The 72089-nt window shown below is 35.8% G+C and overlaps 3 protein-coding genes across 3 annotated transcripts; 1 reads left to right on the top strand and 2 right to left on the bottom strand.

Moving 5' to 3' along the window:
* Positions 1–7540: 7540 nt before the first annotated feature.
* On the bottom strand, positions 7541–12794 carry LOC121416121 (glycine-rich cell wall structural protein 1-like). The gene is made up of 2 exons (XM_041609583.1): positions 12593–12794; positions 7541–8940 (listed from the first exon to the last, which is right to left on the bottom strand). The coding sequence occupies exons 1-2, from the start codon at positions 12624–12626 to the stop codon at positions 8330–8332; spliced, it is 645 nt and encodes a 214-aa protein (XP_041465517.1). The 5' UTR covers positions 12627–12794; the 3' UTR covers positions 7541–8329.
* Positions 12795–50664: 37870 nt separating this feature from the next.
* Positions 50665–56374, bottom strand: LOC121416120 (NAD-capped RNA hydrolase NUDT12-like). The gene is made up of 4 exons (XM_041609582.1): positions 56031–56374; positions 53941–54614; positions 53374–53535; positions 50665–51275 (listed from the first exon to the last, which is right to left on the bottom strand). Exons 1-3 carry the CDS (start codon positions 56237–56239, stop codon positions 53516–53518), a joined length of 903 nt encoding a protein of 300 aa, XP_041465516.1. The 5' UTR covers positions 56240–56374; the 3' UTR covers positions 50665–51275; positions 53374–53515.
* Positions 56375–56450: 76 nt separating this feature from the next.
* On the top strand, positions 56451–70397 carry LOC121416119 (DNA-directed RNA polymerase III subunit RPC3-like). Its single transcript, XM_041609581.1, has 10 exons — positions 56451–56661; positions 58602–58857; positions 59616–59795; positions 61680–61765; positions 62696–62800; positions 63400–63567; positions 64350–64529; positions 65647–65882; positions 66670–66819; positions 69989–70397. Exons 1-10 carry the CDS (start codon positions 56515–56517, stop codon positions 70071–70073), a joined length of 1593 nt encoding a protein of 530 aa, XP_041465515.1. The 5' UTR covers positions 56451–56514; the 3' UTR covers positions 70074–70397.
* Positions 70398–72089: the final 1692 nt, after the last annotated feature.

The following is a 72089-nucleotide window of genomic DNA, read 5'->3' as shown; positions in this document are numbered from 1 at the left end:
GAAATGACCCGGTATATCACTATCAATTATGGTATATTCTTTCTTCGGGTGGTAAAATACTCCCAATCAGATCGATTCCAGATTTCTCTCCTAATATTTCTCGCCTTATATACTTGTCATATTTTTTGCTATTGCCCGAATGGATTCGGACTTTTTTCCCATTAAGGTTCAAGTGCCGGGTTTCGATTTAAAGAGGTTGGCTTTGGAGTAGAGAGTGTCAAATATCAGCTAGTATAATACAACACGTGTTCACTAAACGACTGACGTACACAGTAGTTAGGATTTTTACTGCGTTAAAGGACGTTCGATCGTTTTTCTCGTGTTTCTGGTGAACCGCCTCGAATTAAGTGCATTTCAATTGTTCGCTTAAGTCTGTTGTTTTAGTTGATATTCCAAAATGGTATAAATACCCTTTTTTCTCATTTTCAATCACGATATATTTTTACAAACCTTTATCATTAAAAATCTTTTTTTTTCTCCCAAAAGATAATGTGAATACTTACATTGGAATAATATTTGTTGAGAAGGGGAATGTTTTCACTTTGACGATAAACATGTTAATACCATGCATACGGTTATTTATATTACAAATATATTATTGATAACTACATGTTTACTTCCTTTTCAATATTGGTGTATTAACCTCAAAACCTCAAGATAATTACTAGCACGTTGTGTTGCAGAAAACGGATAAAGATTAAGCTCGTATCAGAAGCTAATTTCTTTTGGAAAATAATTTTGTTGATTTTAGGAATGTCTCTCAGAAAGTATATATATTTTGTTAGTTCAATCATGATCTGTTATCTCCTGGAGTATTTTGCTCATATACCTTATTCTCATCACTTTGAGATTTTAAAACTATTTTGAACTATACAGCATCTGATATCGATTTAATCTCGTTTTGCTTCTTCCTACATTTATCCCTTCTTTTGCATTTTTTTGGATAGGAAACTATATATTTGTCGTTTTAATTGAATGTTTTCATACAAATAAGTAGTATTTATAAAAGTGTACTGGTATATAAATTATATAAAACAAAACAAAAATAGAAATACGATATTAAAGTTGATACTGTTGCTAGCTTACATTTTCTTGCCGATGAAAAAAAGATTTATTTATCGTTAAACACTTTAATTCCAAATTTTCAAATTCATATGAAATTAGAAAATTCCTTTAAGTCGATAGGCCGGAACAAGAAAATGTTTCTTGAAGTATTGTTTAGATAAGGATTTCCTCTTTGGGGGAAGGAATAACTTCTGTGACGTTTGACGACTGCCCGAGGTGAACAATTATATTCTGGCAAGGTTTGAGAGGGTGACGAAACATAATCATACCCCTCCTCATCATCCCAATAATTCTCGCTTCAAAATTGATGATCTTAAGTGAATTCGTTCCCCCTTTTTCGTCCTTTGATTCCTTAGGGAGAAAAGCGGTATGGGAGAAGCGAGAGAAGCAACCCATCTCACCCGACGTCACTGCTATATCGGCCGAGTCCTGTCGCGAAACTTACATGAAAATATTATTCATTCATAGACTTAAAGAAGACTGCAATTACACGAGGAAAAGTGTATTGATATTTGCTTGAAATAGATTATTAAAAAACTTGTGTTTAACATAATTTTTATCAGTAATAATGCATTGAAAATTGCAAATAATCATGCGAGAGTCGTCATCGTCCTGCTGAACCATTTGATATCATATTGACAGATTAAAAATCACAGTTTAAACAAGGAAAGGATGATATAACTATATTTACCAACATATAATCCCAAATAGCTGAAAAAATATGAATCGGTATATTCACATCTTCCCCTGATAGTAGATAACGATGCCTGTTGGAAGAGTGACCATCGTCTTGTCCCCGCCAAAGATTCGGTTGCTATGTCAATTAGAAACCGGTGAATTCGTAATAAAATTCGGTTGATCTTGTTTCCTACTTTCTTTTATATATTACTTTATGATACGAGACGAAAAAGTGACTGCATGGCATGAAGAGATTGAAGAGAGATGCAAAGAAAATAAGTGGCGGTTATGGTTTATTTGAATAGTATTTGAGTGAGACGGAAAAGGGAGAATTCCATGATAAAAAGGGAGTGATAAATATGTGGAGAAAGAGGGTGATAGAGAGGGAAATAAGGGGAAACAGGAAAGAAAGATGGAAATGAAGAAAGAAAGAAAGGAAGGAAGGAAGGAATGAAGAAAGAGAGAAAGAAAGGAAGGAAGGAATGAAGAAAGAGAGAAAGAAAGGAAGGAAGAAAGAAAGAAAGAAAGAAAAAAAAAAAAAGAAAGAAAGAAAAAAAGAAAGTAAGAAAGAAAGAAAGAAGGAAAGAAAAAAGAAAGAAAGAAAGAAAGAAAAAAGAAAGAAAGAAAGAAAGAAAGGAAGAAAGAAAGAAAAATAGGAAGAAAGAAAGAAAGAAAGGAAGGAAGGAATGAAGAAAGAGATAAAGAAAGGAAGGAAGAAAGAAAGAAAGAAAGGAAGGAATGGAGAAAGAGAGAAAGAAAGGAAGAAAGAAAGAAAGAAAGAAAAAATATGAAAGAAAGAAAGAAAGAAGGAAAGAAAAAAAATGAAAGAAAGAAACAAATAAAGAAAGAAAGAAAGAAAGAAAGGAAGAAAAAAGGGGAGTGAGAGGGTGACAGAGCGACCAAAAAGGGAGGGAGAGACCGAAAGAGAGAAAAGAGATTGAGATTTGGAAAAGTGGGGGTGGGGGTGGGGTGGAGAACGATCAAGATAAAGTGGTATCCCGATGGATTTCGACTGACAGGCTGTGGGTTTAATCGCATCTTCCAACTCGCTTTAATTATCGCATCTATCCTCACTCCCATCACCGCTGAGAATTACGGTGGGAGAGACAGAGAGAAAGAGAAGAAAATCCGAAGAAGAAGTAGAATAAAAAGAAACCACTCTGCCTTCTTCATACGCCAGGCCAGAGAGAAGAAGACATGATCCACCCGAGATACCGACCGACCGACCGGGGCGAGACGGGCGCAGTGTCCGTGTAAAAGCTCGCTAATTGCACCGCCTGATTGCCATTAATACAGGTAACAGCATTACCATTGGGAATTCACAAAACCTCCTGCTTAATCCGACTCTTGACGTTAAACGTATACCGATAAAATAATGACTCTTGATTTTTACGTCCTTGCTACCCCGTCTTGTATTTCATTTGGAGTAGTAGTGTGTTGAACAACACATATTGAAGGGGCCAGACATGGCGTATATATATATATATATATATATATATATATATATATATATATATATATATATATATATATATATATATATATATGTATATATATTTACACATTTTTTTGGAGACAACTATTGTCTTGACTACCATAATGATTAGATTCCTTGAAAAGATAGTCCTATAGGAATATAAAATAGGAACAAATTAAGGAGAGCTCTTGATATAAAAATGATGACAAAATTTGTTTTATAAATGCAAGTTTTACTTTTACGTCTTTTCAATGGCGTGTTGAGTCAAAGATTTCGAGGGGGCGGTTTAATCGGGCAAAATTTATAAAAAGCTTCGAGCGAGTGAAGCGAGCGAACAAAATTTTTCGACATTTTTATTACACAATCCAATTTTGTGATACATTCAGAAAATGATCATATTGCACCCTTCTCTATTTGCTTTCTTTTCTCTCTTTTTTTCTCGGTCATCAATATAATTCCCCCCCATCTGTTAGCCAATGGTTGTTTTCCCTTGAAAATCCATATTATAAAACATAAAAATGTAATTTAAGGGTTGTTTTAGATATTCGTTTTAAATACATGTGATTGCAACTATTAATTAAATGTGTTCAAGCTTTAATCCTGATAATAATGGTATTTGACATGATTGATATTTGGTAAAGCAAACAGACTATCAAACAGAGAATCGCGATTTTCCTCTTCAATAAGTAAAAAAAGATTTAGGTCTATCGAATTCAAATGGCTGTCAAGAAACATTAATATGATCAAAATTTATATAATGATTAATAATTCATCAGCACGATTTCTGTATTCTTGCTTTTTTGTAATAACCCCAAATTTTGTTGAGATTATTATTTTTGGCAATGGTGACAAGCCCGTTTTTTCAGAGGAAATTTACTGAATTTGATTCTCCTTGACAAAAGCGATAGATCATGGACTGATGGAGGTGAAATAAGGCGAACCTTCCCTCCCCAAAGAAGTCTATCAATCCCCAAACCGTCGAAATTGTATTCCCATACGATAAAACGAGACAAGCCAGGAATTTACAAATAACAAGACGACGGACAAAAAATGTATTTAATATAAAATGAAATGATAACACACCCAAATCGGCACACTTTTACACTTTTATTGATTCTGTATCTATCTTAATATGTTCTTTATAAAATCTGTCTATGTCCTTCCCATTATCCTCTTCCCCTCTTTTCTATATTTCCTGTTTTGCTAATATGCACAATTCTATAATCTTACTTCTATTCTCACTCTGTTACATTTTGTACTTTAGATCCCGACTGATCAAGAGAAAGTGATCTCTCCCTGTATTTTCCCGTTTGGCTATCGCTCGCTTCCTCGTCAAATCTAGGTCCTTTCCTCTCTCGATCTTAACTTTCCTCCAACCACCCATCTTCTGTCCTCTATCTAGACACGTGATACTACCAGTACATCATCATCTCACCATCAGCATCATCATCATCTCTCACATCCTCCTAGGGTGTAATAACAACATCCTTCATCTCCCTCCGGTACGATGGACGGCATCTTCCTTACTTCATACGCCACCAGTAGATTAAGAGACAACAATCACAAATAGAGAAAGGTAGGGGGTGGGGGAGAGAGCTAAGGGGCGAGATTGGAGGGATTGGTATTAAAAGAGAAATAGAGAAAGAGAGGGGGAGAGAGGGGAAGAGAAAGAGAGGGAGAGAAGGTGAGAGAGAAAGGCTGATAGGAAATTCAAAATGGGAAGAATCACTCTATTTGAGCCAATTACCCAAACATTTTAGTCAACTTTCGACGATTCGTTTTTGTCACCTGTGGGAGTAGTCATTAGCGTGTCGGGTTACCCCTATCTTGCGTGGATGATACTAGGGGTAGTTGGGTGTGTAGACGGATGAATCGAGAGAGGGGGATAGAAAGCTATTGAGGCCGCCCGCTAGAGATCCCGAGACAGACAAATCAGTAAACTATATCCCAAGTAATAAACAATCGATCTAGCCCGTTAGGTGATTAATAATAGACAGAAATGAGAGTCGTTAAGTCAGTGCAGTCTTCTGCCGTTTCGCTCACCATGTCAAAACGGTCAAAGTGGGTAGAGAATCCACCCGCTTAAAACTCGATAATTCGCTGTAATGGGTGGAATGGGAGACCATTTACATCCCCGATGACAGACGGCTAAACGGTCTCTCTGTAAACTCATTTTACGTATGACGTCTTCCTATGAATCTTTTATACAAGTTAAACGTGTGATGATTAATTTCACGTGCTGTACTTTCGTCACACTGATTAGTAAAACATCAGAAATCTTTTCCCATTCAGAAATAGTCTTGTCCTTTTTACTTTGAAAATGATGCAATAGGGCGCTTACACTCTCTCATGCTTTTTAAGTTTTATGTTTTTGAAGGGATTAATTCTGATTGTAATGAAGAGACGAATTATGATTATGATGAAATGGATGTTGACGAAGACAACTATACTGCGACGAGGAGGACAATGTTAGTAACGGTGAGTGTTGATGATGACGATGATAAGGAAGATTGTTAGGGTGGTAGTGTTGCTGTCGATATATTTGATGTTGACATTGACGTCGATGATGATGATGAAGACGACGGCGATGACGATAATAACGACGACGATAATGATGATTTTGATGATAAAATTGATGATGATTAGGATATTGATGATGATGATGATGATGATGATGATGATGGTGGTGATGATGATGATTGTGATAAGCATGATAAAGATGGTGATAATGACCAGGCGTAGGAGGTATAAAAGTAGGAGGAGAAAAAGTGGGAGATGGGAGAAACTAGAAGATTATAATGAACATTTGAAAATCTATCATTATTTCACTAAAATTTTACATTTACTTTTACTAGAACAATGTTGTGATGTTAAAGGAAGAACATCGCTGCTCAAACAAAATGGCGCATAGATTTGTTATCAGAATTCAGCATGCTCTTCTAAAGTTTGGAAGGGTGAAGTGGCGCGGGGGGGGGGGTACACCCGTATGTTTTTAATACACATTACGCCTCTTTCCAAAACAATACAAGGAATCCATACGTTCCAAAACTTAATATCATCTCCAGCTAATGGAACGTGATGACACGAGGAGACTTTGTTTCATCATCACTGGTGTTTAAAGACGATCCACTGAGCGGCCGATCATCAGTGCCGTTTTGTTTACACTGATATTCATCTACTCAAGATAGCAGAAATGGCTATTATTGATAAAGGGGAAGTGATTTGAGTGAATGGGATGGTATAATACAATAGTTGAAAGAGAAATACAGGTGCGGTGAGAGGTTTCAAGTACTTTGGGGTGAAAATCCACCAAGGAACTATGACGTATACACTCATCAATTATTGAAAAGTGTTCGTGGCTATTGCGATTCTATCAAACATTGTGTAATACATTTTTATAGGTTTTTAATAGTCATCTTGGTTGATATTCCGACTTTTACTTGTAAGGGCTAATTAGCTAGGGCGTCGATCCATTTTTAGATTGGGAGGGGGGGGGGGGCAAAATCTTGAATCAACGTTCCAAAGGCACTCGATCACACAAAACAACAAACTCGCCCACACACACCCTCACATCGGCCTATATCATATTTTCAATCTTTCAAATTGAATCTGTTGTAATTAACATGGTAGGCGATATCAAATTGGATTGATTTTGAAGTGATTTTACCGCACTGTGAAGTGTTTTACCAAAATCTCTATTAAATTTTCAGGTACCCAACAATTCGATAGGATAAGAAGAAGGAGAAATGAGTTTGAAAGAAGTGGCGAATGACAGTTTTTATTTTGATTCCTTTAATTTTTCCTTTCATTTTCCCCCATTCCCCCTTTCTTTTGTTTCCGATCCCTTTATTCCATTTCACTTTATTGTCTTGTTACTCTCTCCTTTCTTTATCTCTTCCCCCTAATCTAGCCCATTATTGTTCCGCTCTCATTATGCTGCTAATGATGCTTTTTTAATTTTTATTCTAGTTGTCATCCACCTTTTTACGATTAAATTGAGCCAGTAGTAATAAGAGACATGATAATAGACATAATTGCACAAGGTTGTGAAATGCCGTCCGTCTTTCAAACTTCTGAAAATGTCCCAATCCAATCCTGGTACGATTTTGTAAAGTTTGAAGTTTATGATTAACCCAGATGAACACCAAATTAATTTAGGAATGCATTTGTAAAAATTGAATGTAGATCGTATATTCTTCGTTATGTATCATTTACCAAATATTTCTAAGAGCGTTTGTTTTCTAATCAGGCAATGATCAAATCGAAAAAATCTGTAAAAATACAACAAGAAGTCGGAAATGACAAAATAAGTTCGCAGACACATATGTATTTTCTTAAGAAAGAATGATTGGGTTCATGGCGTCATTTGCTTACACAATAACAAAAATTCACCCAAATATGGATTTATTCAAATCATACATCAGATTATATTTCAAAATATACAAAAAAGGTCATACCATTTGACCAATGAATACACATTTATAGATTGTGTCATCGTGATAACACACAATGATTGTTGAAAGGGAAATTAAAAAAAACCAAAAACAAAGTGATTGTTGGATTGATGAAAGATATATACCCTAAAAGTAATGCGCTGGTGACTTTTGATATTTGAGCGGTTAATGATTATAATGAGTTACTTAATTTCAGACGATAAATAGAAAGTAAGAAGAATGTCCATCGACTATCGTCTAAATTCCTTTCTCTCAAAGTTCGTAGCACGATCAGAGGCGTGTAGAAAGATGAGATGGGCTTTACTACTTTGTAATAATCGAGGAAGTCAAAGGACTAGATGATAGCCGACCAGCAGACAGGGATGGTTAAATACTAATTTTCTTGGTATTTAGCAGATTAGAGTTCATTCCCTATACTTTCTTTTAAGTTGATACATTCACTTCTTCTCATTCATCAATTCCTCCTCTTGGAAAGAAGTTTTGCATATTTCGTAAAAATGAATATTTGATTGTTTGTAGCAGGTTTACAAGACAGTTGCGATGACGATATAACTTTCAGGCTATCTATAACATGTATAATAATATGTTCGTACAAAAATAAAGAGTCAGTATTGTCCGATGTGTGTAACACACACACACTGCAAGTCTATATCACTTATAAACTCTGCATGTTATTCTGCCTCTGTTTTCGGATGATGACGATGGCGATGGTGGCTGCCCCGACGACCAAGCCGATGGTGGCGATTGCAATTCCAACACCACGTCCCTTGGATGAGCGTCGAGCGTTGAGCATACCGGGGTCGTTCTCGAACATGTCGTTGTGGTCATAACCGTAGGCTGGGTTGCCGATGAAACCGCCCATGCCACCCATGCCGTTGTAGTTTGCGCCACCGCCGAGCCCGACACCGTTGCCGCCGCCGCCCATACCAGCACCCATGCCGCCGTAGTTTCCGTAGCCCAAACCGCCACCACCCATGCCGTTATATGCCGCCTCACCGCTGTCGTAATCGCCCGAGTCGCCACCGGCTGCTTGTTGACCGGCCGCCTGGCCAGCAGCGGCGGCAGCCATGGCAAAGATATCGAAGTCAGCTGCATCCGGGGTATCGACCATGTCGGGTGTGTCAGGGGTGTCTCCGAACTCGTTGATATCGCCTCCATATGCGTTGCCCATCGCATCGGGTGTGTCCATTTGGTCGTTCATGTCTCCGTAGGCACCAAAGTTACCAAAGTTATCGAAAGGGGATGCCTGGAAACAGGCAAGGCATGCTGTAGGATGAATAATAGAAAATAGGACAAAATCATGTGTTAGAAAGACAGAACTTATACATGAAAGTTCGGATCATTAATGTCATTATGATGCAGAATAGGAATTTCCTATATTATATAAAAGTATAATCTGACAGAACGAGAACTGATATTTATATCGTATTAAAGGGCACACGTCGAGGAAGAACATAATGAAAATCATCGAAAGAGTAAATGAAATAGTTGAAATTGTGTAAATTCTGGAACACACTATTCAGGGCCCTGCGAACGATTTTTTTTAGTGGGGGATGCTGATGTAAATTTGACAAGAAAAAACAAGTTTCCCAGAGACAAACTATTGTATAAAGGCAGTCGAAGTCTAGAAAATCGACAATAAGAACAAGAACGAGAAATAATGTTCGAGAAAAAATACTACTAAGTTTGGTAATATACAGGACTTCTTGTTTATTTTGCCTCAGGACATACATAATGTCAGCGAATAGAAACAAACGAGTGAGCGGAGCGACTGACATTAATTTTAGGACTTTTTGTCTATTTAGATTAATTTGAAATGATTTAGGTGTAATTTTGATTGCATAAGGAAAGTAGAATAAAAACTTGTTGATTTTTTTATTTTTATTTTATTTATTTTTTTTTTTTTGGGGGGATTACCCTTAACACTATCCACCCCTGCATTCAGACATGATAGTATACATTAAAATAAAACAGGACAGCACTAATCAATATCTTCAAACTGCGATGTGCCTCCTCTTTCAGTTTAGATGCAAGAACATGTCGCTAGCTGGCGTAAGTCTACATTTGCAAAGTTCGAAATTGATTATATCGTTCCATGAAGTTAGCCTTGGAAATACATCACTGGGAAGCCTTTTGGATTTTGGGATACAACTGTGAGCTCTGAGGAAATTTATGCAGCTGTATGGTGTAGTCAGCTTTAATTTGCACCCTTAAGGATGCAGAGATTTACCCTTTTGGGAAGGTGCAAATTTGCTATTTTTAACGAAAAAAAAATCACCACCCAAAAAGATGCAAAGTTGCACCTTTCATACACCACAAAAGTTAATGAGGAAAAATTACTTTTATTAATCGAAGAGATGAATATGAAGATTTATGAAACAGTCATATCTCGCAGAAGTGATGAATTGGTATTACAAATTGAATAAATCCGTTGGAATCGAAATCATATAAAATCCCTCTCTTTCAACTCGTGCGTCATATGACGTTACCGGTTTTTTTCTGTCAGGAATACCCTTGAAATGAAACGCATCCGCACCTTGACATGGTGATGACATGTATATGAATATGAACTCTTTGGTTTTATTCAGGCATGGATTATCTGTGCTTCCATTTAGAATCTATCAGGTCACGTTCACTTAATAGAAAAAAATTACCACTTTCATATGGCAACTCTTACATAGATGACATTCAGAAAAAAGAAAAATGATGTCAATGTAACCCACGCAACCTACAAGTCTTAACAATATCTAAACTTCTGGGAAACATAAGTTAAATTAGACATGATGACGGCAGGTGAATGTCTATACATTTATGTTATACAGCCTGCCTTTATAACAGTATTGTAGTTAATGATCACGGGGCTACAATGTATACGATTTTATAAGTGAATAAGATAAAAAAAGTCCTTATTTCCAAACTTCTTTTTCTGATTCTCAAAAATCCGAAGGTTAGAAATAGTGAGGGAATCGTTAAGATGCAGGTAAAGAAAAATAACCTATTACTTCTTTCGCAATTTCAATTTCTTCCTTCCTCGCATGACAATATCTTTATCACATTTAAACAAAAATTATACACAATAAACAAAATTATCACTGTCGCGGAATTATAATCAGGGGGAAACTCTCTTTCACGACAATATTATATCATTTACAAAAAAGGATTTTAACTTCCAAAATAAACCATAACGATGGTATATAACAACGCGATAACTTTCAATCCTTCCAATTACATGTATATCTTATCTTTTCTTGACTATTATCATAAATGGAAAAGACTAAGAAAATAAAGGATTTCTCGATCTGTAAAATATTTTTGATAATCACAAAGTACCAGAATTAATGATATAGAACATGTGTTCTGAAAATGTTTTGTTTTTTTATTGTACACTTTGTCCGCCTTTAAAGTCATATCATCCATTGGATTTTCCGGTCAGACTTCCCATGGCTAATCAACTGCGAGACATAGGAATAAATTCACTTTCCTTCTTTAATCAAGCCTGCATTTATTTTAGTCTGCTCTGACAAATCGGTCACCCATGCCAGACTTCCTAGGGATATCTTTATGAACAGTCTTCCTATAAGATTCAAGAATTCTGTTATCACCCACCCTCAGAAAATTAACAGCTCGGTTAATTAACACGTTATGATACGTCCGTAACATTAATGTCGGTTGAATTAGTTTTGGTAGGGCTTGGGAGATTCGAAGCGAGGCTGCCTTTGAAGAGTTATCATCGAGTTGCCTTAATCCAAGACTCCAAGATTAACTTATATCACCACGCCCGAAGTTTCGATATGGCGAGCGAATTCATCCGAATAATTTCTTTGCTTCCATTCCATTCTTCTTTCGTTAAATTATCTTGCTTCAGAAGATAATAGCATGACATTACCATTTTTTTTCATGAAAGAGTACGTTTATTTAAGCTCGATTTATTTTTAAAATATTTAAAATTATGTAATGAAAATGGGAAAAATACGATAAGCATGATAAAGAAAGTAGGGGATTTGATCAGAGAGACAAATTGGAGTATCGAGGATGGTATGAATTCACCGTTCCTTTTTATTTAGCAATTTGTACTTATTTAACACCATTACATCCATGGTTAAGGAATTGAGTCCAAATGAGAAATTATTATTTTTTTTATTGAAACGCCATGACGAAATATACAACAAGCTACGTCAATAACATCATTCAGTATATAAAAGTCTCGGAAAAAGATTTCAAGCAGTATCAATCCATCATTAAAAGTTGTGTAAAATTTACTTGGGAGTTGCTTAATATGCAACTTACCAATTTCAGTCGTTCAAGTTGAAAATCAAGCAACTATATATTAAATAACCTGTCAATTTCTTCTCAACTGGACTTTGAATTAAACAGGTAAAAAATCAAAATATATTTCATTGTTATTTTTAGCCAGCTTTACTTACTTTTGCCGACATCACTGATAAATTATGTCAATACAAATCAAAGTTTTATTTACAAAATTACGACTTTCCTGGGTAGTTAACTGAGTCAAGTTGCCTTGCTTTACAAGAAACAAAAAAAAAATCCATCCATAACAATCATACCATTAAATAACATACACGTAAAAATAAAAGCAAGTTTACAATCGAAAAGTGGAGAAAAGGAAACATCTCAAACAAAATCAAATATTTTCTAAAACTGAGCCCAAAATTCATCATGTCTATAGAGATAAAAACAACGAGCACCATCTTTCCAATGTATATGTAATATAGTGGAAACTTTTTAAGATGATTAGAAGTTGAAAGACATCCGATTCCGAGATTTCCGAGGTCGTGAACACTGAAGGCAGTTTATACTTTATTTAAAGTACATGATGTTAGAATTAACAAAATATGTAATGATGATATTAATAATAATTAAAAACAACATTGAAAAGGATTCAAACAATCAAACTTACCCATAAAGACACATGAGAACAAGAATGTCTGCATTTTGTTCTGATTTGTAGTTTCCAAATTGGAAGAAAATATCAAGAAATGGTTTACACTTAAGTCCAGAAGGGATAGGACACAAAAAAAGTTTCCCAACTCTTGAAGAACAAGATATGAGAGGACGAGTTCGGGAATCAACCAAGGCACAAACTGATTCGTTTTACTGGGGATTAAGGTTTATATACCGCCTCAAAACTGTTCACCTCAACTCTATGACCAAGCCCCCATCTCCGAAATATTTGCCCCCTCCTTTCTACCCCCTCTCTCATTCACTCTTACTTTCTCCATCTATCCCTCTCCTACTTCTCTCTCTGTCTCTTGTGATTAGTCATCGTGTGTTGAAGGGAATCAGTGTCATATCCGTTGCTATAGGAGGCCTTCTGTGAGAGGGGTAAAACGGTTAGTTTTACTTATCAGTTTTACCCTTCCCCATTACAGTTGTTTTCAACAGAAGCTGGATCAAAGTGCGCCATCTGTTGGTGATTACATGCAACTTTGGAATTTGGGGGGAACGGAGAGGAAAAATCGAGCTGCAAAACCGCTTATGATAATGCAATTTATCTATTTTTTTTAGAAGGGAACTTCGGTGTGCATTCATGAGACTGTCAATTTTTATATTTTGAATCGATTGTAATTTACATCCACGATTCTTTTAATAGAAAGAAGAGTGAACTTTATAGCTTGCAGTTATACAAATACTAGGATTCAAGAACGATCTCCCAAACTTGTGTATTGTTACTTTTACAATTTTCCTTAAAACACAATGAGAGTAGAAGGCCCATTTCGAACAAAGCTACACTTCTCTTAAATTTCCATATCCATCCATAAACTTTTGAAACAATTTATATTCAATGTCTTTATTTTCAACACCTTTCGCCTTTTCTCTTTTACCTTGTTAATTGTCTGATGGTTTACATCATGTTACGCATATAAAAAAAACACTTCATATCAGTTATTGACCATGGTTAAGGGAGGGGGGGGGGGGAATCAAACCATAAAAGGGAAAGACATTAGACATTTGGAAATGATTCCACATTCTATTCTAATGATTTTTCATGGTTAACATTTTTTTTTAAATCATTGCCATGTTTACTGAGAATCGTTCAGAAGAAAACCCATCCTTCGAATAAATTCATTTATACGAAAGTCATGTACATTGCCTTAATACTAGATTAATTTTCATTTCAATATTGACGTTTCAAATGTATCATTAATTACCTTGAAGAATTTTACCACTTTAATTCATAAATCTTTACAATGAAGGTATAAAACATAGGAGGAATCTATACTCATATGCATCTGGTGCACTGATATGGCTAATCTATAATGCCAGTAGTTCTTTATTCTAATTCCTGAGATTATATATTCCGTTGTCCCCCTGACCTGAACATCACACATAGATAGATGAGGAATCCTAAACCGTCATCGGCGGATCAGCGAAATCATTCCAAGCCTTTATTTCCAGTGAATTTAAATCCAGACGAAATTCTGTCATCGTTCAGATCTCGGATCGTTGCCTTGGCGACATAGGAAGTTGTAGATAATACAGGTAGATTAGGGGATTTACTGAACACGATCCCTCTAATGCTTTTCAATATTATTTGAATAATACTTACTAGGATTAATAAGAAGCTATGTATCATCTAGAAACCCTTTATGGAGGCCGGTATTCGGGTACTTGGTATTAAGACTTTAACAGAGATCAAATTGACCTTCCGTGTATAGAGTCTTTTTTTTTATTTGGTGACAAAAAGATATAAACATATTAATAATTCCGAGAGATTTTATCTGTTTAGCCCTTTTAAGTTTCTGCACCTTTGACATGTTTAAATTACCTAGATAATAGGTGAAATTTATACCACTTGATATTTTTGTAGTCAAATGTAATTTTAATGTAGTCTATTTTTTTAAACGAATCCAGAAATAATTAATTTATCATATCACTTGGAGGCGTTTTTATGCCTTGTTCTTGGTGTTCTTAATTTTATTAAAAGGATAAATGTATGGAGGATCAAATGATATAAAATACATTGCCCATTTCTTAAAAAAAATATGTCTTATATCATCCTTATTTCACATGAAAACGAATAAAGATGCTATTATATATTATGCGTGTTTTGTGGATGTAATTTTCATGCAAATTCCTTTAATAATCATGCATGATTGTAAGTTTTTAGTTATATTGATTCGCAGTAGTTTCACTCAAAATATGAAAACTAAATATCTTGGACTTTGACGTACAACAAAGTGCATTAGTTGAACATAATGATTGTTGATATTGGTTTGAATAATGCAATGATTTAGTTTCATTGTTTTGTATTAATGTATTGTATTACAGCATGTGTATAACATACCATGTTGTGAAACTGAACGTGTATATAATCGATAATCTTATTTTCTTTTTACTACAGGAGAGGGAGGGGGTGGATTGAATAATGAACTTTATAGAAGAGTGAAGTGCTCTAAATCACTGACTTTTATAAATGAATTTCCCACCTGCATTTATCAATAAATGTTTATGTTTATAAATGTTTATTGTTTATTCCTGTTTTGTTGCTATAATTTTTTTTTATTTGTATCATTATTGGTAAGCTAAGAAGCAGTTAACTTCCCATATAGATCAGAAAAAAGAGAGATATGGTCGCATTAGTTGGCACACTTTTTACATCATGACATCTGCGGTCCTGAGTACGATCCATGATTAAATCAAGCCGAACTTTTATCGAAATGGAAATATAATTGAATTTCCTTTCGGAATGGGTCGATTCAATTCCATCCAAAGAAGGGCGAACTAAAATAACCCAGTTATTCATGGGATGGTTAATTCAGATGATATCAAAATATCACCACAGCATGTAGCTACATAAGGTTTGTTGGTGATAAACAGATAAAAACTTGAATTCGCAATTCTTTTCTAATTTTAGGGGCCTGTCGCAGTGACAAGTTTTTGAAGTGTATTGGGGAAGGCCTCGTAAAGTAGAAGATGTATGGCCCGATACATGTCCTTGGACGAGTAATACTCTGTCGGATGAAACGTTTTTATTTTTTTCTGTAGAGAGAGGCTTCACCCAATAATGACTAAAAGAATCTATAATGTCTTGTTCTTCCGTTAATGACAATCACTATATTAATCATTATGGGAATTGAACGTCAGATTGACTTGTCCTGAAGATTTTTGGCGCGACCGGCGGGTGCAAGAACCGGGTGAACACCCTATTCTTTGACGAATAGTGTATTGGTTTTAACGTGCATAGGCTGTGACTCTCCTATACCATTATACACGAGACCAACATTTGCGTCCTTTCCGATGGACGGAGTGTTTTTCAACTGCATTCACACCTGCACTGAATACAGCGGTAAGACACGCTTACACAAACGCTATTTAATAGCATCCGATTTTTGCTCGACGTGTTTTGGCGTGAGCGGGACTCGAACCCCTCACATTGATATCTATACGATCTTATCTCAAACCGGCGCTCTAACCATGGACCTACATTTACTACAAATGTTCTAACCGACTGAGCTACGCTGTCTGTCGCACAACGTGACACACTATCTTATAAAATATGCATTCATACCCGAAAAAGGGATCGATCAAAATAATAAATAATAAATCTGTTATTGATATTGTGTCTCACCAAAATAATAGTCAAATTAATAAATGTGAGTAGATTCTAACGAATGAATAGTTTCACTGTGACATTCTTGATTGGACACATGCATGTTAACCAACAGATAAGTTATTTGTCCAATCATTTTTGGGAGTGATTATTATGACCCAAAGTTCCCCTACAATCATATTTTTGGCATGCATGTTTAAAATAAATAGCTGAAAATGTTTCGAGACAGGGGCCTGGAGACGATTTTCTACAAGGATGTGATGGTTTGTGAAGAAAAAAATGACAAGCCACCCTTTCCAAGTTTTTCTAAGAAGAAAATACATACTTGACAAACATTTCTTGCCTGACATCAATTTCACTCCAACGTGAACGTGACGTTAGTCAAGAAATATTTGACAATTAAAACAAAACAAAAACAAACATAAGAAATCAATGCCTCTTGGGAAAAGCATCTAAATATCATAATTGTATACCAACCACATTTTAGGGGGCCATGTTCTGAGAGTGAAGAGGCGCGCGGGGGGGGGGGGGGGGCTTATAATCGGACTTTTGTAAAGAGGGAGAGTGGGAGATAGATTGGATGAAAGCGAGGGTGAAAGAATAACATTTTGATAACTTTATGATAAAGAGAGAAAGTCGAAGGAAAATGTTTGACCTTTCTTGAGCCAAATCAGGCCCAGGAAAGCATCACCACCGTCCGGGTCTCTTTCTGCACTAATCACGGTGTATAGAGTGATTTAGGAACGGTTCCTAGATCTATATCGGCTCCTATCAAATTTCCTCAGGGTAATTTCGTAGGGTGAGTCACGTTGCTTCTATTGGCCCATACACCTGTTTGATGATGGCACTGGTCCAGTAAAGCACGGAGGACCACTGTGCTTCGAGGGCGGTAGAGATCGGCCCGTATCCATCCTCTGACAAGGGTCTATTTATTCAAAAGCAATTTTTGTAACAAAATCATGTGGCAATTTAATCCATTGTAACTTGTTTTCTCAATTTTGGTATAGATCTGTTGTAACAAAAACATTGTTGTCTAAGAATGTATTGTGTTGTATCAAAATATACAAACTACATATAAGTACACTGACATATATAGGCCTAAGTAACTGTTTTGAGTGTTGTCATGGTTGTGAGCAATATCATTTTTGCCCATATTACTGAAAAGGGTAAATATGCGCCTTTCATGAGTTAGACAATTTCGTTATTTTCTAATATTTCAGAATCTAAAACACATGGATGTCTTATATACAGATAATTTGAGGAGTGTAGTTTCCAAAAATGCACTTAGTCAATTCAAACTTTTACCTCAGATTTTCTTGTAGCTCTGAAGATATTCTTTTAACACGCTGTCTGTCTTTGAGCAGTACCGGCCTGCATTTTGAGAGAAATAGGGATTACATGTACCCTTTGATATCACCTTTTGAATTGAAGACCGATGAAAAGGCTGCTACATGCAAAAACGCATCTGAAATTATGAATATGGAATTACAAAAGGCATTAAAAAAAAAATACGCCCCCCTTTTATAGAATAATGATAACTGCAGTTATTAACTCCATATTGAGCTCTATCCGACACGCACCTGCCATTCAACTTCAGATTTGAAATCTCTTTCAATTAATTTGGGGATATTATTGACATTTTTATTTTTTGTAAAAGTACAATAATCGTCGGGGTAAAAATAGAACTTACATGAACAGCAAAACTGACTGTTGTTTGGTGTTCTTTGTAAATTTCCTCCAATCATCGATTATCTCGTGTTTGATTAATCTTTTTAGTCCATTCCATGTGGTATCAATGCAGTAGTTTAATATTTATTGATACAATGTCTGTGATAGCAACTAATACTGTTTTTCTTTTTATTCTAGGTTTGGTATAGAAGTAATAGAACTGAAATTAACAGCAAAAAGTGACTGTTATTTGGCATTCTTAATAAATCGTTTTCCATGATCGTTGATCCACTCGTTTTTGATATTTTTTATGTCCATATCGTGTGGTATATACAATCTAAAGAAGATTGACTAAAAAAGTACTAAATATTGTGTAAAAAAGGTACTCTGCATGTTTGTTGGATAAAATTTAAAATTTAAACAAAACATTGTGTAAAATTTACACAATATTTGGTATCATTTTGCCCAACAAACATGCTTGTTCCTTGTTTACCCAATTATGGGTAAACTCATTTTTAGAGTGTAATACAATATTATAACTTATTGATGCAATCTTCTATAACATGTAATACTGCATTTTATCTTAAAATATTATAATACTTTCTTTAACAATGATAAATATTTTATGCAATTTGGGTGGCGGACCGGTCGTGCAGCGATCGATTTTCTAGGAACAGCTTGGTGAAACAAACAGTAAATAAATAAGAGAAACAAGTTGAAAGAATATTAATGGGACCCTTTTTCATTATCCCTTCTTGAAACTACAAATTAATACTGTTTTCAATTGTTACCTTGCCACAATAAAATTTTAAAATTCTCATTCCTCCTCCTCCCTCTATAGTGATTCTATTTTTACTTTTGATATTATTTTGAAATTGATCCATCATCATGCTATGTAGATCGGAGTGTATATCAGTAATCTCCGCCAGAAAAAGTAGATCTTTATTATGATAGCAGGTATTAATAGCTTATCATATAAATGCCTAGATGAATGATATACCAAGGATCCGCCTTAAAGTGTATGCATGGGGTCATGAACGAATCAATTAATCTGCTGCAAACTTCCTATTACTTGCTGTCCATCTTCTTTTCCAATTTAAAATCTTTTATTTGCCATAACCGTTTCATACATACCATACAGTGTAAAGTATTATTTCATAACATGATCAAGTCCAGCGCCATGTACAGTAGGGACAAACTACCTTTTCTGATCAAATAACATTGGACAAAAAAGAGAATAAAAAAAAACATAACGGCCACAGTTACAGAGCAGTACAGGTTATTGTGTTTTATTACCAAGATTGCAATAAATCTAATATATTCCATTTTGTGGCAAACCTATGCATAATCGTGTCTCTATATAAGAGATACATATTCCCTTTCAATTTATCGTGTTTATATTCATCAATACCATGGCCATGATGACCACACGTAATTCTCGATCTTGAAGGGCAAAGCATTGGTAAAGCTTTTGAAAACATTTATGAACGAGGGAGAGAAGCGATCGAATATGCTACAAATGTGTTTATTGTATTGTAAAGTTTAGGAAAAAAGGTCTGGTGCAAAATTTACTGTTTCTTTTTAAATGAGAATTCGCAATAAAAAAGTTGGTTTAACGATTACTATGGAGGGGGAGAAGGAACTGCCTCTTACTCCTGCTTCTCATAATATCTTTTATATTTCTTTTCTATCAAATGGGAAGAGGAAACATGAACTTAACTATGTACACACACATTAACATGCAGACAAAAGCGTGAAATGGAAGTTTCTTCTAGGTGAGAAGCGAAATGAGAGAGACACTTCTAGTGTGTCAATAGGCACGCCACATTGCGAAAGCTGGGTATTTTTTTTTTGAGATTATCTAACCATGTTCAAGTTTTTTTTCCGGGCCGCCATTCTTGTCCGAGTTCTTGTCTGAGCTGGAATTACAGGATTAAAAGCAATTTTCATATGTGACCAATTACAATATGATTTAAAAAACATAAGTGTTGGGGCCCGTGTTACAGCAATCTATTTTACTTGTTTAACCTTATACTTTCCTGCGTGCATGACTTGATAATGATGAATCAGTGATTTCATATTTTGAGCACGCTATTGGCATGATGGGCGCAGCTGGCAAGACGTGATTCCATCTCCTGACTGTACATTGCATTAGAGGAGGCGGAATTACGTCATTGAAAGGCACATATCAAACCAGTAAATCAACCTGTTCCGCCAGTTATATCCATTTTTATTTAATCAAATGTACATTTTTTCTTTGTTTAATAACATATCTGATTTGGAAGGGGCGTTATAAGAAGATGGGAATAGAAGTTACATAGGCCTGCATAGAGGGTTTAAAGGTTCAGAATAGTAAAAAATACATGCCTATAATGTCAGAATTGTATATAGAACGAAATATTTTTTGAGATATTAAAGGTATGATTAACACGCTGATTGATGTCGCTGATGATACTGTTGATGATAATGACATCGTTGAATTTGATGACGGAACTGATTGCGGTGACTTTGGATGGTTACCGGTGATAAATCCCGCGAAGACGTCGTTACGTCCATTGTTGCTTCTGCTGCTGCTATTGTGTTAAGTTGATGTTGATGATGGTGATATTCTTGCGTCAGTTATTGCAGAACCGATACTAGTATTCATGAAGGGTTCTGCTGACGAAAATGATGACTTTGACAATGTCTAATTAAGATTACAATGGTGATATTGATGCTGACGTATGATACATGCTGATGACTTTGTGAATAGTAGGTGGTTTTCACTTTGCAACATATAGGCTTACCGAGGGTTCTAAAACAGATAAAAATATATTGTCAAATGCACTCCATGACAAGAATAACCACTGAGTCATTGTCAAAAATTGGTGAATCAAACAGTAGTTTCGCCCAGGACAACGACAACATGACTTATTTGCAATTTTTCTTAAGCTCCGAAACTTCGGTTCCGGCTCATCCATTTTCGACAGAGACTTCTTGTCTTTTGACTGTCTACTGTCTTTTGACGGGGGTTTCGGTATATTAACTGTGTTCAGGAATCCTCCGTACGCTGCGGACTAAAAACTCCCCATAGACAGTGTCGAAGATTACAATGGTGATATTGAAGCTGACGTATAGATGATGACGTTGCGATAGTAACGGCTACACGACGCAGAGGATGTAAATGATACCGACGGCGTTGCTTGTTGACAAAAGGTGTTGATATCCTTATGATAATGATGACCATGGTGACCAAGATGATCATCATGTTATTTATGACGTTGCTGATAGAAACAAGTATGCAATAAATTTACAAAGGAGAATGTGCGACAGGCAGGAGGTAGATCAGGAATTTTGATTTGGCTTATTCACCGAAAAAAGTTACAATAAGATATGTAGTCAAAATAACGTTTAAATACAGGAAACTTTAATAAAAACAATTATTACAAAACTAGAAAAGTGTGAGACACCATCTGTTCATTTATTTGAATACTCCGATCGTGCTTTTCTGAAAATCAAACTTAAAGTGCTACAGCCTTCTCATTTAACCATGTTTTATGATGACATTTTCGGTGTGATACCACTTTGAATTATCCCTGTTTATTCAAATCAGGTTGTCGGGGGTGGACTTCACCTTAAGAAGAGATACAGTGAGAGATACAATGAACACTCTACAACGTGATGCGAATAAAAGGATCCTGTTAACCAATTGCTGATTATATATTTTATCAAATATTTGTTTGTTTGATTTTTTATTTATTTCATCGATACTTTAATAATGCTTAGTCTTCCATTCTGCTCACAATATGATTATATGATTAATTATGTTTCATATGTACAAGCATTTTGACTTACTAAATACATGTATATACCTGATTTATTATCCAAATGCATTTATTACATTCATTATGTTACATTATATTGTTATGTAATAGAAAAATAAATAAAAACTGCTGTCAATTCCATGCTGCAGACAAAAGAAAACAAGATAGGAAGAGTGGACAACTTGTCACATTAAACCATCATCAGATCATACACACTTGGCTTTTAATCAGTCTATGATTTAGTAAAGAAGCTAAGTGAAATGGAGATAATGTCACGTCTTATAAGCTCATCTTTCATCTTCACATTAGTCAAAGGAAACTATCCCTGATCATCTTGTCTGATAACCATGGATATTTGGGAACGACCATCGCTGCTTTCGTGTGCCAGTAAATGTTTTCTCCCCATATTGATTAAAGTCTGCCATTGAATAAGGTAAAGATCAGTAGGTTCAAGGCATCGGGGGTGTTGGACTTGTCTGTTTGAATTTTATTTTTGTCTCATAAAACACATGATAACCCATTGTTTCATATAACAATGCAGCTCAAGTTGGCATGAATGTTGCTGTACTTGGCCGTCTTGGCTTGATGACGTTCTTGAAAAAAAGGACAAAGTCCTTAATGTATAAAATCTTTGAACTATACGATAAGAATTCCCTAAACATATGGCTTAACCCTACCCCACGTCAGGATTGTATATGTATACCTTTTCGTGCTATTTAGAAAAAAAGGTTTTACACTTAGTTTGCTTGGAAGGGTGTCGCTACCCATGTATTGCAAATGTACTCCAGCTAGGAGGGGACACCATTCAGGTTCCACATTTTGTGACTTCATCCAGAAAACTGGAACATGTGCAGGAAAGTGAGGTCATGTCTCATATACTTTAAATATTTCAGTATGGGCCTGCAAATCCTATCAGTGCTAGACACCATCCCTTGGAACTGTACTTGACTTCTTTTTATAAACATGATAAAGATTCTCGAGCTTCACGGCTTTCATTTGGAAATTCTGATCGGGCTATGGCTAGCCCTGAACGGCTGTGAAAGGGCCTCATCATACTAACATGGAAAGCGAAGAAAAGTCTTTATTACTCATCGAATTGGCCTCTTTTGATTCCCAGGGCATTTAAAAATGATTAGAGGACATGATTCCATGCGTCATACCTGTCAACATCATGATTGATCAAATGACGTCTCAATATTATGTAGTTCATTGTTCGAGACATGCACAGGTTGGTTACTTTGCATAGGGAGAAATATCGGTGTGAACTTAATCATGTTAATAACAGGTACTTCCAAGACCAAGGAGGTACACTTCAGAGTAGAGTTAGCAGGTTAGAGTCTGAATTCTTTTATGTGGCGAATCTCAAGTTGTAGAGGATTGGATCCCTTTGAGGCTACAGCTGAGATGATCTAATAATGAATACATATAATTTTAGGACCACCCTAGCTGCCTTTGCAGAAAGTATTTTTGGCTCAACGATTTGCCTTTTCAAAATTTTAAGAACTAAATCTCCCAAATACATACCATACGACCATAACTCTTTTTACAGTCAGCTAATGCAGACTTGTATGCTTTATGCAGCCTAACCCTATGTTCATGTTCAAAGTGGTTTTGCAATGCCATTATGAGGGTAATTTGGTTCAAGGTGTATGCTGCCGATAATTGCCTTTTCCGTGTCTCAGCTGTTTCTTTCAGCACAATCCTCACTGGAATGAACACAGTGTCCCACTGTGGAACATGTGCCACAGTGTGTTCACAGTGTGCTTCACAATGTGAAATCACCTTCACACTGTTAAATTTGAGCATTTCAACAGTGTGAATCTCAACTTCACATAGTTGATCATGTGAACATAATGTGGACGCACTGTGAACCGTCATGCTGTCGAGGTGCCCACAGTGAAAATATTTTCACACTTTTCAATTTGAACATAAAGCCCAGCGCACACTATGCGATCTGATGCGAAGCGAATTTTTGATAAATCGCATTTTACATATTAAATGTGCAAGTTTAAAAAAGAAACAATTATTTCATGTTAAGAATAATAAAATCATAATTTTGCTTTCAGGCAAGCCCTTTGGTCGGAGTAAAGTCAAAATCGGCTTCAGGTCGCAGCCGATGATGACGTCATTACGATTTAGATTTGTTTTTATTTCTACAGGGAGGATCGAATTGGACTGGATTTCGATTTAAGTGGTTCTACCACTAGCCTGAACTCTAATCGCTAAGATTGTATTGATTGGAATGTTCATATCAAAATTATGTTATTACAATTTCTTTGAAATTCGGATCCCAACGAATTGCATAGTGTGCGCCGGTCTTTAACAGTGTGAACAATACCTTCACATAGTCCACTATATGAACACACTGTGTGACACTGTATTATTTCCAGTAGGGAATGACTGTCTTCGGATTCTGTAAGAAGCTTTGCTGTACTACATGTATTTATAATTTCTGACAATTCAAACTTCAAACTTCTTCTCACCGCATTAACTATAGGCCTATACCCTATTTGGTCCCCAACTCTTGTCCGGAGGACTAAATCAAACGCTTCAGGGTGTCGTTTCCTCCAGCCTCTGAGGCTGTCCGCAGTTCCTGATGGCTACCCGGTCCAGGGACGTTCTAGGAACTGTATGTTCTGGACGCAATTACTCTGAAGGATGAGGGTTGTAATTAAGATGACAAGACTTGGGAGGACGAATAGATGAATGGAAACAATTCTTATTTCTTTGATGGATAGAATATAGATCTTATAAATTAAGTTTGCCACTTTATTCGAGAAGACTCATGATGGCAGCTTGAATTTGACTTTGATGGAAATCAGTGTTTTAGTCATGGGTAACCTGATAAACTTCACCCTTCAGCATGTCCTCCATCGTCCGGGTCCATCGTACACCCTCGATCACCCCTATCCGCTTTCCTGAGGGAGAAATTAAACACTTAGGATGTTGCCTCGAGCCAATAAAGCTACGTCGCGCGTCGGCGGTTCTTGATAGCTGCCTGCTGTCAAGGGACGTCCAAGCGGAGAGGACCTTTTGACAAGGCCTCAAGCATTCTTCGATAATAATATAATGATAATAATAATATTAACTCTTATTTACCCAGGTTATAGTATAGCCACTCTCAACTGTAAGCGGTTCTTTCAGCGGGCCCTGCATAATATGTTATTTTTACCCTTCTCCAATCTCATACTTCGAGCGCCTAACAAGAAGGAAGAAGGCCCCATTTGTTAAATCTTTGGTATGAATCGGCTTGGGATCGAACCCACGACCTCCCGTTCATGAAGCATGCGCTCTACCACTGAGCCACCATGTCCGATCGATCTACACAGGCCCATTAATTAAAAGATGAAAATTGTAGAATCTTTTTGGTCTGAGGATAAGGATTCATTGTCTGGGGGGTCGTGCATTCTGGATACGTGTACGTTTGACAAGGAGATGCAGGGCAAGGATTGCATTGTTTGTCGAGTCTTGGTCGCGGCACTCACGAAGGAGGAGAAATGACACCAAGATGGTACAAAATGGAGATTGGAGTACAGGAAGGTGGCCAGGGCAATGTGCAAAGTATGGGCACGAGTGTGGGAGGGGAGGGGGGGGGGGGAGGTGGCACAGCCCTTGGCAATATACCCAAGTCATTCAAGTATTTGTTCGCTTCCCCTCTTTTATCATTTGCCCCTCCTTTTAACGTTTTGAATCTCTTGAAAATTATGGGGGTGTGGTGGTGATCCTGAATCCACGTATTGTGGTAATCATGCGATAATGTTAATCACTCTGCAGGTGTTATGACTCTCATAAGAACCTTACGTGATGGAATTTCAGCGTCCCGCACGTAGTCAACGGTTACACATCACGTATTGAGGATATTAAACATTAACAGCCGCAAAGCAAAAGAGTAGTCCAAACAGATAGGGGCGTGTCGTAACCCACGTATGGTTTTTCAAATTGAAAATAAGAGTAAAAAAAGTGGAAATAAAAAAATAGAAGAAAGAGAGGAATGGGTAGTGTAATGCTGTTATAGCCCTGTCATTATATTTTTGAAAAAACATAAAACGTTATCTTTAAGTTGTCCTGCCCCCCAATCAAAATATGCAGGGAGTAGTATAAAGTGTGTATAGTTATCATGGTTGTGACAGAATTAAATTACGACAAAACGAAAGGAAATGCGTATATGGAAGACCTATACCTCCTAAAAACGTTTGAAATATGACCTAGTTATACTTTTATCATTAGCATTCCGTGTTTGCTTCCCAGCGATACGAAAACCCCCAAATGGTTTTGAAAATGTTCCTTTAAGAATGTTTCCTAAAAGTGAATTTTGCAGGTGATGAATAATTCCTAAAGCTCGGTGCACACTTTACGATTTGTTGCGATCCGAACATTTGATATGATCATTCCAACCTATTATTATTGGCGATCACATTTCAGAACAGTGGTAGGACTACGGAAATAAAGATCCAATATAGTTTCGAGCCTCTCTGTATGAAATAAAAGCAAATCCAAATCGTAATGACGTCATCATCGGCTGCGACTTGAAGCCGATTTGGACTTTACTCCAACTACCATGACCACAGGGCTTGCCGCAAAGCAAATTTATGATTTTTTTAATGCATAACATTATGCCGAACTTCAAATGAAATCATTTTAATTCTTAAAACTTTCTCATTAAATGCTAAGTGCGATTTATTTAAAAATCGCGTCGCATTGGATCGCATATACATGTAGTGCGCTGGGCTTTTAAAAGCCCCCTCACACCTGACCGAATGTAGGCAGACGAAGGGTGACGAATTGGAAAATGCACGAAATGTACGCAAATTCATCGAATTCAAATAAGATTTCCGTCAAATCATGCGATAAGCAACTATATTGTCAAATTTTACCAACGAACGGTAAGCGAATGATAAATATGACATGCGAAGGATATCGATTTCTCGGTTCACCTCTTTGAGTATACTCAAAGGCGAGCGAAGGGTTGATATATACATGTATAAGGAAAACGAACAGTGAGCAATGGTTTGATATGGCGTGCGATTAGAAACGAAGACGAGGGAATAGATCGGGCGTTCTTGTGCGTTTGTGTCATTGTGTTGCTTCGGTATAAGGGTTCTTTCGAGATCGGTCCACTTTGGCAAAAGCGCGATGAGGGACTATGCGCGACAATAAAACACGAACAATAAACGAACGATTACCGCAAATGCGAATTCAAACAGATGACCACGATTTTTCAATTCGTCGTGAAATTTTAAACATGTGCATAATTTCCGCGCGGATTTGAATAATCGCAGCTGGTAGTTCAGAAGGTGTACGAACCCAAACACGAAGGGTAAATATGATTTACTATAAGTTACCATTGTAAACGAAAAAAATGCTTTTGGCCAGCCATCGCAAGCCATATATTTCAGGTAATTCGGTTAGGTGAGAGGGGGCCTTTAAGTGACGTGGGGCGGGCGCTACCCTCATATCAGCATGCACGATCCAGGTGTTCCACATTAATGCATCATTTGCTTATGAGATGCAGTCATCCTGTGGTCACTATGGGTACATTTAGGAAGCCCCCTGGGAAAAATGTAAAATGATTTAACTATATTTTAATGTAAAGGTAAAAGAAGTATACTCGGCAACCACAGTTGTGACACGACAGTTGATCCTACGACAATCGCTCCAGGCTTAATTTCGTCCAAGATGTAGGGGTAGGGTTGCAAAATGGTTTTATGTTAAGTCTAGAATAGGGTATCGTGTTAAAACCAGGGTTGAAGTTGGTCATTCGATCAGCGTGTGGAATTTAGAGCAGAGCAATTGCGCCCTCGATACCTATGCAACTCTGTGTGCTTGAACGACGTGGCATTGTTCCTTTGGTATCGGGCAACCACCCCGGAAATTCTATAGGCATGATAGGCAACCATCTTGTAATCAATTCACTCTTCACCCTGCGAACCATGAGACCGTAGCATCTTTCAATGTCCATCTACGTCCCAAGATGCTACCCACACTGACTTGGTGACAGAGCACAACTTCGTTGATGCTGCTGCTTCTTGAAATCTGACGTAGTGTCCTGGAACACCCCCACCCCAACACACATCCCTGACACCTGAGATAACCGATGCAGAGGAAGTCCATCTACCTGCCTGGTGTGTCATATTCTGCTTGTCTGTCATGTCGATGGACACACGTCAAGACATAAACGCAAAAGTCACTTTGGGTGAGTGAAAGGAAGTATGATCATAGAAGCAAAATTGTCCAAGTCATGTTCACAGGGGAAGGGCAGCAATGAAGAACAAGACTTGTCTCAGGCTCGACCACGAAACATGAAATTTAAGGTGACAAAGCATTTATAGTGTATTTATGTCAATGACTTTCATATAAAATCTAAAGTAAAGGAGAATGAAAGTGAGATAATAAACGTAAATTGCAAAGATAGATTCCATTAAGCTGAAATATGGGAGCAGCAGTCAAGGAGTACTCTGTTTCCGAGTATGGGAAGCATCTTGAAGGTTCGGTCCAATGCCTTGCCAATGGATTGGATGATAGCTAGAGAGAGCCCATGCATTTTGAAATATGTGCGGAAGTATTTTCCTGCAAACCGGAAATCTGATTGGTCTCATGATATAGTCACACCAACGAGACCGACTCCAGACCGATCAATATAGGTACATTGTGTTATTTCGAATGGCATATCATCAAGTTGAGATTGAGCTGAGTTGAGTTTTATTTTTAATCTTGCTCAACGCCTTCATAAAGCAGGCCCCTGACGTAGGCCTGTCCTAACCGGCGTGATACATCTTAACCTTGTACAAGGTTTAATCTACGTATAGATACCTATAATTTTTTTCACGAGGATTGTATTTGTTTGATAATTACTATTAACCAGGAATGAAAAATCGACTTAATAGCTGCAATTTGTTTAATCTTTGATGGCTTGCTTTAATGATTATATAGACCATTCAAAAGTGGCCAACAAGGACGGAAGGATAAGTGATCGGCATTGAGAAGTTATGGGGATTGCGTAGGATATGCTGTCCTTAGGGATGCATCGAAGGGGCATTTTATTAGGGTATAATTCCATGTTGCAAAATATTATCTGAGGAGGTTTGATAGCAGAACACACTATAGTTTTTACATGTAGACAATGTTGTTACCAATACCGCTGCTACCAAAACTACTTCTTCTGCAGGTGGGTCGGAAGCAATTCTTAACGAAGGAGCTCGGGAGCAAACATTAACCTTTTGAGGGCTTGGCATGGGCGAATATATTATGCATTTTCGGCAGCATCTAGGCCTGTACCCAAGTACTCCCTGGTGTATGGTAGATATTTAACATTTTTCGAAGTAACATGCATGAGTCGATCGAGCTCATCACCGCGAACTTGGGCTGGGCGCATCTCCTTGGGTCATCATCAGACATTGCTATTTTTGTTTCGTTATTTTCAACAAACCTTTCTATTTTGCTCCGATATCACCTCATGCTGTCTATCTCTCCCATCGTACTCGCAGATAAACATCTTTTTGAAATTCTCAAGATCGAATGTTATTATACAGTGTTCAAAAATATTTTTTAGGTTAAGGTACTGTAAGAATGCAAAATTGGCGTACGAATTTCTCTCATAATGCCAACCTTTTTCACAGCTTCTCGCATGTCATCCCTTTGCCCTGCCAAGAAATGCCCGCCCAGATAACGTAATCATATCACTCACAATACCCCAATCTACCATGATAATAACACCGTCGTCATGAGCCATTGTCATGACTGTAATCATGGTCGCGATCATGAACTTGATATTGGTATATAGGGGAATCCAAAGAGTTGGAAAGGGCAAAGATAATGAACCGCTGACACAATCCTTACACATTTTCTTCATCCTTCTCCTGTCTCTCTCGGCAGTCATCCCCTCATCGCATCGCCCAATATCTCATTCGGCGGTTTCCGGAAACCCCCGGAGATCCCCCGATGATTCATCAAATCCGAAGATGCTATTGTCTCTGTCCTGTCCCCCGAGAGGTCGACCTGCGTCAAAAATCTGCCACTTGATATCAATTTCCTTTCTTCTTTATTTGACATCAATCTTAGGGGTTGCCTTTTGCTTGTCAAAATGCAAGGAGATCAACGATTACTTGGCCGGGGGAGGAGCATTCATCATCATTATCATCATCATCATCATAATTATCATCATCATTATCAATATCATCATAATCATCATCGTCACCATTGTTCAGTGAATGCATTTAAGAATAGACTTGATAAGCATTGGGAGAAGATTGCTCATGATTTCGAGTGATTTTCGATTTTCGAGTGTTTTCATGGACATTTTTGCTGTCCTCGATATCCCTGCCACTCCTCCCTGTCAGCACAAGTAGTGCGTCTGTGTAATTTTGTCTGAAGGAGAGCAGCAATGGACATCTCCACATTGATTTATGAATAGGCTCAGTCCTACAGAATCTCTGGAGTAAATAAAGTATCATTATCATCATCAAGATCTCAATCATAATTGTCACATATAATATCAACAACATTAACAAAACATCATTAGCAATAAGAACAGTAAATTATCATTGATTTAATTATTTTGCCTCTAAGATTGGAAAGCATAAATACTTGACCAATCACCGAAGAAATCACCGTGACCGAAGAAATTTGGTCCTCTCACTCCTCCCCTCCAAATCAAGCCACAAGCGAGTTCCTTCCTTGCCCGTATTCTGAAGATAGACCACGGTCTTTAGGGGTACAGCCTTGGAGAAAATCTCGAAAAGGTGATTAAAATAGGGAGTCTTTCAGCATCATTTTCCAGCAATATTCTCAATCAGCAGGTAAATTACACATTTTCCTTGAACAATCCTGAAATCAAAGGGGTTAATATTGCTAACTTTCCTTTTAAGAACATGTGATAAGGGGTATGATTATTGAACTTTCCTTCCAAAAGCCCATGATAGGGGGTCAAAACCCTAACCCATTTCCATCCTAAAGAGGGTATCTCAAAGAATCTAGAACAAGCTTAATAGGTGAAGGATTGACCTTCTGAATAGCGCCGCAGTCATTTTTTTTTACATTGTTTCTTGGGCATAGCGACTGTTGGAAATGCACGAATACTTCGTATACATTTTTTCTTATATATTTTTATACCTGTGATGATAAAGTACTTTTTTGTGGTGGAGGGGGAATGCCCGTATATACCCCGATCCCGAAGAAAGATTATCCATTTTGAAAGAAATAATATATCATTTTCATAAGTCCTGCTTTTCAATTATTGTATAACATGAGTCCCTAAATTTACCTTTCTCATAAAGCTCAATAAATATTAGTGATACTACAGAAGCTGTCACATGTTAATGAAATAATCATAATGCAATTTTATTGGCCGAGAGCTCTACTCTGAACTCGTAGGAAATTATTTAATAGGCCCTACGTCAAAACAGAGGACCCAGACTTGAGTCTGGGAGTGAGTATTTTGTTTGAAAGGTGTTTTAGAATTTTGAACATGTAAAGTCATCAATGATGATCCATGATTGATCGAGACCTTGAGGAGACATCAGGCATGCCAGCTCGAGGATATAATGGTTTAAAATGCGGCCACAGGATCGAGAATGACAATCACATGGATTAAGAGATTTCCTTCCTTTTACAATTACCTATTGTCATGATTATACAAACAAAGAACATGGGAAACAGGGAATGCACCTCTACCCCCCCACACTCCCTCTTGGCTTATTCTCTGTATTATAAAAGAAGTGGATTCGCCGCAATAATGGGAGCATATTAATATTGTCGTATAGGTGTGTGTGTGTGTGGGGGGGGGGGCTGGGACACTTGCCCCCTTTTCAAAGTTCCAAGACCCTGAAAAAAGAAAAGGAAATGATAGAATATGAAATCACTTTGGAATATTATGTTAGATTCTGTTACAAATTAAATGTTAACTTCTAAAGTAATTTAGAAGTAAGTTCTCCCATATTCTGTCCCTTAATTACACCACTGTGCACGATAATACCATAAAGTTATTAATTGACAGTGGCGTTATGAGCTTAGAAATTAAAGGGGACAAGACAGAGCATATGGGGAAAAATCCTAAGAAAACCGCGAGTGAGCGGAGCGATCGAACAAAAAAAATTGACCATAATACAACAATATAATTTTGTGACTTTGTTTCAAATGATAGTCGGAAGATAATATCATATTTATTTTTTCTCTCTCCCTTTTCTTTCTCATTCTCTTTTGTTTAGTGGTGAAAAAGGGGACTTCCAAGTCTCTGTATATAGTTGCCCATCTGTACGCCCGTGTTCACTGGCCCTCTTTACTTCTTTTGCTGTTGTTCATGATTCATGAGGAGCCTGGAGATTGTGGTTTTGAGACTATTGAAAGTTGCTATACAAGTATATGGAGTGACATATACCATTAGTCTCTACTCATCCGTACATGTGTACCCATACATGATTTAGGTGCGTCATAATGACGTACATGACCTGTGCAAGGGATGTACACATTTTGCTTGTATTACCCCCACTCCAAATCTTGCTACAATACAGTCAGGGCCGAAATTTAAAAAAAAAAAAAATACCCCCTCACCCAACCCCGGATCCACGCAATCTCAAATTCGGAAGGATTGTTTAAAGGACCCCAATATGCTTTTGATGAAATTGTCAAGAAACATTTATTTGCATGCTTTTACATCTGTGATTACAAAGAATGTAATAAATTAGACTTCAAAACAGCATCCCATCTTTAATACTGACACAATGACACCATAATCATGATGAATGCATCCCGGGAATGCATTAAATATACATTTACTATTAGAAAACGCAAAACGGAGGATTGTGGGTTCTTTGCTATCATAATGTTTTCTTGCATTGTGTTCGTACTCGTGCACTTTTCTTTGCAAACCGCCCGCTTGAGCATGACGTCATCATACTTTTAAATAGGGACAGAAGTCAGAAGTGTAAATGATCTGATCAAGAACATTTTGTTTAAACAGTCACGTGATGGATCTTGTGATTAATTCTTTTAGGTCAAATGAAATGTGAGAAAAGGAAGATTATACATCATATGTATGCAGCTTGCGACCTCCAGCATCATCCTCCGTGACGTAAAGTGAACTTTGACGATAGATTACCCGCCTCTTGCCAATCTAGGTAAGATTTGAAAGCACAATGATTACTCTCGTGATTTTTGCCATAAATAAAAACGAGTGAGAAAAAATTATTTCCTGAGAATATTAAGGCATGGTGTTATTTACTTTTTCTTTTATGTTTTCATTTTTTTTAGGGGGATGTAATGTTCTTATTCATTTTGCTGATCAGAGGAGATATAGGCCTAGATAAAAGATCACGCCAATTCAATAATGTTAACTGATCATTTCCCATTTGGCCAACCTATGATCATTTAAGGTATACATTAATCTTGAATCCCCTTCAATATTTCCAGATCAATTCAAATTTTGAAGATTAAATCGTGAAAATAATAAAAAGATCAAGACCCCCCCAAAAAGAAGAAAATATGGCAATGTTAAAACATCCTTCGCAAGATTTTTTTTTAATGCAGGAACAATGATGATAAATGGGGCTGGGGGAGGACATGTGAGGCATGCCAGGATAAATAAAAACGACGACGCAGACTAAGCTCTGCAAGTTAAATATTAGAAGAGGAAATGGAACAAAACTAAATTTGAAATGTAGAACAAACTTTGTGGATTTCGAAACACCCCCGCCAGATTATAAACGGATCATGATGTCACTTCGCCACGTAATTCTACAAAACACAAGTAACATTTGAAAGATAAGGGCGGCTTTGAGGTCTCTAACTGCAGTTTCGCCCCTAGTTGAGAACACCATAGTTCCTTCCTCAACTCTCCTTTCGGCACGTGACTCATGATGCCTGATCACGTGGTTAAAGTTAGAATACAGTTATGGAAAGATAAAGACATCACAGGACTAATGCTGCTGAAAGTTTACCCCAAAATGAGGGCAGTGATTTACGAAGGGGCTCACGAACCATGATAATGATGCGCACTGGCGTACAGATCACAAAACTTTTCACGACTAAGAATTAAAAAAAGGGGAAAAAAGAAAACAGAAAGGGAAAGGAAAAGAAAAAGGTGCAAAATAGGGGGCCTACAATCTAAATCTCTGAAAATCGATCAAAAATTGAATTTTTGTATTTCAAAAGTCATATTCATTTTTGCTGGCATGCTTCGCTCTCTTGCAGATTTAAAAGTAAGTTTTGCCCCATACGCTATGTTTGGCCCGCTCAAATTTTTTGTCTCATTACTTTACTGATGAAGTGATTTAGAAGAATTGGGGGTAAAAATTGTAAAATATATGAAAATAGCAGCAGATTAATGAACTAAAATTCTTAGCAGTGTTCTTTCTTGCTGCTTTTCATGGCAAGCTATTATTCAGCACTAGCTCAAGCAAACTTGAGATTTGAGGTTTGCTCGCTCCCCATATATTTCCCCATCATTTTCCATTATTTCATAATCATGTAGTTTATCTAACTCCTTTCGATTATTTTCGGAGTCTGCACTGATTCTGATCATACTCATGCACACGCTTAATAAAACGTTGATGATATCGAAATCCCATATCACACATGCATAGTTCATTCTCCTTAACCATTGTTACAGTCACATCAACGATACCGACTCAAAACCGACCGATAATACGCCATTTGAAATAACAGTATTTCGATCGGTCTGTAGTGGATTCGTTAGTGTGATAGTAGCACTATATACGTCAATCCAAGGGAAATTGAATATTTTATCCCCATAAACATTTCCATTTTCGGTATTACATATCCGTTCAATCTCACAAGATGAACCTCTCCCCGTTTTTCCGGAATCTATTTTAAACTGTCTCAGAAAATGCAGCTCATTCTTTTGGTTTGCATATCAACTCTATGTTTCAATTCTCATACTCAAATGTATTATGCAAGGGATGATATTTTGAAAACGTTCCCCATCATTTACCATTTTTTCAAGGCAATGTCATGCGATAGAAAAAAAAGTTACTATTGTTTACAATGCCAAATAGAAAAAAAGATGTAGTTAGCTTTCATGAGTTTTCAAATCTAAATTGAAAAAATACTGGATTTCATTAATATCTCCTTAAATTTCATTTAATTCTGAGCAGTATCTATGAGAAGAAATGAACAGAACCCCTTAACGTTTGCACTATAACGTTTGATATAGATCTCAAAATTCGTTAGTTCGTTTATCGGTATATAGGGCCCGTTAACATAAAGTTTAAGAATTGATCGTGGGGCTAATATAGAATAACCTTAATTATTATGTGAAATCAATCGTAAATATTCGTCCCAAGAAGGGACCCTGGGTCCCAAAGTCGACTCTGATTCAGACTTAAATTAGTTCATGCTAATGCCAAGAAACATAAGCTGTCAATATCGGCCATATGGTGTTGTCAAAGAGATAACTCATCAGCAAAAAGTAAGAGAATCAGATGAAACAAAAAGCTGTCTATTTCTGTAGTCCGCTCTGCATCGTCTATTAACTTTCATTTATATCAAATTGAGTTAATGGAACAGTCAGTGGTACGGAAACAGTCAATTTAGACTGTAAGTTCGGCAGACCAACTCTCCAATTGATCGAAAGCATTGAGAATAGGTAAACAGTCATGAGACGTTTCTTTGCTGATGAATAAATGCAATCAGACAATTTTGTTATCTGGTCATTATCTAACAAGTGACATGACAATGCGACGAGGTCAATATGGAAAATGTTGGATATTTCACCACTGATATATGAATGGTAGGGAGAGTGTGGGATAGGATAGGTCCAGACTTTATTGAAATCTTTTAATAGTTTTCAACGTTATGTCATATTTTGTTGTTCCCGTAAAGATGGAAATTAATTTGATTTCAGGTGAAACTCGCTTAGATCCTGATTAACATGCATTAAAAATATTTTGCAAAAAATAATATGAGAGGAACGTTTTTAACATTGAATTAATTTAGGGCTAATTTCTAAATGAACTTAGAATATGTATTTAAACTAAGAATGATAAATATGGCGAAACAAGTAATGAGAGATGTTTACATGGCAAGTGGAGCAGGTAATTTTTTTTTTGAAAAGTATCTTGTGATTCGTTGTGGAAATCATTATGTTTTAATGGTGTTTTGTATCAATAAGCCAAATTGATGCAGATTTTGAAATTACCCATGATCTATTTTTGAATGGAACCTAGATCACGTGGTGGATATTTCCCGTAATCTGTTAAAAATCAGAATCACTGATATCCCTAAATTCCTTAAATCAAATTTATCCTGTTCACGCTCGGTAAATGTCAAACTAGAGCTTTTCTAATCAATTTCGACATTACTTTCATGGGCTGCGGGACGATTTTGATCGTGGGGGGGGGGGGGGCATGGAAAATTGGTTAATGGCGATTTCCACTTTTTTCATTACTTTTATTACATGAATGCTGCTGAAAAAGTCAGGGGGCTACAATGGGTATTGTTATTCAACACAAGTACATTTACAAATTGGAACAACATCTATTTTGTGTAGAATATGATTTGTTGTATAAAGTATTGAGCCAAACATTTTTTTTTTTGGGGGGGGGGACATGGCGTATTTGGCAAAAATTTTTAAGAGCTCCGAGCGAAAATTTTGGTGGATCCATGACCCCCCATCTGTTCGCCAGTAGTTGTGTAAATGATTACTAACATTGTCCACAACACCATCAATAACACCTCCAACGTTAACAGGGGGGGGGGGGGGGGAGACAGAGCGTATGGGACGAACTAAAAATTAAAATAGTGAACGAGCGAAGCAAGCAAAACTTTTGAACTTTTCATTACCAGATCTTATTTAGTAATAGATTTTGACATATAAATATTCAGAAAAACATCATATTTCACCCTTTTCCTTTTCCTTTTTTCCCTTTCTCTTGTTTTTTCTGGGTCGTGAAATGTTTTTGGGGGTCCATGGCCCCAAACAACCCATCTGTACGTTAGAGCATGTAATTTATTTTTTTACTGGAAATTTGTAAACTGTCTTCCATGAAAATAGTATTGTTAAGTTACCCCCTGAAAAATCTCAAACTTTACATATAATGGAAAACTGTCATGCGGCCCTTGAAGGGATAGCGATCCTCTCAGAGCGGAAGGTTTATAATGAAATTGGGAAGGCGTTTGAAGGGTCTTTCGCGAGCAGACTTCCGAAGTACCGGGAGGGTTAAGGATATTGTGGGTTATTTTAAGGTTTAGCTGACGTTATGATGTACACCGCAGTAGACAGTACACTGAAGAAACTTCAAAACTATAACTTCTTAAAGATGTTATCATTCCACCCAACCCAAATTCCTTTTTGTTACTTGTTTAGTATACATGACGGATTATGTACGAATTTGATTGTATCATTCAACGTTAAACCTAAATTTAACTGTTTTCTATTTCCACGACTGTACGCTTATTAATTGAACATCTGCAGGCGTCATCTGGTTTATTACGTTTGCCTTTAGTTTGGTCACTTTAAAAACATTCTCTTACACAACAGTATCACTTCTTATTGCAAAGATGATGTGTGTTTAACAAGTTTCTTTTATTCACTTTCATTTTTTTTACAGACCTCCCACTTCCCCACTTTATGATGTCCTCACAGTGTGGTATTTTGCTGACAAAGAATTTGTGGTGGCTGTTTATGTTGCATTTAATTTCTTTGGAAAGAGGGAAATAAATCTGTATTTTCTTGAATCTTGAATAAGCTAATACAAACAAATTCAAGAAATGATAAGTATGTGACGTCATTGGTACCTTATCTAGTGTTTTACTGTAAAATGCAAAATTTTAATATTTTACATCCAATTTCGTTGAAATTTTTAGTTTGTAGGCTTATTCGATTTTTCTCTGTTTATTTAACTCAAATTGTTGTTGGGATGGACCTGGCCTTGAATTTCTCCCCTCTTATACCTCCATCGAGAGCAAATATTGTTTGGCAATTTAGTTTGCCTAAATCTAGATGATAAATGACGGATATGCAAGTCGACATATGCAGGGGTGTGTCTTATCAATCTATATAGGAACAATCTGATATCGTATACCCCGCGATAGTTTTCTATTTTATTACACCCATGTGCTTTAATAATCAGGTTATCGTTAATGATTATCTTCAAAGAACTTATATTCAATCGTTTCATATTTTCATGTTGGACGGCGATGATCCACAATACATACAGTGTGTAAATTTGAAGTTTGAAATGTAAATCCAAACATTGATAAAAATTTAAATTCCTTGAATATTCATAATCATAATTAAATCGATAGATTTTGTTTTCATGTGTTGTTAATTGGAAAACTGTTTGTAGACAAGTTCTGTATTGCATATTTTACATTATAACATTTATATTCAGGGTTACTAGCTGGATGTTAAAAACAATTTAATTTGTTACATGTTGGATGTTAGAAACAATAACACTTGTTACTCGTTTGATGTTAAAAATAGTATTAACCAGGGGCCGCGGAACGGTTTTCAAAGAGGGGGTGAGCCAAAAGTGGGGGGGGGGGGCTGACCATGCAAAAAATCACAATCCTATGGTAATTTTTACATTTTTGTACACGGTTTTGGAAAAAAGTTGGGGGGGGGGGGGCTTTAGCCCCCCAGCTCCCCCCTTCCGCGGCCCCTGTTAACTGTTACCATGGACAGTACACCTATCTATTTTCATTGTGTAAGTAACGTGTAAGTAACATGCAGTTACTTACTATGGCATGATTGATTCTATTCGTCAAGAATATCACAAGTTATATATATCATGTATATAAGATACAACAAATGGGAAAAATACATTGACAATAACTCATGAAAGTCTTAAGGTTTACTTCCAATGGGGTCCTACATTGTAAAAAATATTGGGTAATTTTAACCAGCACGAGTGTAATTATGTTGTGTCCAACCTATTTGGGGCAGTATTTTACCCAATGCGGGAAGCATAGTCCAGTTTAAAAAATAAGCAGCATATACTTTTGAATGGGCAAAATTTTCATCTCAATGGATAAATGAAAATGCCCAAAAGAAAAGACCAATTTTGATTGGACACATAATTACCCTCATGGAGCATTTTACCAATTTATTAGAGTGTATTATTGTAATATATATTAATTACGAAAAGTACAAGAACATGGACAAAATGATATATCCATCGATCAAATAATTTTCGAAAACCAGAAGCAAACAATAATTACCTACATTATGTCAAACAAGATTATATTCTAACTTACCCCATGTTAATTAGAATAAAGAAATCAACTGTACAAAATATGTGCTTTTTACGAGTAATGCTGATCTCTATAGTAGATTTCAGTTAGAGCGAGGGCAATTTTAACAGCTTGATTAGGAAGAGAATTCCAATATTGGATGTCATTAAAATGAAAAGGGTTCCCTATATGATCTTCACGTTTTGGTAATACAAAAATTGAAATTACTATGAGCAAACAAAAAAGCTCACAATGTCAAACAGACATATTCAGGTTGTGCCAAAGTGAGCTCTGAATAGTGATGCAAAAAGTGACGAAATGACACCTTTTAATTTATTTCAAATTTAACCTTGATTTAAATCAGATAGAAGACCAAGTAATTTATTCTCACAAAGTAAAAAAAAATAACAAAATTCATATGCATTTCTTTTTGCAGTGTCAAACAAGTGGGGGGGGGGGGGGTCAAACATATTCTGGTATATAGGAGTAAATGTGTAATTGTTAAATTACTCATTGAGTTAATCCACAGATTACACAACAGTTTATAGGATAAATTTGCATTTGTTAGAGGCCAATGAAATTTATCCAGGCATAATTTTCTCACGCGCACCCGTCTAATAATGTCTTCTTTTGACCCATTCACTGCATGCAAGGTTAATTGCCGAAATTTGATTAGGATATTAATAATCAGGCTACCCTGTATCAAAGTTTTAGAGTTGATGATAATGGAAATTCTATTTTCAGTCACTTCATAAGGTTTGAAAAGGTGTTAAAGGTATTCCAACCTGCCAACGTAATGTTTTTCTTTAATGGTTCCATATGCACTGGGAAGTTAGGCCTAATTTATAACACATATTCTATGACCATGATAACATGTATACACATATATATTTGTTTTGAATGAAATCATTTCCTAAAGTGACGTTTCCCCCAAAATATTATACTTTTGGTTAATTTTCAGTAAAAAAAATGAAGTTTAAAATTTCTAACCCCTGCCCCCCGCTAGATACGGCCATGTTTGAATTTGACTTAAAAAAAACAAGTATACAAAAAACTAAAAAAAATACGAACAAACTCGTGAAGTTATTTTCTTCACGGTATATAGCAGGCACTAGACAGACCCTGATTAAACATTACATAATATCAATTTCCCAGGGTACAAGCTGAGTTGAATATAACTGTCAATAATTATGACATAACTGTGAAGTGAAAGATGAAGGGGATTAAGACAATAGCTCTTAAACAATATACCAACGGGAAGATATTAATTATTTGCACAAACAATTGCATGAATACTGGAGAGTACAGTGACATATAGGCTGTCGACAAGTGAAAACACATCCAGTCTCGGATTATGGCGCAAAAGTGCGTGTCGAACTATGTTGTATCTGGACATATTTTCTTTTAATTATTTTGAGATCGAGAAGTAGATTTTATCTCCTATCAGTATACACCCTTTTATCGACCAACATTGTAACTTTTTAAAAACCAAATTTGGTTTACAAATATTTGAATATGGATCAGACATGTCAAAGGGGGCAGGATAAGACTTTATTTTAGTGGAAGAGTAAGACCCTAGTCATTTAAAATAGAATTTTTAAAAAGACATTCGACTTAAAAATAGTCATAAACATGCACAAAATGCCCCTTTATGCAGGGTTTATATTTTCAAACATGTCAAATGCAACTAGATTATTTCTGAACTCGGAGTGCAATATTGCATCTGCCATCAGAGGTTAAAAATATACAAAATTGCACTCTTGTATACCTTTTGAGCCAGGAAAAGATTCTCATTTAAAAGAGGAATAGGTGCCGATGTTCAGGCATTTAAAGGTTGCAGGTTTAAAGTTATTGTTATAATAACATCGTCATTAATATTATTTATATCGAAGGGCAGACAAAATGACGCATTATCTGCAGTTTCATGAAATAGTTTGATGTTAACAGGGTGCGATGTATATAATTTTACGAATGATTAATGCCAAAGAGCAGTGTCCCATAATGGCCTACTTGAATAACAATTCGAGTTATGTTTTCCCCGAGACGATTGGGATAAAGTTGAAGTTGATTTAAATAGATATTAATAATTACCAAAAATAATGGACCATTAATAGAATTACATAAAATATGCTCTTGTTAAAATATTTATCCATGATCAATAAGTCAAACTAATGGTAAAACGTAATATTTGACACGAATTTATCACATGACATTTTCATTGAGAGACTTTAATCTCACTGGTATCCAGCTTTGGGGAAGGATATCTCATTCTTTCATAGGAAATGTAATTTAAAAGTTGCTATTTTTATCCAACCCCCACTGACAAAAAAAAAATCCATGAATGACATGTGGGCAGTAGCATATTTCATGACACAATGCACACACAATCATAAACAAATGTGATTAAAAATTTACATCTTAAGCTGTGTTCCTGTATGGGAAAACTTATCCTAACTTGTTATATAAAAACGCTACATTTCTAAATCATTATATTCTAGCATTGTCTAGTAATATCTTTATTAAATTTCATTTTAGACTATGGTTTATAATCTGTCAAATGTTTATACGTTTCTCTCGTTGAAATGGCGATATAAGATCGTGATTTGTTCTGTTTCCGATTCTGTTCTCCTGCTTTATTCTGAAACTAGGTTTAGGTCAGTCCAGATAGAGGCCTATAGCATTTTCTAATCGTGTTGAAAGAATCGAGGAAATTGGTCGATAGAAGTACATCAACAAGTCTACTGCTTGCACGTTTCAATTCATTATTATGCAATGGTCTACCGGCCTTCAATATTATATCATAGTCTGATTGAAAATGAATCATTATTAGTTTTACGGAGTCGTTGTTATATTCTGGAAAGCGTGGATAGTGTGGACTGATAATGGTCCATTATCCAAAAGGTTAATAAAAAGATTCAGGATTCGAGCCCTTACCTGAGTGAAATTAATTGTTACATTTAATGTGTAGATAATTTTTTTTACCACAACCAAATTGAGCATACTTAAACATATGTTTAAGTTCATTATATCATTTCAATGAAACATTTAGGATTTAAGACGTAATTATAACAAGTCACTGGGGTAAAGAACTAAACATTTTGAAGAGGACAAACAATTTTGGCACTCTTAAGATAAGAAACGCTAATTTGTGGTATATTTTGGATAACAATAATATGACATTCATTCCCTTTTCTTTCCTTCTCATTTTTATTTTGGTGATGGAATTTATTTGGGCAATCTCCCCAACCCCCATCTATATGGCAGTTTAGCAAGTTCATTATCTGTGCAAGAGAGGTCCGCATACACGGCGCTCAATATCCGAAGTTAAAAATCCCATGTTTATGAAAAATAAGTGTATGCCGTTTCTATGTGGGCTGAAGGATGAAGGTATCATATTCCTCCTACTCACTCACCTATATCGGATGTATACACCTGGTTTACAAGGGATGACACACAGTATGTTAGATAACGAGTTAATTATCTCCTAAAGCCACATTACCAGTAAATTCTATTTCAGGGCCATTCTCTTTCTTTCAATTCATTAAGGTCAGGTCCATCCCAGCAAGAAGCCCGAATGAAAAGAGAAAGTTAGACAAGAATATCTCTGATTCTATTTTTAAATTGGATGTCAAATAGGAAAGTGGTGTCAATCAAAATTTTACACAAAACTGTTGCAATTCATGCAAATCCCAAGTAATATTAGAATTCATATTTTTACTATATTATTAGAAATATGGAAAATCAATTTTCCTCTTACCATGCTTACAACATAAAAGATTGTTTAACGGTTTCTTGAATGTGTAAAATAAATTATCAAGGTCCAAATATCTCTTCCGATAAATATGTATGTCTCTCAATACACTTTTACACCCAGTGGCGGATCGAGGGGAGGAGGGGGGGGGGGGTGTTAGAGGTTTTAAAACCCCCAACCCGGACTCTATATGAATTGTGGGTATTTATTAAAGGAAACCTTCATTAACAAGATTTGATTTTCATCAGGTTTCTATTTCTTATCATTACGTTATATTACAATTCGCTTTATTTTGTAACTTAGCTGAAATTTTGAAAGGAAATAAATTCGTAATAAATCGATCAATCAATGAAATTTGATATCAATCAATCAATAAATCAATTAGATTTTTTATCAATCAAACAATCAATCAATCAATCAATCAATCAACCAATCAATCAAACAACCAACCAACCAACCAACCAACCAACCATAGGCTATATTATAATTATTCGCTTTACTTTATAACTTTGTTGAAATTTTGAAACGAAATAAAAAGTTATAAATCAATCAATCAATTAAATTCGTTATCAATCAATCCATTAATCAATTAAATTTGCTTGCATGGTGGTGGGGAGGCAGTTATGTTGAGCCTTTGTGTTATGTGAAGCAAATGGGAGAGAGCTATTTATCCCCACAGCCGCACTAAGAAAGTTTATATGTATTCTAAAGTTTCTCTTAATTTCACCAATTATGCACATCCTGGTCGGTATGCAAATATTTACTATTTCTTTTATATTTTATTTTTTGAACTAGAAATCAAAAGAAATGTGAACATGAAAAATTGCCATTGGTGAAAAGGCGACGAGTCCCTTTTTTGTCAAGTTCTTAAAAATTGTAATAAATTCAAGTAATTAAAAACAAATTAAATAATTGGTGAGTGACATTCTCACTGTGGTGAGCTTATAACTGTTTTGTGAATGATAGGTGAAGTTTTAAGCTTTCTAATTTCTGATTTCGATATAAGTTTGAAGAGTTATGCTTGTTTTCCCCCTTTTTATTCAAATGAACCTTCTGTTGGGGGTATAGACTTGCCCCTTTAAAGGACAAGTCCACCCCAACAAAAACTTGATTTGAATAAAAAGAGAAAAATTCAACAAGCATAACACTGAAAATTTCATCAAAATCGGATGTAAAATAAGAAAGTTTTGGCATTTTAAAGTTTCGCTTATTTTCAACAAAATAGTTATATGAACGAGCCAGTTACATCCAAATGAAAGAGTTGATGACATCCACTGATCAGTGATGACATCACTCACTCACTATTTCTTTTGTATTTTATTATATGATATATGAAATATTCTAATTTTCTCATCATTGTCCTGTGAAACAAAGTTTTATTTTGCCCTGAACACATGGAGTTCCATTAGTTTAGCATTTTGTGCTTCAGGCAAGGAGGTCCTAATCGTCAAATTCGTAAAAATTGAAATATTGTATAATTCAAACAATAAAAAACAAAAGAAATAGTGAGTGAGTGACATCATCGACTCTCTCATTTGGCTCGTTCATATAACTATTTTGTTGACAATAAGCGAAACTTTGAAATGTCATAACTTTCTTATTTTACATCCGATTTTGATGAAATTTTCAGCATTGTGCTTGTCTGATTTTTCTCTATTGATTCAAATCAACATTTTTCTGAGGTGGACTTGACCTCTAAATGTGTCTCCCATCTATTGCACATGTACATGTTATGAAATCAGTATCTTATTATAAAATCAGACTTTCTCGAAATGACTTTTCAGAGCTGGGTCCCATCTTACAAAGAGTTGTGATTGATCCGACCAATCTTAAGTATATGGAAATCCATCAACGTCATAAATTTTTCTTCAGGAAATCGCACAATGTCTTTTCAAAACTATGAGAAGTAGTGAGCACACTGAATTTTCAAGAAAACTATGAATGTATGAATATGCATCATATCTAGAAAATGTTTTGAACAAACATGTTTTTTTCGATGTTGACGTTGCTGGCTTTCCATATTGATCGGATCAATCTTCGTAAGACGGGAGCCTGTACTTCTACGCATCAAGATTTTTTTAGTATAGGGGTTTCTTTCCCGCTGTTTATCTTTTGGGTTCTCATTTCATCACGTGACTCATAAAACCACGTGATGACTGCTGGAACTCCACAAAGAAAAAGTAAAGCGAGTCATCTCTTTTCAGCATAATGACTTCATGGTCATCTCAAGGAAATTTTAGGATCAAAATAAAAATACCATAACGTCATTTTCCTTAACTTTGGTGGTGGTGGTGGGAGGGGGAGGGGGAAGGGGGGAGGGGTGGGGGTAATTCTGGCCGATATATTCATGTCTAGCTTATCCCTGGTACAGACATGATTTTCAAAGTCATCCATGGCCATCTCGCGACACAGGTATTCAATTATCAAAATGAGAGGGGGGAGTGGGCTAATGTGTACTTTCTAATTTACAGGCCTACCACGGAAAAAATGTGTTTGATATAATAATCATATCAAACATATTTTTCTCCTGGCGAAGAATCAACTCAAAATCTTTAAATTAGATTTCACTACGGTAAAGCTACGAATATTTTGCCTCATTGTGCTTTCTTAAATGAATGGTGAAAAAAGTAGAAGATGTAGGCTCGCCTTTTCATCACGAGCATCTGGAAAGGAAATGCTTCGTTTGGCTTACCAACGAACGATCTTTATCATGGGACGTTATAAAGCAATATCTTATAAAATACCTTGTCTGACTTCTAGCATTGCCTTTTTTGTGTGTTTCTTTTTATAGGGGGAGCGAGGGTAGCACTGAAACTTGATGATCATCGGGTGGAAAAAAGTAATAATCTGAAGAATAGATGTGGGCCTAATTTTCAGTTAACGAACTCTTTTTATAATCACAGTCGCATACTCGCATTAACTGTTTTTCTTTCTTTTTAATGAGAAAATGACCATGAATCTTTACACTTACACACTTTAAAAGGATTTCGAGAAAATTACATTGAAATTATAAAAATTGAGGTGAGGTTGAGAATATTACTGATGATGATAACAACTACGACAACACTATAAATAACAAAAACAACAACGACGAAGACGAATATTTGTATGCGTCTCTATTAATATATACTTACACTTTATGTCAAACCGAATATGAATTCCCAAATCTTTTTTATCCGGTATTAGACAAGTATGCAGTTCAACATATCTTTTTTTCCTCATATTTTTATTCCCGGAAAGATGAGATGGACATTTTTTTGTCCATAATTGACCGCTTATGCGGATAATTCGATCCAAATTGGGAGGAGGCAGATAGATAATAGTTTTGGCTCGAATTCAGAAAACAGTTATAGAACTTCCCTGAAAATGTTTAAATTTAGCTCAGGCCAATGGTCCTCCGCTGTGCATGGGCAAAGCAAGTTTCTCCAAGCTGTTGCTCGGATAAATGCCAAAACAACGGTATCTATTCATAGTCAGAAAGTTGTGTCATTAAAAAAAAATTTCTAGCGCTGAAAGATGGGTTTAGTGAATTGATACGAAAACGGATGTGCATATACAGTGCGTATCAAAAAAAAGTTTACACTTAGAAAAAATCCTGTAAAATTATATGTTTGTAATATCGTGAAGATTTTTTCCACATTTTAACATTGGTACCGATCCATTTAAGCAAATGACGACATAACTGTCGAAAAATATTTCCGCTTGAGTGAGCACCACTTACTTTTAAAAAGTTAGTGAAAAATGATTTGCGCAGAACTTTAAAATAGTTATGTGAATAAAAGTAGACCTAAATCACGAAAAGCACATGGAATTTAGCTAGTAAATTGATTTCAAGATATCTTTTATCTTTTTTAACCCGTTTCCTTGCCCAAAACACTTCGAAGAGTGCATTGAGCCCCACCCCACTCCCCGACACACCGAGGCCATCGTGACGATATTTGCTTTACACTGAGCTGTGATTTACATGAAATGGTTTAGGCTTGATTTTTATTTTGTTAATCATTGTCAAGCTTGGGAAAAGTGTGGAGAAACAAGTATTAAATGAAAAATGAAATATAAAACCACTTTAAATGATAAAAAATTAGTGAAAAAATGATGGAGATGTCTGATATAAATTTTTGTTCAGATTCGATTACGTCCTCAGATCATGCAGCTGGCACAAAATGGTAAAGGTTGTGCTTACTAAGTGTTGAAATTTCAATTTGGATGGAAAAAAATATTACAAAATGCTTGAATGTATCCGTTTTATTTCAATTGACTTAAAGTGCAAGAAAAATGCATGAGAAATGTTTCGCAGGGTATGATTTTGCCCTTTCACCTTGACACAGCGCAAACAGTTTTCTGCGAGCTTTACAAAAATGGACAGTGCTCACTCAAATGTGACATTCTGTCAAAACTTTTACTTTCATTGGATAGATGAGACCCAAACCCAAGATTATATGTGAAAAAATTACCCACATGTTGTATATTTTTTAATTCCCAGGGCTTTTTCAAAGTGTAAACTTTTTTTTGATACGCACTGTATAATGGGGTCTATTGGTGCACGTTAGAGAGATATATAGGGGGAGGGGATAAATAGGTAGATATATAAATAGATAGAAAGATAGATAGATAGAGAAAGAGAGAGAGAGAGAGAGAGAGAGGGGGGGGGGGGCAGGACAAGAAGGGTGGTGAAAATCCCTTTCACATCAGCCTGAGACAGGTTCACACCGGATTGTCTCTGTTCAGCAAATAAATTAACCTAAAACGTGGGATGGCGGGGTTTCAATTTCAAGATAAAATATGTTTTGATTATCAGGGGGCCCGCTACATAAAAGTTGTTACTATACCATCCAATGGTAACTACCATGGTAACGATTCTCATCAGCCAATCAAAATCAATGATTCAATAAAAGTAACCACTGGATTGCAAAGTTACCATAAGAGTAACTTTTATGCAACGGGGCCGAGCAGATTATCGATGAGAAAATTGTAGAAGGGTGCGTTTTTGGACAGTGTTTTAAGACGGTCTGAAAAGACACGTTTCCCGACTGAGAAAGAAACTAAATTGAGGCTCTGGTCACCCAAACAGTTATGTCTATAAACATTATAGTAGGAAACATCATAATGGAATATGAAACGCAGATCAGTTAATATATATAGGCCTGCTGGTGATAATTGATATCTAAGGTACTGGGTGCTGACTTTTATACTTTAAATTTTCTTTTTAATTTTGTCATACATAAGCACTGCGTATAGAGTCGGAACGGGTCCATGGACTCCTACATCATGATGTTTCACGACCCCCCCAAAAAAAGAAAAGAAAAAAAGGGAATGACAAAAGGAAATAAAGATAAAAGAAAAAAAGATCCTGAGTATTATGTAAATTCAATTACAAAACTAGATTATCGTTTTTAAAATGGTCATTTTGTTTTCTCAGGCTTGTGACATTTTAGATAACGTGTTGCGGCCCTCAATATTGGGCTCATCACGCCATTTTAGAGCAAAATTTGCAATCTATCTATCTATCTATCTTTCTATCTATCTATCTATCTATCTATCTTTCTATTTATTGACCTAGGTCCACGATCTGGACCAACCTTACAATTTCTCACGTATCAGTCAACGGCTATTTTATCACAAATAGGGGTTGCCTTTTTTGAGTAATCGGTGGCTCCGCCCAAATAGAAATTCATACCCATCAGTAATCTTTATCACTCTTATCTATCCAGGCTCTTGATCAGAGCTACTTGGTGACAGAGGGCGTTCATTTCCTACCGTTGATGTATGGGGGATGGTCTAACTTAAAGGCCAACTTCACGAATCAAGCTGACTTTAAGGACTAGAGTAAAATCAAACAAGCATAAGATATGACATTTCATCGAAATCTGAGGTGAAATGAAATACTTTACTACATTTCCATGCTCCCTCGAGTTTTGCATTATTTCGTAGAATTCCTGATGGCAACAGTTTTTTTCTTTCCAATCTAAGAAGTTAAGTAGGTGGGACAACTTTACATGAGTGGGCGCGGCAAGATGAGTTTCGCGCGGATCATAGGCTGGTGCACGACATCGATGGCCTAATAATAAGGAATGTGCCATTATGGACTTATTCATATTACTATACCATCCTTCATTACATGTGAAAGGTGACGGATCGGGGGTGAGATGTGATTAGGGGGTTTACCCCCTTCCTAATAAAAACATACAAAGCGAGTGGGAAAATATGGAAGGGATTTCGACTGAGTAGTCAAAGATGAGTAAAAGAGAAAGATCCAAAAATGCCTTAACCTATTTTTATTTCTTATCAAACATATCAATCAACCGCCCCACTCCCTTCTTGGCAGAAAGCTTGATCCGCTACTGGTATACATATTAAAAATTGAGCGAGAAATGTTGACACTTTATTCGTTTTCACCATAGAAATAAACGTGTCTCTAAGTTATCAACCCACTACACTAGACTAGTTCCATTGAATATTCAAATCAGTGGGGCGAGGTAACTATTTGTTCGAGATACAGGTGTCATCGCTGAAATGCATGATGTGGTGGCGCTATTCAATCCATATCATTGGAATATCTAGACTCATGAGTGTTGTATCATCCATGGTTGTATGTCCATTGATTGATTTATTCACCCACTCATTCAATCACTCCCCCATTCATTCCTTTCATTCATTCATTCACTCACTCACTCATTCATTCATTCATTCACTCACTCACTCACTCATTAATTAATTAATTAATTAATTCATTCATTCATTCATTTACTCACTCACTCATCCATCTATCCATCCATTCTTAATTTCTTTCTTCATTCATTATTCATTTTTTTGCATGATCATTTGATCATTTTTGGATGAGGGGTTATTATTTTAGCAAGATAGATCCCACTGGCTCTGTCTAATGATTTGCCCCATTTCTTTTATACTCCTTTTATTTTGAAGATTTAGCTGCTATCAGGGGATAAAATCCTTTGGTTAAATGAAATGAAAATAATGAACCAAGCAAGTGGAATAAATACTACATCCCCGACTACAACTACCAATAATAATAAAATAACAACCAAATAACATAGTGACAAGCAAAACATAAAGCTTATGAGCCCCTAAATTACTGAACTGGAAATAATTAATGAACAGCTCACATGCATGGAATAGCAAATTATGTCAAACAATTTATTGGAATTTCAGAAATGCATAAAACTATCTTCATATACATATAAAATGACATAAAAATGCAAAATTTCATCAACAATTAATTGCACTTGATAATCACATTTGACAAACATGAATAATTGAGCAGACATGGCATATCGCCATATCATTATGGCAGAATATCTTTAAAACATGTTCATCAAAAAAATAATAGAAAAAAACAATGTGTTTTAAAGAAATCTTGTTAATCAAGGATATTACATTTTTTAACATTTACTTGTTAAAAAGCTCCATGGTACCATTTTATAGTAAGGCGGTCATATTGTGAAAAAAATTGTTTGGAATGTTATCATGTGTTATTTAACAGAAACTGAACCTGTCCTTTTGTAGGGAACCATGAAATCTCTCTCACAATTGCTTAATGGATGTATAGGCAGATATACAATTTCAACACAATCGAGGTAGAAATGCATATTTGACAATGACTTAGAAAGCCTAAATAATAACAAATGGATTTGTCCTGAAAGACACCCCTCCCCCCCAAAAAAAAACAAGCAGCAGCTTGACATCAAGAGAAAGACTGCCCTCTATAGTTCAAAACTATATTGACATAGGCTATCTGTTCTGAAAATATTATGCAAAATCTGGAAGGGGGGCCTTCCAGGCCCATCCCAGTCTAGTAAGGATTACTTATGGACAAATTTATGAAACAACCCCCATAGCCCCTGTAACATCTATTATGATACTAGTACTTTTGATTCTATCATCAATTTAACTGATAAAAAAAGATTTGGTATATAAACATCAGAATTATTCAAATGTGCAAAAACAAAGTATTGACAGTTCATCATAATTTTCGTCAGTTTTTCTAAAATATCCTGGTAATTTTTACTTTAGAACCCATTTGATAGAATCTCAATCTGTCACGATGCACTGATTAATGCCCATAGCAATTTCATTATCTCCATGACCTGAATATCACTAGTTTTCATCCCATTAACTTGATTTTGCCCAGTTACTGGTCAGGGATGTACTTGAGGCCAATCTTAAGGCCAAGTCACATGTACAAAGTCTACGGGAGAAGGATTACTCAATCTACCTTGTGACTTGGAAGAACCGGCCTGGACTACATCCCTGTTACTGGTATGGAAGAGAAGAGTCTATCAGAGGTTTGGAGACATCTTTGCCCAGTGTTTAATCAACTGATGAGCTATAGCTGACCCCGGTGGAATAAACATCCCTCCTTTGGTTGAACCCAAGTCTCCTGATGATCCAAGCATCTCGATCACCTCATGCCTGGTAAACCAACGAGCATCCACCAGCTCATCTTCATCTACCGTGATCTTGGAAGTGGTTGCCTTGGCGATACATCCTATCATCAGCTGGGAAGGCATCGGCCATGGTTGGGAGGAGTGATACTGTACCTTACCAACGATTATCCCACTCTCTTCTTTGGTCTCACGTCTGACAGCATCCTCGATGGTCTCGCCTAAGTACAGGAAAATTATGGAATATCAGCAACTTACCCCTTGATTAGTGGTTGCCATGCCCCATCCAATGGATTAAATTGCCATCGTACATCCATAATGCCAACTCCCTCGAATAATTTAAGACCTTGCTATAGACCCACCTTTTTAATATCTAGATATTTCCACTCTGTATCAGTTGTGGGCTCATCTATATGGAGGTGCACATCTTTGTTTCATTTTGTTTTTGGTTCTTTTTAATCTGAGATTTGGTAATTCACTTATTAATTGGTTTTGATTACAATATTTGTCTTATGATCCCAGTAACTAATTAGTAATCAGAAAATTGAACGCTCAGCACTCCATAATTGTTAGAATTATTAATACATGTATCATTGATTATTAAACTCTCTAATTTCCATATGATAAACATAAAGGTCCAACAGGTCCCTGACTCCCTGGTTCACTCTACTGATGGAAAATTATTGTACCTTAACATTTTAATATCAATCCCAATCAGAAGGGACAAGCCATTGTGTGTTCAGTCTGGCTTGACCCCCAAATCTTTATTCGAGCGCCACAGCTCTGGATCCTAATTTATGGCTTACCCTTGTAGAAAATTTTAAAGAGGTAAAAAAAAAGAATATCTATAATAACTAGGATGCATGTAGAGTGTACATAGAAACTAAGTCAGAGTTGGCAATGATACCAGCTCTATTCCGAAGCAAGTATGAACTTGTAAAGCAAGTGACAATTTACTAATTATTCATATCAATATCAACTGGGAATTTATTGAAGCTATTCATCAAAGTAACATACCTGGTGGGTGTTTCATAAAGCTGTTCGTAAGTTAAGAGCGACTTTAAGAATGACTGGTGAACCTTTCTTATGCGCTAAGTAATCACCAATCAACATATCATTTATCACAAGAAAGGATCACCAGTCGTTCTTAAAGTTGCTCCTAACTTACAAACTGCTTTATGAAATACCCAGCTGGTAGGGGTTTCATAAAGCTGTTTGTAAAGTTACGAACGACTTTAAGAACGACTGGAACATCTTAGGTCATAACTTTAATTACATAAAGATATCACATAGCATAAGACAGGATCACCAGTCGCGTGTAAATTCATTCGTATCTTACAAACAGCTTTATGAAACACCCACCAGATCTGAAAGGGGTATTCCTTGCTGAAAATGTATGATTTGAACAGATAAAGTAAAATCGGGCATTAAGAACATCGAAAATTTATATCAAAATTTGAGAAGGAATAACACATTTTTGAATGACATTTAAATTATATGCATGTCTTTATAATATGCCATGAGCAAGCTGATGATGTCATATCCCCAATTATGCTTTTGTATTTTATTTTATGAATTTATTCAATTTGTGTCCTAGAAAAAAAAAATGACAAGTGATTTAATGTGTATTGCAATATTCATTGCTGCAACTTATTTTATTACAAGGGCAGGGCTGCCAACATTTGATAATTGATGAAAGTGAGATTGTACGAGAAGCAAAATGCAGGGGGGGGGGGTGAAGCGACCAAGCCCAACCGAGCGAAGGGAGGGTGTGTGAGGGGGGCTTCCCCCCCCACGGTGTGGAGCTTTTTTCATTTTTCAAGATGAAATTGTGTGATCTGGTGCATACTTTATAGAATATTTGAACATATTCAGCCTGGAGTACTCCTTTAATAACATTTTTATTTATCACATACATTCATAGATTAGTTTTGCCTTGGCACTTCCATTTTGCATGTGATATATTTTGTAGGTGGGGCCTTTGGTTTTGGAGCAGACTAGGTGGCTTCTGAGTGGAACTGAGTATCAAGAATACTGAAACCAAGTTGTTGAAAATAGGGTCGTCAAGGTGGCATATCCCTGTTCCACATTAAACAAGACTCCCCCTCCTCCTTTTTACCCTAAATTAAAACAATGTCACCACACTGCAGCCAGTTTGAATTTGAAGTTCCCATAGAGATGGTGATTACTGATTACAACTCTTTATTACACCTTTAAAACTTCAAAAATTTCCCATTGTTTGTCCAATATATTGTTCAAACATTCACCTCTCTGCTTGTCTGATTTTTATTTTGCCTCTTACAAAAAGGTCCCACCTACCTGGTTCCATGAAGCCTGCCAAGCAAGAATACATCTTTCCTGGGAAGCCCTTCTTCCTCCCTAATAAAATGCTCTTCCCATCCTCAGAAACTACAAGCATAATAACCACTGGGTCTAAGCGTGGGTAGCAAGTGTTATGAACTCATTTCAGACTTCTACATCCTAGAACATTAAAACAAAACAAATAAATCCTCATTCTCATGTTTGACACTTGTAGGATAAGTGGTGTTACAGACATCTTGACTATAAAGCTATATTTAATAACCTGTAATATGCAGATAGAGAAGAATTGGACATTGAGAATATGAGTATTCATGAAACAAGGGTAGGCCTATTATTGGCCAATGATTATGCTTTAACATATGAAAGAAAGAAAAAAAAAGAGAGAGACAAGTAAGTCATGGGATGACGTGATCTAATCCTAAAAAAATGCTTCTCTAGAGTCAATTACAAATCATCAATGATATTGACAAAAAGGTTATAAAATGTGAAGTTTACAACATGTTTATCTAACCCATTTAGCCAACATGTAGATCAATGTTAACCAACATGAAAGTAGAATGTTACCTTCTTTTGTGCAGACTCGTTTATATCCTGCCTCTGCCATGGTAGTAGATGCACCGCATGTAGGGCAGAACTTGTATCTGTCATGCCATGCCAACATGGACCTCCCCTGACTGATGATACCAGCATCCACTGGACTCAGGAGCATCAAAGCCATGCGATTCCTCTTGGGTAACATCTCTGCTTCAGGTTTGATCTTCTGCAGATCTTCTGAAGGAATACTGGTAACATCCACAGCAAACCAGGCACCTTCTGAGCTATTCTCTTGCATGTCTCCATCCTTGTTCATTGAAGGGTGCAGTGGACCTACCCCTAGGAATATAATGGAAGCTTCCTCTTTCAAGGCAAAGGAGATTTCTTTAAAGGAGTACGCAGCAAGATTGTACTGGAATGTTCCATTACTGTCCTCAGAAGGGATGATATATGGATTCAAGTCTCTGTACAGGATATAGGTAGTTGTGGGTGCTTGCATGGCATCCTTTATCCACTGTTTGTTGGTTCTTTGATGACTCTGGCGATCAAGTGGGTTGAGGCCAAAGAAGTTGACCAGGTCCTTGTTGGCAACCTCTTTGATCTGAGGATCATTCCTTAGTAGATTGATGACTTCAGTATGGTCCCAGAACTCAGCAATATCCAAAGAGTTCTGACCTGATTTGTTGGGTAGAAATGGATCACACCTGTGCAATAAGGGAACAGAAAAATGAAGGCCTACATGAATCATAAGAGCTACAATAACCACAAAGATCTTCAATCTAATCAGCATGACAATTTTTTTTAATACTAGAATCAAAGAGAAAGAAGAACTTACAAAATATATTCCTACATGTATTCTAGTTCATCATCATTAGACATTAGTTGTCATTACAAAGAATTTTCTAAACTGCTTTATTTTCTAAGAACATATGAAATACAATAATTCTCATTCTTTTTTACATAACCATTTTAAATGAAATCTTATGTAAATAACTATGCTGCTTATGCACATGTGACACCACCATCATCAAGGAATTAAATTATGCAAACTTCTCTCCTTGTTTAAAACTTAATTTTGATTTTTTATATGGCAGTGTATACAGCCACACGCGTGTGTCTTTACCGTCCAGCCACACGCGTGTGGTTATATCCAGAACACCTATCTGTGGATACCGCCACACGCCGCCAGTAATAACAGTAAAACGCGTATGTAGGTCTGACCGTCTATATCACGATCAGAATAACCTCATTTCTTCATTAAATTCTTACATTCTAAACCACTCTGATTTCAATTTCATTCTCACCGTCTTCTTTCCTTGCTTTTCTTGTCTTGTTACAAAAGGCCGCCTGTTAAATAGCAAATTTCCACACTTTTTCTACTTGTGTCGATTCTCTACTGACTCTAGGCTATGTGCGCGTACGTGCAAACGTAAACCCAAACTGTGTATGTCTACTACTGCGCTGCGCTAACGCTGTATGGGTCTACCACCGCGAAGGAAGCCAGAATCGACACAAGTAGAAAAAGAGAATTTGCTGTTAAACAGACGACCGTTTGTAACAAGACAAGAAAAGCAAGGAGAGAAGACGGTGAGAATGAAATTGAAACGATCTAAGGATATCAAAGGGGTTTAGAATGTAAGAATTTAATGAAGAAATGAGGTTATTTTGATCGTGATATAGACGGTCAGATCTACATACGTGTTTTACTGTTATTACTGGCAGCGTGTGGTGGGATCCACAGATAGGTGTTCTGGATATAACCACACGCGTGTGGCTGGATGGTAAAGACACACGCGTGTGGCTGTATACACTGCCTAAATGTTATATCGCTGTCTGCACGTTACTGTACATGTAAACTTTGACATCATAAGCATAAGGCATACAATTATCATCATCATCATCGTCGTCATCATTATCATCATCGACATCATCCACCATAATCATCAATGCTCATCATCAATCATCACGACCACCATCCTCCTCATGATGATGATCATCGCCATTCATCCATGCCCCCCCCATGATCCTCCTTGATCATCACTACCATCATCAAAATCAATCATCTCCTCTATACTGGCGTAGCCTAGGCCTAAGCTATCTTACAAAATATGTATACTAACCCATTTTGTAACAGGATCTTGGCGACATCTACATGCCCGTTCCTGGCGGCCAACATCAGCGCTGTCCACCCTTGTTCATTGCGACTATCCAGCCCAAGTTTCCTCATTCCTTGCACCATTCGCGAAACATGGGCCGTTTCTCCTTGACTTGCACAGCGATGGAGCTCTGTCAATAGCTGGTCCCGAGGGGCTGTACTGATGGAGTCCATCTTCTAAATCTGATGAATCTCAAGGTTCGTGACGAGTAAAAAAAAATAACACTTATTAATATTAAACTTAAACTCAAGAAGCTCGAGCTGCGAGCTGTGCGAGCCTGACTGAATCAGCTGAAACATTAATTAGACTTTCATGCAGTCGTTTAAAAATGCGGTAAGACTACGGTACAATGTGTTGTGCGAGTCAACGGTCGAGTGTCTTTGCTTGAAAGCGGTAAACGACTGTTACGAACATCTGTTTCCACTGATTTTTTTCATGCATTCCCGAAATGTCTTCTTTGCAACTAAAGTTGGTTTCTCTTCTTGTTCAGGACCATTTTGGAGATGCTGTAGAGAAAGTTTGTTCGCACATTCTGAAACATGGATCGAATAATTTTCGGAGTATAGTCTGTGCGACAAACGAAAAACCAGAACAGGTACATGGATGATGATGGTTTCTTCGACTTCGGTCCCACGTATCAACATTTTTGTTGGTAGCAATTTTTATTCTGGACTCAGGGGCACTCGAACTCGAAGAAGGGGGTGCGGGTGGGCGTGTTTGCTCACCTGTCACCTAAAACTTGAAATTAACATTAAATTATGAACTTGAAATGTTAAAAAAAATATTTTCAGTTGAAACTGTCCCAAATAAAAATATTCTTTACTTTGCGTTTGCTTCACCAGGCATGCCAGGCCAATAAAACAACAAAAAAAGGGCGAAAAACAAAGAAATACATACTTTTTTTGGAAGTACATTTGATTGGGATCCTATAAAGAATCAGTGAATAAAAAATAGCAGTTTAGGGGCCGTATGATTAGGGCAAATGTTTTATTTCATTATAAATTAGCATAGGCCTAATTAATTCATTAAATAAAAAATCTTATATTATGCCGTACATGTACTTCAAAAAAATTAATGCTACCTCTGCAAATTTCCGCGGTGCTCGTGCTATCGACGGCTGAGATCTCAGGGGGGGGGGGTGTAATTAGCCCCCCTCCCCCCCCCCCGGCTATGAGATGGGTCCAAATAACCAGGCTCTTTTAGGGTTAAGGGCTAGATATGTTTAATTTCATGTTATTGGGTCATGGTAAATTTCATTGAAATTTCGCTTATTTTTATACAAAACAATTTAATTTCCAACTCAGCGATATGCAAATGAGAGAGTCGATAATGTCCTTTACTCACTATTTCTTTTGTTTTTTATTGTTTGAATTATACGATATATCAATTTTTACAGATTTGAAAATAAGGATTAACTTGACTTGACCATAAACTGTTAAAATTAAGGTAATTCCACCTGTTCAAGGACTAATAAATTTTGTTTCACATGACAATAGGGAGAAAATTAGAATTTTTCATGTTTCATATAATGAAATATAAAAGAAATAGCAAGTGGGTGACATCAGTCTGCCAATTTGCCTATACCGACCAGGATGTGTAGATAACTGTTTTGTGAAATTGAGCGATACTTTAAAATGTCATAACTTTCTTATTTTACATCTGATTTTGATGAAATTTTCAGGTTTGCTTGTTGGATTTTTCTCCTTTTATTCAAATCAACTTTTTGGTGGGGTGGACTTGTCCTATATTAAATGGCATTATGCAAATAAAACTGTAAAAAGGATTTCACTTGTTTGCTTGAATTTAAAACATTTCTGGAGATAGTAGGCTTCCATGATTTTCCTTTTGCTATGACAAGTTATGGTAAGGTCCCCTAAGTCTGCGCAGTCCCCCTTGTCTGCGCATATGCATATCTGTGTGATTTTAGTAAGATAATACACAACAAACACAAACTTTACACATGCAATACATGAAAAAGGTATTTTTTAAAAAGCTGACTCAAAATGGTAAAACAACAATGAATTCTGGCATTTCATGTGAAGGTATCGAAATGCAACCTTTTTTCATCAAAATCTCAGAATCGCGTGTAAAGTGAATGGGTGCACAGACATGGGGCACCATTGTTCAATATGAAAATGACTGGCCAAGGTTATTTCTAAGAAAATCATATATTTCTCTCTATTTTTTATGAGATTTTTGGCACACTTATTAGAATATAGGGAACATTATCAACTAAAAGATTTTGTGAAATAAAAAGAAATTGTGAAATCTTAACTAAAATCGTTGGGTGCACAGACCCTTCATAATTAAATTCTATTAATTTTTCTTGTTAATTTTTTTTTCTTGTTTCAGCAGCTACCTATTAATATATTAAATGAACTGTTTTTTTGTAGAAATTGGGTAGGACTATTATGAATTCACTACTTATGAATTATTTTATTTCAACTGCAACTATGCTTGAACAATTGTATCTGAATTTAAATTGTGACACAAAAAGTTTCAAAAATGTAAAATTATGTTTCTACTCAAATCCAGGTCAAAAAGGCATTATGTGTGTTAATTCAGCATAATATTGTGAAGTTTGGCTTGAGCAAGCGTGGAATTGTTGAGTATACTGCGGATGTTGAGAAGGCTCTACTGATAATCCGTTACCCACGATACATCTACTGTGCTAAGAATCTGTATGGGGACATTGGAGAGCTGATTGTGGAGGAAGTTTTGCATCATGGACAGATACTTATGAGCCATGTCATTGAAAAGGTCAAGGTCAGATTGAAAGAGGCTCTGGAAGGTGGGTATATAATTTTAAAGTCATTTGCCCGTATTCTGAAGTCAGGTTTAACTTAGACCATGGTCTATCTCTGTGCTAAAATTATGGGAAGCCAAAAGTGTCAAAATTTTTATCAAGTTGTATGTTTCTTATATGTACTGTGCTCTTTCCTGATTCTTCGATGGTGAAGACAATCATCTCTTTATACTTCCTAGACAATTATGAATGATTTGAGAGTCAGATGATGTGAAATATGATATCTCTACTGTTAGTGATTTATGTAACAATTGGCTATCCATACTTAAACCACAGCTTTAAACCCGAGTTCAAGTTCAACCCGACTTTAGGATACAGGCCATTGGTTTTAGATGCTTTATAGAGTGAAATACTTTTGATTGGTCATGAATGCCATTTCAATTCCTTTGGCACATTCTTCATGCAAAACACATTCACATTAAAGAAGAAATGTACAGGTATACACACTAGCTTGAAAAATGTTCTTTGTTAGGTTGCACTGTAGTGAGCAGTTTAGCGAAAAATTTACTCTCTGTATAGGAAATTATGAATTCTTAATGCCTGCAATATTTTTCCTAATTACAAATAAAGCAGATTAAAACTAATAACAGATCTTTGAATCTCGTTGAATGAAACATTATTGGTTAATTATAACAGCAAAATGACTATTACAATAAATATAAATTCATTTTATTGGTAATTAATAACAAATTACTTGATGCTGTATTTCAACATGATTATTTGACATTTTCATATCTTTTCAGGAAATCAACTAGAACCTACAGCAATTAGAGATAAGTTTATTGACCTTGTCAATACCCACTTCTTGCAGAGGTTGCCATCTTTGGAAGCTGAAGATGATGAAGAAAGTAAAGTAGTGCCCCCTGTTCCATGTCTATCTATCTTTGATTCTGACTTGTATAGGGTACCAGAGACTACAGGAGGTAAGAATTTTAAACCTTAGAATATCAGAAAAACCTACTGCTTTATGGGTAGTGCCTTGTGTAATGTCAATTGACATCTTGAGTAGTATGCTGAAATTATAACAAAAACGTTTTTGATATAGATTTTAGGAGTCAGTTGGATGTATTTTATATATGTACGTGTGTTTGGTGTTGTTCTTGTCTAAATAAGTTCTGACAAGATTTTGAAATTGCCACTCTCCATCCAGGTGAATGAGTTACTACCCAGTAGTAGTTCCTGGAATTCTTTTGGCTGAGCTATACACTGGGTAATGATATTAGATACAATGTAATGAAGTATCTTTTGCTGTGATTTGTTTATGGACTGATATCACTGAGTATTATTAAGACGGGTTTTCATGGAAGGGAATTTTCTATTGTGGGGAAATATGAAGACATCCAAGTGCTCAAGTTCTTTTCACATTGACTCCATTTACATGTGTAATAAAATGATCAGCTGAAATGGATTGCTCTCCAGCTGCAGCAGCATTCAAAATATGACATAGAACAGTTGAAATGATTGGGCCAAACATTTGTTGTATTTTATTTTAAGCTAACCTTACATTGGACGTAATATTTAATCCAATTTGGTGATTCCATTTATCATAAACTATACATGTGAATTGTACTTCCCTAAATAACTTTACAACTGTTTTTTCAGTCTCACAACCAGGAACCTGTTTCGTAAAAGCTTAAACTATTGTAACTTTGCCATTATTGTAACTTTAAAAGGATCCTAGATTTTGAATGGCTACTGCTGCTCATATTGCAGTTACTATAAATTGCAATGTGAACATAGTTTAAAGGACAAGTCCACCCCAACAAAAACTTGATTTGAATAAAAAGAGAAAAATTCAACAAGCATAACACTGAAAATTTCATAAAAATCGGATGTAAAAGAAGAAAGTTATGGCATTTTAAACTTTCGCCTATTTTCAACAAAATAGTTATATAAACGAGCCAGTTACATCCAAATGAGAGAGTTGATGACATCACTCACTCACTATTTCTTTTGTATTTTATTATATGAAATATGAAATATTTTGATTTTCTCGTCATTGTCATGTGAAATGAAGTTTCATTCCTCCCTGAACACGTGGAATTCCATATTTTTAACATTTTGTGCTTTGGGCAAGGAGGTCCTAATCATCAATTCGTAAAAATTGAAATATTGTATAATTCAAACAATAAAAAACAAAAGAAATATTGAGTGAGTGACATCGTCGACTCTCCCATTTGGGTGTAACTGGCTCGTTCATATAACTTTTTTGTTGAAAAGAAGCGAAACTTTGAAATGTCATAACTTTCTTATTTTACATCCGATTTTGATGAAATTTTCATTATTGTGCTTGTCTGATTTTTCTCTATTATTCAAATGAACATTTTTCTGAGGTGGACTTGACCTTGAAGCTCTATGAAATATGTCCCTGAACTTATGTGTTAAGATCTTTATGCATTGCGATATAATTTGTATAGGGGCAGATAGTTATAGGAGCCTCCATGATAGACACGAGTCAAATACCAGGAAAATACTATGCTTGGATCAGGGATAGATTCTCCACCTCATACCAAAGAAACTATCAGCATTCATCATATTCAGCAGTGGGTTATGTGCTCAATAGAATTACTTAAATTGATCATGGGGATGAATATATACCAATTTGATTTTTTTTTTCATTTTGAAACTGGAGGAGGATATGCATGCATAGGCCTATATCTATATGCCCATTTTTTACTTTATACCAATAAAATAATGGGCATTTCTGGAACCAGGGAGATGTAAAAAGATACTCTCATGGTTTGAACCAATATTTATTTTTTCTGATTGACAAAGAGGAGTATTTTTCTGATTTACTTTGATGATAGGTAAGAGAAAGAGGTCTCTGGATGATGATAAAGGAAGCAGCAAGAAAGTAAGGAGATCATCTGGAGGAAGAGAACAAGATACAGAGGTGAGTCACATTTATGTGCACACTGTAAACTGCCTTGAAGAATCATTGTGGTAAACGGTTCAAGATAGGAATTACCTGAAGTCAGCCTGTCTTCTTAAAATTGGCAACACCGTCATGGCTGTACTGTTTATTTCAGTTTTAGGTTCAAGCTTTATGTCATTGCCAATTTAATGATATCACAGATTATTTTTGTTGGAAATAGTATCATTCAAAATTTCTGTTCACAAAAGAATGTACAAAACATACAGTTGATCAGATTTCATTTTTTTTTTGGCAAGACCATTTCGCTATGGGTTTTTCAAGTGCTGTATGAATGGGGAAGACTAAAGAGGGCGCCAAAACTTTCCAAGAAATATAAGAGGGATATTGAGACCCGTCAACAGGACATCCCCAGCACTGCCCCTTCATGGCTTATATTCAAAGGGGTAAAGAAAAAGAGAAAGTGTATGATAATGATATTGTTAAAAGTCAAACAATATATTGAATTGCATAATGCAGATAAGTCTGCCACAGGTGTTCTGATTGAAGGATTATACTTGTACCAACACACATTTACCAATGATATTACACAGTGCTATAGACTCTCAGTCTGTGCATTCTTCAGGAATCATGATCACATTCATTGTGACTCTTTAGATCAAAAGCTGTGTGATTGAGAGATCAGTGAGAAAGTTAAACTCTATCATGTGTTTGATAGTAAACCCAGATGACCTGAATTTGACATTGTGTTTTTTCTCAATTGGATTAATAGCGTAATGTAGGGACACATGACCCATGCCTGTCTCTGCTGTCTTGGTTTCTTTTCACTTTTTCCTTATTCTCTTTCAATCTTGCTCTTTTTCACATTAAAAAAATCACGGGAAGGTGGTGGTTGCCCAGCTTCTCTTCCCCAGTATTTTGTAAATTACTGTATTTTTTTGTTTTGTCTAGGTGCCTCTTGATGATGGAATCTACTGGAAGGTGAATTTTGAACGTTTTCACCGTTATTTCAGAGATCAAGATATCATCTTGGCTATGACACAGAGAATAGACAAGGTACATTGGAGTTTGGTGCTGGGTTAACAAGACTGTTTTTCCCTCCAAGTGTTCAGCACAGTAAAATATGGCGATCATCGCATTTGTCCTATCGGATACTACAGAATTTTATGTAGCAAAGATTTCATTTTTTATTCAGAGATAAAGAGTTCAGATTTCAACAGAGCATTGCTTGATAGCTAATCTAGCTATTAAATAAAGAACAATATTTCTTCCTAGAGGTGACATGCATATTGTAAAGTCCACAATGCACAGCTATCTGTGAACCTCCATTTCCATCAGATGGCTTGCTTTTTGTATTTACTGAAATATTTAAGTCAACCATGCCCATAAGCAAATGCCCAATGAATAATTTGCCAGATGCATTGATTTTATTGAAAATTTTAAGAAATTGCAGTTTCAATGCTACTCTTAGAACTACCTGTACATTATTCTTGATCATATACTGCTGCCACTTCAACCTGCTGAATTGTATATCTCCAGTATTTGCTTTGGTATCTCAGCTTAACACAATATGTTAATAGGTTTTGAAGTATTACTGTCAAATAAGATTTGTATGTTTTATCCTGACTGCAAATAATGTTTGTTTGTGTTGATAGACTGCTGGAGAAGTGGTTGGTACAATGCTCAGGATGAGTGAACTCACGACAGACTTCATGGCCAGGGAAACCAAACCTCTCTCATTCCATGATATCTTACGACAAATGCCCAAGAAGCTAGACAACAGGCAGCTGGAACAATACATGAAACTATTACTTGATGACCAGGTATGCTGTATTGCAATATCTTCTTTTGAAATTCCATAAACATGCCGGCAATGGCGGCGATCCGGTGGAATGAGGGGTGTGCCCCCCACCTCTTTGTACAGGAGCTCATGGGGTTGTCTCGTTCTTCCCTAGATGGGACCAAAGATCTCATGAAATCGCTGCAATATCGCTTGCGCATATTGGCTATTCTAACAATTGTCATCAAAATTATTGCAAAATAGGATCTTTAATCCTGTACTGTGTCTGGAGAATTTTTTATATTCCGATTTACATACCATCCTGTCCATGATAGACATACTTAATTGGTAGAAGGAACTACATGTAACTTCTTCATTGAGGTCAGTCCTATGAAAATAATTTATGTTTTTAGATTTATTTTGCGGTTTATTTATTGCCACTGGACTACTTTTTCAATAGCTTAAAGCTGTTCTTACAGTGCTTGGTCCAAATTAAACATGCACAGTATTTCCTAGTAGGGCGTTAAGATGTAATTCATAAATAATGTAGGAGTAATGGGGATGATAATGATAAAAGGGGATCTTTATGATATTGATAATGAAGAATAAGCAGATTATATACTAAAGAGTGGAGAGATGACAAATAACATCAATGGCAGCAGTAAAACAATTCACCAAATATCAATTAGTAATCTACATGTACATGTAAATAAGTAATGTTTGTATTCTAGAAAAAAAGAAAACATGTTATTTGTTTCTTTATTGATTTCAAGGTTTCAAACTGTTAATTTGAATACTCTGGGGTTTTCTCTCTTATTTCAACAGACGATGATAGTAAGGAAGTATGGGGATGCTGGAGGAGGAATGTATGAGATAGACTTGGAGCAGGCTTCAAGGATCATATGTACGGCAAACATTGAGTCAGTGGTTCAGGAGAGATTCGGGTCCAAGAGCTTCCGTATTTTCAAGACACTTCTCAAGAAAAAGTACCTGGAACAAAAACAGGTATAGCGGAAAGTATGGAATTGATTGAATTGTGACATTTTGATATGAAACATACAGTACATTCAAGTGGGTGTATTGAATCAAGAAATCAATGGTATTCATCTTCTTTGATAAAGTCCTTGATGCGCAAGTCATGCACTTGTGCATATGATCAGTGGATTTCTGTAGGGAATTTTAGAAAAACCCTTTGTCATGCTTATTCATCATTCCTTTTATCACACCTGTTCACAGATGATATCTTTTAGCTAAGCTTAAGTGTACAGCCCTTTGTAACTACAAGGAAAATACATTTTATCAAATACTTACAGGTTAGGTCCACCAGAACAAAAAAAAGGGATTTTGATAAAAAGAGAAAAATTAAACAAGCATAATGCTGAAAATTTCATTGGAATCACACTATGTAAAATAAAAAGTTATAGCATTTTAAAGTTTCACTTGTTTACAATACATTTTTCTGCACAACACAGTGATGCTCAAATGAGAGAATTTATGTTTTCACTATGTCTTATGAAATTTCTTTTGGATTTAATTGTATGAAGTATGGAAAAATTTTCAGATTTAACTATAAAGGAGCTTAATAGGTTGTTCAGGGAGGATTTTAACCATGTTTCACTTTATGAGGAAAACTTAAGATATGTCATATTTTGTGTACTGAAATGCAAAAGAAATAGTGGATGTTGTTATTATTTTTCTCATTTGCATACTGATCAGGATATGTTATGTGAAATAAAGTGAAACTTTAGAATGCCATAACTTTCTTATTTTACATCTAATTTTTCATGATATTTTTATTTATATGCCAGTTTGGATTTTCTCTTTTCATTCAAATAAGCTTTCGCTGGGTTGGATCAGCCCGTTAATGGATTAAATCATCTTTTAGCAAGATGGAATTTTCTTAAAGACAATGATTGTGTATGTAAAATATCATAATATATTTAATTGTCTAAAGATAGAATGAATTGTTATTGAACACATGTTTATGAATTAATACAATTTGATGTTTTTGATCATTTTTGAACATTTTTGTACGGCATACATTTAAATAAGACAAATTTCCATTTATGGACAAATATAACTGAATTTTTTTTTTTTTTTTTTCTTGTTTTGTTTTGTTCAGATTGAGAACTTTGCTTTGATTCCTGCAAAGGAAGCCAAGGAGCTTGTTTATCAGATGTTTACAGAGAACTTTATCACCGTCCAAGAGATCCCTCGTACTCCAGACCACGCTCCCTCAAGGACCTTCTACCTCTTCACGGTTGACCTGTGTCAGGTCACCTTTATGTTGGCAGAGAGGTGTTATAAGTCACTGATCAACCTCATGACAAGGCGCCATTTTGAATCGGCTGAAAACAAGTGAGTCCATTCAAACCTAATATACAGGCAGGGTGGGAGACATCCTGAGGAGGATGGAGTGTAACAAAACAAGCTGAGATCTTGTAGAAGTAAATTAGCACAGAGATTCATAAACAAATATGAAGTGAGTTAATACAATATTATATGCTGTGATATTCAGAGACCAACCAAGCCTAGCATTTTGACCTAATCTCAAACTTGACACGATATCTTATGTATTATTGGTTTTTTAATTTCTTATGTATTTCTCTGTTTTTTTACTTTTTTTTTTCATTGGAAATCGTTCCAGACTTATTCTGATCATAAACAAGGCAAAATTAATTAAGTTTAATCAGTACAAGTAGGAATAATGACACATTTATAAATTTTGGCTAAAAACACAATTTGCATTGGATTTGTACATGAAATCACGTTTATGAGCAATTTCGGGTCTGACATGCACTTACATGTTGTGTAATATCGTAACCGCGTACCCGGGCGTCACAAATTTGGTAAAAAGTCAATGAGCGGCGAGGTCAAAAAATTTTGCGCAGCAGATATATCGCAAGGGTGGGCCATTATGCCCCCCAGGAGAATTAGGGTTAAATTATACCACTTTTCTGATTAGTCTTTGTTTATTTACTGCAAATCTTCTATACTTGTATTCTGATTATGTAGAAGGTTGCTTATTTTGAAATATAATCATAGTGCACTGTTAAGAGTAAAGGCTGGCTATTATTATTATTATTACCACCATTAAGGTAAATTGAAAACAAGTTGCATTGGACGATTCATTCTTTTTATCTAGGAGATTGATTGAGAAGGAGCAGAAGGTGGAGGCCATAACAGCATCCATGCAAGGATCAGGGGCCGATCCTGCTCAACTTGAAGAGATAGAGAAGACATTGACACAATTAGAGAAAGAACAACTACAGAAATACAAAGGAAGGATAGCTAAGTGAGTTTGATTCTATCAAATAAGTATTGTGAGGAATTGGTATTTGCCAAAGGGTGGGGGGAACATCATTTTTTTAGGGGGGAGGGGGTACATGCACATCATTTTTAAATTCAAATTTTGAAGAAAAAATACCTAGATGTGACGTTTTGTAAAGAAACTGAAAAATTTGAATTATTCAAAGAATTATGTATGATCAGTATTGAGGGAAGGGTGCTTGCGGGGAGCATGTACATTACATTGTTGAATTGTTGAAACCTTGGACGAAAAAAGTCCTAAATGAGAAACATTATAGTGATATCCAAAATGAGAACTTTTGTAACAAAAAAAAAAACTAAATTGAATTATGCAAAGAATACTATAATTTTTAATCATCATTTGATAGAATTAATTTGGAAGAAAACGAGATAAAGAGAACACTATCGGGATATCCCAGTGCGAAATTTTGTAAACAAACACAAGGAACGAATTTGAATCATTCAATGAATATTGTAAATCAGTTTGTAGATTGCATCATGTCAATTCCTGTAATTTCACACTTTTTACTTGTAGACCTTAACTAAACAGGATACTTGTCACTTATCAAATTTTCAATTTAGTAAATCTATTGACAGTAAATTATCATATTCTATTCATGCCCAGAACAGATACTGCACAAGTCTTTATTTCATGTCAATATATTCACAATAGTCAGGCAGCATATGTCATCTACTTCGAAAAATTGGCTAAGTCTGATTTTTCACTTTTATGTGATTGGTGACATCATAAGGAACAACTTCCAACTTGGTGACAAATTTCTAATGGTCATCTTGACCATGTGAGGGGTCAAAATTGGGTCAATAGGGGTCAATTTTTGGAATTGCCCTGATTGTGTTGAGTCATATATCAAATTGTTTGTCTGGCTATACTGAACAAAAAAGTGTACACAACTATATACTCTTGACCTCCCATTAAAAAGTTATGCCCGGAAATGTCAAGAGGTCAACGAACTTTCGTTACATTGTATATTTTTATGGCAAATTACACTGAAGGTGATAAAAAGCTAATATTTTCGTTTTTTCTGTTTTGCATGTGTGTACTTTTTTATTTTTCATTTTAATAAGTTCATCTTCAGAAGTCGTTATCCAGAAGATATTAAGGGTCAAGACAAGGTCAGGGAAAGGTCAAGAGGTCAACAAACTCTCATTGGTAGCCAAAATACACTATAAAAGCGGTTTGAATTTAGAAGTAGGTTCTTCATTTTGAAAAGTCTCTAAGAAGACATTATCCATTAGATAAAAAGGGGGTAGAATGTGCTCATTTAGGAACAAAATAGATAAACAGTGATAGACGTCGAATAGTTTGAGTGTGGTATCATGTTTTATTGCAGGAATACCTTGAAACGACTTGACAAATCCTATAAAAAATCAAATCATCTTCATGACGTTATAAGTGCAACCAGCTCTTTCCGAGTTGCTTGATTTAGGAACTCAATTCAAGTTCTTTTCATTTCCAATTTACCGATCTTTGATATGTAAAGAAACATTTCATCCATTTGTTTGTACAGAATATTTTAATCAACAGAAAATATTGTCATGTACTGGGGTATATGTTCTTTTGTCGTTTTTTTTTCTCCTACTTTGTGAACTACCTGGATGTTGCCAGAAAGAATAATCACATCAAATTTCATTGAAGTAAACCACGGCCATGCCGCAGCGGGCGGAGGCTGCAGCGGTCCCCAGAATTTGTAAAAGAAAATTGCATATTTTTTTTACTGAAAGATATATAATAATTGACCAAAAGTATGCACGAAATCTATAAATTTCTCTTTACAATATGCAAAAGCGGCCCCGATGATTAGCTCAGAACAGCACAACACCAGAATTGTGTAGTCCTTCTTGGCTCCAGAGATCGAGTAATGGTCAGAATATATCACATCAGCATAATTGACATACACTTCTACAATACGCATGCCTGCATGATGTTGCCTCTTTGTCAGAAATAATATAACCGTCACACATTTTGAATTAAGGAGCAATTGGAGCCCAACTTATAATATCATCCTCAATCCTAAGTTAATCCAAATGAAATGTTATGCATCTTTCTTAGGAGCTGGGGCACTGGTCAATCGATGTTTATTCTGTTACATAGTATTACACTTATACCCTACTACAATACAATAATTTCTGTTGATTGAAATATTCTGACAAAGCAATGAAGGAAATGTTTCTTTACATATCAATGACTAGTAAATTGAAAATGAATTGAACTTAAAATTGATTTCCTTAAAAAAAAGACACTCGGAAAGAGCTGGTTGCACTTATTACATCATGAAGATGATAAGGGCACAAGGGTTTGTCAAGTTGTTTCAATGTATTCTTGCAATACCATGATACCACACTAAACGCATTCGACGTCTATCTCTGTTAATCTATTTTGTTCCTAAATAAGCATCTTAATTTATTTAATGTTATAGATACAGACTTTTCAAAATAAACAACCCTTAAAAAATGAGACTTCTACGATTCTAGTCGCTTTTAGGGTATTTCAGCTACATGTTGACCCTTTGACCTTTCCCTGACCTTGTCTTGACCCTAATATCTTCTGGATAAGGACCTCTGAAGGTGAACTTATTAAAATCGAAAATAAAAAAGTACAAACATGAAAAAGAAAAGTAAGAACCCCCCGGAAAATAGCTTTCTTAACACCTTCAGTGTAATTTGCCATATATACAATGTAACGAAAGTTCGTTGACCTTTTGCTATTTCCGGTCATAACTTTTTTACGGGAGGTCAAGAGTATATGATTGTGTACACTTTTTTGTTCAGTATAACCAGACAAACAATTTGATGTATAACTCGACACAATCGGGGCAATTCCAAAAATTGACCCCTATTGACCCCATTTTGACCCCTCACATGGTCAAGATGACCATTAGAAATTTGTCACCAAGTTGAAAGTTGATCCTTGTGATGTCACCAATCACATAAAAGTGAAAAATCAGACTTAGCCAATTTGTCGAAGTAGCCGGTAAATCATGACATATGCTGCGTGACTACAAATAGTGTGTTGCGTCTGAGCCAAATGGAACACTTTGTGACAACTCTTACCCAATACAAGCACTTTGCATTACCTTTGATTTTGATTATTTCAGTAATTTGATTTTTATTCTTTCCTTTTATTGCAACAATAGGTTAGAACAGAGTGAGCTACAGACAGACCAAACCATATTTATACTCAACTCTTTTTTACTTCAAGAAGCAGTGGGAAGATTATAACACCTGTTTTCTTTGTGAACTGTATGAACTTTTGTACCTTGACAAACCCGCACATACATACGTACATGTAGATGAAGAAGAAGGAAAATATTTGAAGGACATTATTGATATCAACTCAGAAGACCTTTCCTACATGTACTTCATGAAGTTCCTTTTGAAGTTTGATGACATCCTGTGGAAAAACATGTATGTGTAAAGAGAAGAAGAGAAGAAAAATAGTTAGAGGTTATCTCATTTGAAGTCAAAGTACCTTTTAGCTCATCCGGCCCGAAGGGCAAGATGAGCTTATGCCGTGGCGTCCGTCGTCCGTTGTCTGTTGTCCGTCGTCCGTCCACAATTTCAAAATGCTACTACTTCACCATTTCAAGTCCGATTTCAATTCTGTTTGCTTTATATGATAGCACTAGGTGGGGCATTCAAAACTTCTACACAGAATTTTGAAATTCATTAAATATGCTAATTTATGCGCATTTTTCAAAATTCACAAAAAATGCTACTTCTTCTTTATTTGTTGACCGATTTTGATTTTTTTGCTTCCATCTGGTAGAGCTTCATGAGGTTCACCAAACTTCTACACAGAATTTTGAAATTTTGACCAGAACAATTTTTATGCTAATTTATGCGAAATTCATGCATATTTTGTAAAAATTCACATAAAATGCTTCTTCTTTATTTGTTGACCGATTTTGAATTTTTTGCTTCCATCTGGTAGAGCTTCATGAGGTTCACCAATCTTCTACACAGAATTTTGAAATTTTGACCAGAATGATTTTTATGCTAATTTATGCGAAATTAATTTATGCATATTTTTAAAAATTCACATAAAATGCTTCTTCTTTATTTGTTGACCGATTTTGATTTTTTTTCTTCCATCTGGTAGAGCTTCATGAGGTTCACCAATCTTGTACACAGAATTTTGAAATTTTGACTAGAACAATTTTTATGCTAATTTATTTGAAATTAATTTATTCATATTTTTAAAATTTCACATAAAATGCTTTTTCTTCTTCAATTGTTGACCGATTTTTACTTTTTTTCTTCTTCCATCTTGTAGAACTTTATGAGGTTCACCAAACTTCTACACAGATTTTTGAAATTTTCAGTAGAAAATTACTTATGCTAATTTATGCGAAATGTATTCATAAATCACAGAAAATTCCTCTTCTTCTTTATTTGTTGACAGATTTTGATTTTTTTCTTCCATCTGGTAGAGCTGCATGAGGTTCACCAAACTTGTACACAAAATTTTGAAATTTTGTCTGGAAAATTATTTATTCTAATTTATGAAAAATTTATTCATAAATCACAAAAAATGTTTTTTCTTCTTCATTTGTTGATCAATTTCAGTTTTGTTTGCTTTATATGATAGCTTGAGGTGGTGATACAAAATTTAAACATAGAATTTTGAAACTCATTGAATCTGCTATTTATTCATATATTTTCAAAACTCACAAAAATTGCTTACTTATTTGTTGATTGATTTTGGTTATTTTTGTTCCATCTGAGAGCTACATTAGGTTCACCAAGGTTCTACACAGAGTTAAGAAACTTTGACTAGATAATAATTAATACTTAATTCATATGAAATTTATTCATAGATCACAAAAAATGCTTCTATGTCATTTCTTCATCAATTTCAATTCTATATCCTCAATTTATGTCACCAATATAATTCACTACAGTGTCAACTGGGCTGAAATTAAAATTGTGTTAAATTGTGTTGCGAGATGCCGGATGAGCTCCACATCATTGATGTGCTAGTTTTAATACCTCACAGAAGACATGGTAGAAGGTGAATAGAAGGTATTTCTATATGTGGGATCCTGGCTGAAACATTTTATTTAAAGCATACATGAACCACCAGCTATCTCAAGCCCTCTTTATCACTAAACTCTAGCTAGGTTCCCTCCCATAATGCAACATTATGAGCACATGTAGTCTCATAATATAGGCCCACTCTAATGACAGCATGCTTGTTCACTTATACATTTATTCATACTGCGGTAATTATGTCAC

Source organism: Lytechinus variegatus, chromosome 5 (assembly GCF_018143015.1).
Source record: "Lytechinus variegatus isolate NC3 chromosome 5, Lvar_3.0, whole genome shotgun sequence".
In the NCBI taxonomy this organism is placed as follows: Eukaryota; Metazoa; Echinodermata; class Echinoidea; order Temnopleuroida; family Toxopneustidae; genus Lytechinus; species Lytechinus variegatus.
Note: the sequence above shows the minus strand (reverse complement) of the source record. Positions and strands in the feature narration are given on the sequence as shown.

Coding starts and splice junctions, on each gene's coding strand:
- LOC121416120 (XM_041609582.1), bottom strand. CDS start 56,239: ATGGACTCCATCAGTACAGCCCCTCGGGACCAGCTATTGACAGAGCTC. Junction 54,615..56,030: donor AAGATCCTGTTACAAAATGG/GTTAGTATACAT, acceptor CTTATTGCACAG/GTGTGATCCATTTCTACCCA. Junction 53,536..53,940: donor ACGAGTCTGCACAAAAGAAG/GTAACATTCTAC, acceptor TTAATGTTCTAG/GATGTAGAAGTCTGAAATGA.
- LOC121416119 (XM_041609581.1), top strand. CDS start 56,515: ATGTCTTCTTTGCAACTAAAGTTGGTTTCTCTTCTTGTTCAGGACCAT. Junction 65,883..66,669: donor TTTGAATCGGCTGAAAACAA/GTGAGTCCATTC, acceptor CTTTTTATCTAG/GAGATTGATTGAGAAGGAGC. Junction 66,820..69,988: donor TACAAAGGAAGGATAGCTAA/GTGAGTTTGATT, acceptor TTGCAACAATAG/GTTAGAACAGAGTGAGCTAC.
- LOC121416121 (XM_041609583.1), bottom strand. CDS start 12,626: ATGCAGACATTCTTGTTCTCATGTGTCTTTATGG. Junction 8,941..12,592: donor GTTCTCATGTGTCTTTATGG/GTAAGTTTGATT, acceptor TTCATCCTACAG/CATGCCTTGCCTGTTTCCAG.